Consider the following 72,089-nt stretch of genomic DNA (forward strand, 5'->3'; position numbering starts at 1 on the left):
ACGACAAAACCTTGGATTTGCCTCGGGTTTGGGCAGGGAGACAGACCAGATTTCCTGGCTCCATATCTCTGCAACCAGTAGGCAAAATCCTATTACCTCCACACAAGAATGGTAGCTTGTAGGGAGGAGAAGAGGTTTTGTGCACTGACCAAGGCGAGAGCAGGCTCGGATGAGCGACCACACACGCCAGAACTTGGGCAGAACGCACGGGCACACGTGTTCGACCCTGGTCGGCACGCCAGAGCTCGCCCAACCCGCACGCGCGCTCGCCCCGGCGTCCGGTCAAGTCCGCCGCGCGCCCCCGCCCTCGGTCGTGCCCGCCCGCGCCTATAAAGCCTCCCCGGGCGCACCTCACTTCGCCCCGCACTCACCCTCGCCGGCCAGCCACCTTTCCTTAGCTCCGGCTAGCTCAATTCCGCCCGCCATTGCCGCTAGAGCTTCGGCCACCGTGGCCAGCCCACTCCAGCCACCCTCAAGTCGAGCCAGTGCTTCGGCTAGCCCCGCCAATAGCCCGTGAAGCTTGCCAAGCCCTCGGACCCGGCCGAACTTCACCGGAGGCCCGAGATCGACCTCACCGGACTTCGGTCTTCCGCCGCCGCGCGTGGACCGAGCTATCCAGTGAGTCCCCGCCCAATTCCTTGCGCTCATGTCTTCTCAGGCATCCCGTGGACCTCCCTGACCTATTTGATTGAACTATCTCGCCGTGACCAGGCCGGTCTCCTCGCCGCCGACGAGCATCCCCGCCTGCGCGCGTGGACCGACCGACTCCGGGCATCTCCGACGGCGTTCCGCACACCGTTGTGATCCCCGAGACCTCCCCTTCATCCTCGACCACTTCACCGGAGCAATCTCGCCGCCGGTAAGCCCCTCCGCCCTTTCTTCCGCTGCGGTTACTGTTTGAGGTAGAAGAAGGACCTCGGGTTAGGATTTGTAGAACCCGAGGGGTTTTCTGTAACGTTAGTGACTCATGTGAATAGTAGCTTAAGGACTGATTCGCGAAGAAAACTTAGAAAACCCGCCAGGGACCCCAGTGCAAAGTGGATTTCCATTTAAACCAATTCTGTTATTCTTTTAAAATGACCAGAGAACTTAGAAAATCCATAACTTGATGAAATCTTAATAAAAAGTTGTCAAACCAATTTTGCTAGCTCCTGTATATTATAATCTATCATTTAAAAATAATAGACCCTATACTTTCTGTTCAAAATTTTAGAGTTTAAAATTAAAAACAGAAACCCACTAAACCTTGTTTAATTAAGGAAAATTAGTTTTTCTTCTGTGCTGAACTTAAGAAAATTTGTAGATGTTCAAACCTCATTTAGACACTGTTTAAAAATAGTAGGAACCCCAGCATTAGAAAATATGATATAGTTTCTCATTTAAAGCTGTTTTGTCCAAAACTTAGAGAAAATCAGAAAGACATTAGAAATTAATGAACAATGATTAAGATTATTTTTCCTAATTTACTTATGTAACAGAGAACCTAGGAAAAATACAGAGCCTATTAATTTGGACCAGTTTTAAATTAAAATGTTTTATTTAGCCTTATATAGACTGAAAATCAATTATTAGAGTAGCAAAACTATAACCAAAATGATTAATAAAAATCCAGTGGACTTACAACCACCAGAACCCCACTACAAAAATACAGAGCACCTCAGCCCAACTTTTTAAGTAAGGAAAATAAATACAAAGTGATAATAAGGCATTTCCCAACTAAATCATGAACAACCCCAAATAATGTGATAATGGGCAACCAAAAATTTGCTAAGTCCATGATGAGATAAACTACCAGAGAAAAATACAAACCCATGAAAAAGAAGCAAACTCACACCTATTGCTAATAATTTAAAAGAAAGGCTAGTTGATTCATATAGTGCATACCACCCCTTCCCTTAAGCAAATAGAGGCCAAACTTCAGAATGATTGCTCTTGCACAAAATAATAACCAAGAAAAATAAGAACTCTGTTATTTGATGTTTTTCAAATATAGTGGTAGTAGAAAGCACCCATTTGGCTAGAAACTTGAGAAAACCATAGGAAAAGAATTAAAAGGTATTAATGACTAGAAATTTGTATCAAGTCATGTTATAACACCTAAAAGCCAGCAAAAATGAGTTTTAGAGAATTACCCACTGATAAATAATAGTTGTAGTTCAAAGCACCCCTTCTGCCCTAAAATTTAATAATTTTATCCAGAGAAAACTATTCACTCTCTGATCCCCAAATTTTGAGACAGAGAAACACACACCAGTAACCAGCCACTGTAATTGTTCCAGAATTTTTGGAATTTTATAAAGGCAACTTGTAGTTCAAACCTACTCCAAACCTTAAGAGAATAAAAGAAAAGAGAAGAAGAAATAAACCTCACCCCAATAAGTCTAACTTGAGAACTTAATCAACTCTCACCAAGACTTAAAAGAATTCAGTGGAACCCCAAAAATTTAATCTACTTACCTTAGCTAAGTCTAACCCAATTTACCAAGTATACCACTAAGGGTCTTACATAAGTAAAGTTAACTTGTGTAAACTCAAAAGATCATACACCTTTAAAAAGTTGTAATTTCTAAAAGCACATATCATATCATGCATATATCTTACACATTGCATTCATTAGATTGTAATCTTGCCGACGGAGAGTACGTGATCATCCCCGAGCAAGGACCTGTCCAAGAGGAGGACCAGGAGCAGGCTTCAGTGGCTGCTATTGAGGATCTCCCCGCAGCCCCAGCAATTGAAGGCAAGCCCCGGTTTTATGCATAACCTGTTAATTATGCTATTTTACTACACTTAATGCTTGTAGGATTGCAATGTGCACTTAAGTGTAGGAGTTGCTTGAAACCTCTAGTTGCATGAACTTAGGATTCCTTTTTGAGATGAATACTAGTATGCTAGGTCGAGTAGCTGCTTGCTAATCAGGATCTCGGTAGAAGTCGAGTGATTTTTCTAACACTCGCGCGAGGTCAGGAATTGATTGTATTCATCTTGATAACGGGATTTATGTTGGTCTATGGATTTGGATCCAGGGAGGATGCCATGTCCATGAGATGGGAAAATGAATTAAGGATTAATGTGTGGATACCTGAGTCAAGCTTTTGAACGTACTAAGCACATGCCGGGAAAAATGGTAACCGGTAAACCTAGTACCTGAGTGAAGCCGGGCGCGGACTTTATCCCTCATGCGACCTAAGACTGGGTCTCCCATGCTAGCTATGGTGGGTACAAGTGCGGTCACTGCACGGCGGCAGCCGGGGTCAGTGGAGCATTGTATGCCAAGGCGGTGAGGCCTGGACGCGAACGGGGAATCGATGGGGACGGTTGTCATGTGCAGGGTCGGAGTACCCTGACATGCCGTGTGTTTAGGTTTACCTTGCAAGGTTAAAACCCGATTCGAATCGTCTGCTTCTCGCAGCTAATGAGACTGCTTGATTCCTTGTACTGCATCGAGTAAGAAGTGAAATGTGGTTATATGAGATAACTTGTTGATTGAACTAATTGATTGTTACCATGAATGCTTAGAAGGAGCAAATCTAGCTAAGTTAATGATGGTAGAATTTGAAAAGCTAAAAATTGATTTTAGAAACAGCTAGTGCTTTTGGCAAACCAAACCCCTCAGCCAAACAGCTGCATAGTCTAGAGGTAGAGGAGTAGACTCCTCACACCGGTTAAGTCTAGCTGAGTATTAGTATGCTCAGCCTTGCTTGTGGCACCATTTTTGCAGGTACCATTCAGGAAATGGTTGATGGTGTGACTTGGCCTACCACCCTGCCACCGGGTTGGACGGTCGAGTGGGATGTTGCTCCGGCAGGAGAGGAGCATGAGGAATAGGGGGCTAGGCCTTGCCCATTTCCTCATTACCGACGACATCGATTATCCGCAGCACTTTATTTTGTGAACTTTTTTTGCTACTCAAAAACTCCGATTTATGTAATAACTCAGTACCTAATTTGAGATTTCCTGTTTTATTGTATTTCTTCTGTGACTCACCTTCGAGTGAGATTGTGGAATTTGATCCTGGTTAAGTGGCTCTATCAGACTAGATCTGAGGGACTGACGGGTTATTCCGATTTAAGTGTGTTACGGCCCCTGGGGCGTGACTTAGGCACTTAAGCCGGAATAATTCGGGTGGTTCTGCCACAACGGGGGACACCGGAGCGGGGGAACGATCATACTTGAAGGAGACTTCCTTCGAGTACTCAAAGTCTCCAAAGTCCTCTAAGGGAGGCCTTGTGGGGTGCTTGCGCTTCCCATCGGCTGGGCGGCGCCCTTTCTTGCCTTTGTTCCCTTCGGCCATAGCGGACTCCTACCCGACCTCCCTCAATCTCCGCTCTCCACAACCTCTCTGCTTTGGCCTGGGGACTTCGACTAGTGAACGACAGGGGGAATAGGAGATATATGCGCCTAGAACAGCGCCCTTGGCGAGGGAAAATCGGTGCCCACCTCCCGAAAATCCTGGTGGGTGGTGTGCGCGCGAGCGAGTCGCGCGGGGGGAGAAGAAGACCCCGACCCACCGGACCCACATGGCGGTGAGACCACTTGCGACGGGTGCGAGCGCATGCGGAGCCAAGCCCAAGGCCGACCGATGGGGCCCGCGTGGCGGTGTTAGCGAGCTATGGAGTGGGCCATAGTAGAGAGAAGGAAAGAGGAGATGGGCCGCACGGGAGGGATGGTCAGATGGGCCGGCTAGGCCAAATCGGCCCAAGTGAGGAATTCCCGTTTCCCCTTTTCTTTTTATCTCCTATTTTCTTTTCTTTCCTATTTCAAACTTTATTTTAAATTCAAACTTTGTGGCACATTTGTACTTAGACTAAATGTTTTATTTGATCATACCCAAAATGTGATGAAGTTATTCATTTATAAATTTGTTTTATATTGTATGATATTTCTCTCTTTCCTTTTCTTTTCTATTTTCCAAATTTTCCTAAATTTCAATTTGGGTTTCATTCCAAATCCTATAATTGAATTTGAATTAAATCCCCTTTCTTATTTTCTATTTTTTTCATTTATACTTTGAGGTCCCAAGTTTAAATTATGACTCTTTATTAAAATCGTTCACCACATATTACCAAGTATATAATGCCTATAGTGCATCATTTAATGAAATGAATAGTCATTTAGTTGAATAGAAAATCTTTCTATTATTCTATTATTTATTTTCTAAATTAATTCTTGGTTTCGAGATTCGGTCCTCAAAATTCAAAGCTCAAGTATAATTTGAGATTTTTCACTTTACTATTTTATCTCTTTATTTATTTATTTTATTTTTTCCCTTTATACAAATTTTGGGCTTTACAAATCCTACCTCCCTTAACAGAAATCTCGTCCTCGAGATTTGTAAGAAAAGGATGTAACCATATTGTCTCAGAACATATGCACAAACAAAATCTTAGCTTGATGCATGACTCATTAGCAACACATGGGGTCAATTAGACATTATTATTCCTCCTAAAATAGTATCATACCAACTACTAACTAAAGTAACACTTAGATCTTACAAATAGTAGTAATATATATATATATATATATATATATATATATATATATGTATGTATATGTTTATGTAGCTTGGTGGAGCTAGTGGTGGTGGTGGAGGTAGTGGGCGTTGTTGTTGTTGTCTTTCCAACCGTCCTTGCCTTATTTCTTGACGTATCTCTAGCCGGTCCTGACGTATTTCCTGTCGTTCTTGCAATCTGATTTTGCATTTCGGTAACCATGTTTGCTATTTGTTGTATTACCGTCATTTGGGCAGCAACCACTTGATCGATTCCAACTGATGGAGGATCTGGAGGATTCATTTCTGTTTGCTGTTGCCTGATAATCTTCCCTTCCTGGTATTGACCATGAGAGTTAGAAGCATATGGTAGGATAGTTTTGCAATGAAAAGTATTTGGTAAGCAAAATGAATAGGCTAGTAACCGGTTATGATCTGAAAATTCTTTAGCAGGGCTTAATCAGTTTTATGTCCAGATTGGGGTAACTAGTCGTATAAGGTGAATATCCAAAGGTAGGATAGAATTTTGTCAAGATGAGATAGTCTGCATGATGTAGGTTAAAAGTTTGTTTGATGTTAGGTGGGATAGATAGATTATACCATTCATCATGACTCTATGGGTTGGGTTAGCTCATGGTTGAGTTGATCTAATGCGCTAAGTTAAGTTAACACCTGGCTAGAAGGGTCCAAGTACCACTAATCTGTTTGAGTATACCACATTAGATTAGATCACATTAGAATATCAATTAGTTAAGCATAACAAGCTGACTTTATCTTTATGAAATTCTTGTATATTTTTATACACCTGAAATTCTTTTTATGCCATTAGCAGGTGTGGTATAGAAACAAGGGTACATCATGTTTTAGCTATTTGGTGAGTGTGGACATAGAATGAATGTACTATGGCATAATCGAGCTTCCTTTGGGGGTCTGAATTAGGGATCATCGGTCGTGGTGTTAGATGCCCTTATCCAAGTTGAGATAACAATTGCGGGTACACAGGGTAGGTAGATTCAAACAAAGTCTTACTTTGCTTTTTGAGATAAATGGGTTGGGAAACTTATAACATAGACTAGGTCGTGATTTCATGGACGAGTTGATCTAAGACACCAATTTAGATTTAAAACCCATTTATGGGAATATGGTCTAATCTATGTTACTATAATTAAATAACTTGTTTAAGTAACTTCCTTTAGATTAGATCATATTAGAGTAGGTAGGGTCTAGATTAGACTGAATATAACTAGATTAGGCTAGTTAAGATCTACTAAATTTATTTTGGAGTAGACCATGTTTGTTACACTATTATGAGTTAAGCAAAGTGGTTGGGATAAGACGAATCTTTCAGGATAAGATGAATCTATTAAGATAATAGAGTATCTTTTAAGATAAGAGAGTATCTTTTAAGATAAGATGGATCTATTCAGATGAGATATATTTTAATTAGGATTAGTTAGGATCTTTTGAGATGAGATGGATCTATGAGTGTAGGATAGAATATTTTAAGATGAGATGGATACGAAATACTAGATACATTTTAATGGGGATATTCTAGATTGTCTAGTTATTTTATAAATATTATCTTTTATGCCTATATGTATATGCAGATGTAATTGTGGACATTACTCCACAACCCATAACACTCAATCAAAGTTCCAAATCAGACAAGTATCATAAGAACAAACACTCAAGCGTATAGATACCTATAAAAATAGTTTTGTTTTTGTTCCTAAGAGTAGGTCTCCTATTCGTAAAGGTCACTTTAGGCAGAGGATTTCAAAGTGTGAAATCCACATTTGTCTTTAGAAAGGAAAAGGTGCGAATAATGAGAGCAAAGTGGAAATAGATGAGAAAAGATTAAGATAAGTTTAGAAAAGAATCGGAGTAACAAAGGTAAGTAGATATGGGTTGTCCAGTTCTATCTAGGTTTCGTCCTATAGTCAACATTCCTCTGATACCACTTCTGTCACACCCGAATTTAAGAGACAAAGCCGGGTGCAGCTCATACATGCGCCAAAGAAGACAACATATATAATAACAGAGTGTATAGAGAAATATGTCACAGTAACATCAGAGTACTTATTACATAGCGGAAGTCTTACAAAATAAACGATAAATATAAAAGGATCTAAAATCCATCCTTGGCGCGAGAAAGTCAACTTGGAGACGCCACCTAGATCGAATCGAACTCCTCGTTGTGTGGCTCCTCTTGAACCACCTGTACTTCTCCTGTGGGGGGGTGAGACAGCAAGGGTGAGCTCACACATGTTCATCGCTCAACAAGTTGTGGGGAATAATGTGGCATGAACTCACCAAAGGTGGGAGTTAATGTGATGTGTAAAGCTGATCAGCAATAGGGGTTTAAAGCTGAGCATTGCTTTTAATAAGTTGGTCAAATTTTATTAGCAGTTACTAAATGTAAGTGAATACCAAACCATAATAAGAATAATAGAACAAAATTAATAAATAATCCCACGCAATGCAAATGACAAATTGAATTTAAGTTGCATGAATTAATCATGTGAGTGTCCGAGCCGCTCATGACCGTGAGCACGGCTAGTATACCAGTTTTACACTCTGCAGAAGTTGTACCATGTACCCACAAGTCATGTATCCCATGTTGCCAGGGTTTGCAAGGCCCTTAGACACTACCTAGGTGAATGGCTAGGGATCCACTACAAGGCCTTTACAAAGTTCCACTAGCTTCCGAAAAGCCGCTTCAGTTTATGGGAAGAGCACTTGCAAGAATCCCTGGTCTGACCGCCATCACAGCAAAATCAACCCGAGAACCTCCCTGCATGCAACTCCCCTACTGCCCTTGCCCCTTTCGGGTAAGGTAGTCTTCCACTAGCTTTCCTAATTAGTCAGCCAAGGGCGTCCCATACCACCCTTGTGGTGGCACTGTTTTCCCGTGTGGTTCTCCATGTTCCCATTAACATAATGATCTTATCATGAACAGTAAATAATAAACTGATAACAAAAGTGTGAACATGAGTAATGTATATCTCTATACCCAAAACCACATAAAGCAATAGCATATACTACCCAAAAATTTAGTGGTAAAACAAGGTATAAAGATAGCCAAATCTAGGGTAACCTATTGGATCCCATCAAATTAACCTATGCATATCATTATGATTAATAAGAACATGACTGGGTAAAAAGAAAGTGATCAAGGGCACAACTTGCCTGGCACTTGAGATTCCAGGTACCAGGGTGATTCTTCAGATCTTCGTGACCTCACTACTAGTCGTAGCAATACAAACAAACATAGTATAAAGGTGAAATTAACATCACACCAAACATGTAAACAAAATATATAATAAAAATCTACACATTAAAATAAGATCCTAGGAACAAGAATCATTAATTTTGGAGTTATAGATTTTAAGATATGAATTTCCAAAGTTTTTATGTGCTTGATATATGATTAATTGAGAAATCAGTTTTATTACTGTTTTCATGACAAAATAGAGACTCTAGGTGATAACCAACAATATTACAAAATTTTAGAAACTGGAATGGATCAATTTGGAGTTCATATGAATTTTCTATGAATTATACAAGTTCTAGGGTTTATTATTACATTAAAAATCCTTTTCTAATAAGTTTTCTCTGGTTTTATAATTCTCTGGACTGGGCATCAAAAACTGAAAAGCGCAGGGTCTCTGGCGCAAATCTATGACTCAGAATTTCCCTAACATGGACGGTGGGTTCTAATTCGACTAAATGGAGGGGCCCTTAAGCAAATTACACACGACCAGAGCGCTAGGGTTCCCCTGGACCGATGGATCTTGATCGGACAGCCCAAATTAAATCCCTGCCCTCAGCAAACCGTTAAGCATTCTCGACCGTTGGATTGACCAGCAGCGACCCAGATTTAAATACCCCAGACTCCATCCTATCCGCTAATGAATAGATCTACAGTTTAGGTTTCATGTATGTGTAAACTAATATGCCATGCATGAAGGGGTACACTCTTCTAATCACAGCCGTGAATCTTTAGATCAACGGTTTACCACCCCTCTTCAACCTATCGTACTGCCGCCGCGACGGGGTGAAGAAATCCGGCGATGCCCACACCGGTGACAAGCCAATCCACGCGCAAAAGCGCACCATGAGCCAAGCGCGATACTACATAAAGAGGAGACTATGGCGAACTCTGTGGTAGCGTCAATTTAGTGTACCACAGGTGGACCAGGCACGACCACGGCAGCACACGGATTCACAACGGAGGCACACGCCGACCGAAAATTCCGGGCACCCTATGACCCCGAACTACGGCCTGACACGGTAACCGCAATGGAGGGGACAAGACAAGTGGAACAGGGATCCATACCAGCACTGGAGTCCTGGAGACGTTCGTCCACAGCGCGGCGCGAGATGGCCGGACCCGCCCTACTCCGTCGAAAGATTCCACTAGCCCAGGCCAGTAATCCGACTGCGGAGCCCGTGCACCACTCGCCAAACCACACAATGTTGACTCCAAGGCCTTCACCGAGCTCTTCTTGGCGATGAGGATCCGCAACAGCTTCGGCGGACTCCTACCTAACCTCCCTCAATCTTTGCCCTCCACAACCTCTCTGCTTTGGCCTGGGGACTTCGACTCGCGAACGGCAGGGGGAATAGGAGATATATGCTCCTAAGACAGCGCCCGTAGCGAGGGAAAATCGGCGCCCACCTCCCAGAAATCCCAGAGGCCGGTGTGCGCGTGAGCTAGTCGCGCGGGGGAGAAGAAGACCCCGACCCACCGGACCCACATGGCGGTGAGACCAGCTGCGATGGGTGCGAGCGCACGTGGAGCCGAGCCCAGGGCCGACCGGTGGGGCCCTCGTGGCGGTGTCAGCGAGCTATGGAGTGGGCCATAGTGGAGAGAAGGAAAGAAGAGATGGGTCGCGCGGGAGGGATGGCCAGATGGGCCGGCTAGGCCAAATCAGCCCAAGTGAGGCATTCCCATTTCCCCTTTTCTTTTTATCTCCTATTTTCTTTTCTTTCCAATTTCAAACTTTATTTTAAAGTTCAAACTTTGTGGCACATTTGTACTTAGACTAAATGTTTTATTGGATCATACCCAAAATGTGATGAAGTTATTCATTTATAAATTTATATTATATTGTATGATATTTCTCTCTTTCCTTTTCTTTTCTATTTTGCAAATTTTCCTAAATTTCAATTTGGTTTTCATTCCAAATCCTATAATTGAATTTGAATTAAATCTCGTTTCTTATTTTCTATTTTATTTTCATTTATACTTTGAGGTCCCAAGTTTAAATTATGACTCTTTATTAAAATGTTTCACCATGTTGGGGGTCTGCTTCGTCGCCGAAGGTCCTATGAGAAGAAACACCTTCGGAAGATCAAAACAGAAGCGGTGTCGAAGCTACCAATCAGGGAGCTTCGTAGCGCACCTCCAGATGCACCGACTTAAAGATAAAAAGACCAATTGGCCCATGATAATTTGTGTTATGATTGTAACCGGTTGTAAAGGACACAAATGTAAATCCACACAGGCTGCGCCCTGTGCCTATAAATAGATGAACAGTACCCCCGTACTGTTCACGCTGACTTGTATTCACTCGCACGTCACCTGGATTTTCACGTTCTGTCAAGTCGAAGGTACAAATGTAATTCGATATTGTTCATGTTTGTTCATGATAATATAATAGAAATATCCTAATGATGTCATATGATTATCCATGTTATTTTCCATGTTTCATATGCTTCTACTTCCATTATTATAATACTGAGATGATGAAGGTACATCCTTCATAACCTTCGTCTGAAGATCATTATATCCTAAGGGAGATAATGCTTTGAAGGACGAAGGTCTTTAACAATTAATTCTTTGTATTGCCTTGTTCTTATCTCATAGCATTTGAGAACAAGACCCCAACGTTGGCGCCCACCTCCGGTGGACTCACTTCCACTGTTTGAGCTGATGGCTTCGTTCAACAACCAAGCTGAAGTATCTTCGGCTACGAAGCTGCTGGTGCTTCTGATAACAGGCGGTTCAAGTTCAGATCCAGCTAACAAGAAGCAGAAGAAGGAAGCACAAAGAAGGGTACAACATGTTGGGGTGCAGGGACCCTTCAGCAAATCAAAATGGTCCCACATCCCAATCACCTTCTCCCATGAGGACCTTCAGCTCAAAGATTATCCTCACAATGATGCTATGGTCATATCTTGTGTCATCAAGGGTTTTCTGGTCCATAATGTTCTAGTTGATACAGGCAGCGCAGTGGATATCATATTTGCTAAGGCCTTCAGACAAATGCAAGAGCCAGAAGACAAGATTCATGATGCTACACATCCTCTATGTGGCTTCGGAGGAAGACAGATTACAGCACTCGGCAAAATCATAATGCCAGTTACCTTCGGCTCCGTTCATAACACAAGAACCGAACAGGTCGTCTTTGACATTGTTGACATGGAATATCCTTACAATGCAATCATTGGTCGTGGAACACTGAATGCCTTTGAAGCAATACTTCATCCAGCATATCTATGTATGAAGATACCTTCGGAACAAGGGCCCATTGTTGTTCATGGGAGTCAAGAAGCTGCTAGAAAAGCTGAAGGAAATTGGATAGACTCAAAAGCAATTCACAATATAGATGGAGCCGAATTCTGTGAACAGTACAAATACAAAAGAGAGAAGGCTGCTTCGGTGGATCAGCCGAAGCCTATGCTTCTATGTGAAGACATAGTGGAGCAAAAAGTACTGCTGGGGTCTCAGCTATCTGAAGAGCAAGAGAAAACTTTGATAAGATTTTTATTTAACAACAAAGATGTCTTTGCTTGGTCAGCCAATGACCCTTGCGGTGTCAACAGAGATGTCATTGAACATTCACTCAATGTGGACCCATCCTTCAGGCCAAGAAAGCAAAGGCTTCGGAAAATGTCTGATGATAAAGCCGAAGGTGCTCGGAATGAAGTGAAAAGGCTTCTCAGTGCTGGTGTCATCATAGAGGTAAAATACCCAGAGTGGTTAGCCAATACTGTCATGGTGAAGAAGGCTAATGGCAAATGGAGAATGTGCATTGACTTCACAGATCTTAACAAGGCATGCCCAAAAGACGAATTCCCGCTACCAAGAATAGACTCTCTTGTAGATGCAGCAGCTTCTTCAGATCATGAGTCTATTGGATTGTTATTCAGGCTATCATCAAATCTGGATGAAGAAGGAAGATGAGCCGAAGGCTAGCTTCATAACTCCCAATGGCACCAATTGCTATCTTTGGATGCCAAAGGGGCTCAAGAATGCTGGAGGTAGCTTCAGCAGAATGACAGCCAAGGTCCTTCATTCCCAGATAGGCAGAAATGTGCTGACCTATGTTGATGATATCATAGTGAAAAGCACGAAGCAAGAAAATCACATTGCTGATTTGCAAGAAACATTTGCCAATTTTAGGTAAGCTGGCCTGAAATTAAACCCAGAAAAATGTGTTTTTGGAGTGAAGAAAGGCAAGTTCCTTGGTTATCTGGTGTCAACGAAAGGAATTGAAGCTAACCCAAGCACGATCGAAGCTATCCTTCGGATGGAGCCACCAAGCACGAAGAAAGGGGCTCAACGGCTGGTAGGAAGATTAGCATCATTAAATAGATTCATATCCAGATTAGCAGAAAGAAATCTGCCATTTTTTGAAATACTAAAGTCAGCCGAAGTCTTTCAATGGGGCCCGGCACAACAAAAAGCTTTTCAAGAGTTGAAACAGTATTTGATTGATTTAACAACCTTAACTCCACCAGTGCTAGGGGCTCCATTGCTCTTATATGTGGCAGCTTCGCATTCTGCAGTGAGTGCGGCACTAGTACAGGAGAAGCTAGATGGTCAGGCTAAAAAGCAAGCTCCAGTATACTTCATCTCTGAAGTTTTAAGTCCATCAAAGAAAAATTACACAGAATTGGAGAAGGTATTATATGTTGTGTTAATGGCCTCTAGAAAGCTTCGGCATTATTTTCAAGCATACCACATAATTGTTCCTTCGTCACAACCTCTAAGGGACATCATGAGGAACAGAGAGGCTACTGGAAGGATTGGAAAATGGGCTGCAGAGCTTAATGAATTCACCATTGATTATGTGCATAGATCGTCAATTCAGTCCCAGTTGTTAGCAGACTTCATCGCTGACTGGACGCCAGGAGCTCAAGAAGAAGAGATAAATAAAGATGCTGAAGCTTGGACAGTGTCCTGCGATGGTTCTTGGGGAGCCTTCGGCGCAGGAGCAGCTGCTGTTCTAGTAGCACCTTCGAAAGTCAGAATATGTTATGCAGCCAAGCTAGATTTTAGTTGTACAAATAATATTGCCGAATACGAAGCACTCCTGTTGGGGCTTCGGAAGTTAAGGGCAATGAGAATAAGAAGGGCTATTCTGAAAACTGATTCTCAAGTCATTTCTGGCCATGTAGATAAAAGTAGCAAGGCAAGATATCCGAAACTTGAAAAATATCTGGATACAGTCCGAAGGTTGGAAACTTCTTTCGAGGGTTTCTCTGTCAAGAACATTCCAAGAGGTGAAAATGAGCATGCAGATCAGTTAGCCAAATCAGCGGCACAGGGGCTCCCTGTACCTTCGGAAGTATTTTTTGAAACGATAAAGGCACCTTCGGTTGAACTCATGGAGAGAGCAATGCTCGCCATTTCTCCAGTACATAGTGAAGATTGGAGGAATGAAATCATATCTTTCCTCCAGGGTAACTGCCTCTCGGACGACGAAGTTTATAATAAAAGAATGGAAGCAAGAACAAGACCATATATCATAATAGAAGGGGAATTATACAAACACGGAGTTTGCTCCCCCCTTCTCAAGTGTTTATCCAGAACCGAAGGTATAGAACTAATGAAGGAGATACATGCAGGATTGTGTGGATCTCATATTGGGTCTAGGCCTTTGGTGGGAAAGGTTTTTAGACAAGGATTCTATTGGCCGAAGGCAGCTTCGGATGCGGCAGATCTGGTCCAAAAGTGCGAAAATTGTCAAAAATGTGCAAGAGACAAAAACAACCTTCGTCATTAACTCAGTTAATACAACCAACCTGGCCATTGCAAAGATGGGGCCTGCACTTGTTAGGCCCACTTCCACCAGCACAAGGTAATTTGAAATATGTCGTGGTGGCTGTAGAATATTTTTCTAAGTGGATTGAAGCAAAGCCCTTGGCCACAATAACTTCAGTTATAGTTCAGAAATTATTCTGGCAAAATATCGTTTGTCGCTTCGGCGTGTCGAAGGCTATAACTGTGGATAATGGAACACAGTTTGATGCCGAAGCTTTCAAAGATTTATGCAACCAGATTGGCACGAAGATTCATTTTGCATCAGTCAGGCACTCAGAGTCAAACGGGCTGGTCGAACGAGCAAATGATTTTATAATGACGGGAATAATGAAGTTAATCTTCAATCAACCCACACTATACCATGACATAAAATTAGCGGCAAACATTTATCGGTAAAATAGGCTTTTGGCGACAACCAGTCTGTCGCAACATAATACCATCACAGCATCCGTCGGTATTTAGTATTTTGGTGTCAAACAAACTGTCGGCAAAAATGTCGAGCTATTGTGATAGACTATCTGTCGGTATAAATGATTATTCATGACACAACATTTGTCGGAAACAAACAGCTAGGACTTAATTAAAAAAGACCAACATATGTCATCCTCCTGCGCTAGCCGGCCGGGTACCCGTAAGCAAAAAATACCATCGCGTGTGCTGTAGTCCGGCCTTCGCAGGAGCCGCCGCCGCGCCTTACACTAGACGCCGCCGCCGCCAACGTCCGGCCTGCGCTCCCTCACCCGCGCACGGTCGCGCCCGGCCTCCGTTGCCCTCCGTCGATCAGCAGCCGCCAGTCCACCACTGCCTCACGCCCTTCGTCGAGCACGACCAATCCACTTCGTCCCCTCCTGCTGCTGATCCCCTTCGTCGAGCACGGCCAAGGTTGGTTTCCCTTCTTGCCCCTGCCTCCATTTCCATGCTTGGACGTAGGTTTAGCCGTCAGTTCAACTTTCTAGGGTACTGTATCGAATATTGAAGATCAGTGAACCACAAATGTCCAAGTACGAAGAATTTCAGTAAGATGTTACTTCAGTGTTCATGGATTCTTCTAGTGAAATGATTACAAAAATGATATGGAGTTACTTGATAGTTGAAACTGATATTTGCTCTGAATGCATGGCATTTTGTGATGATTTTACTATGGTCAGGGTACAGTATTTTTTGAACTTTAGCTAGTCCTTGAAATTGATATAGTAATTGTTCTCATTAGTGCTGCAAAGGTCATAAACCCTTCGATCTGCCCATAGACAATGCAACTGTCGAAGGATTTAGCAAATTCAGATAAAAAAGAACTACTGAACCAAGATATCCGCACCTTAGTGTTATTATTATTGTGTGTTCTATTGTTTTAGCCATCCACTTGTGTCTTACTATCATTATTTTATTTAAAATTTTATATACATTTTATTTTTAAAACAAAATTAAATCGATATGCTTTTAATCACAGGAGAAGGGGACGGTGGCGAGTCGCAAGCGGCCGACTGCCACCATCGAGGAGTAGTGTGGGCAGGCTGCCGGCGAGGGCAAGTGTGCGCGACTACCGCGAGGACGAGTGCGAGCGGGCTGCTGGCGAGGAGTGTGTGTCGAGCTGGCGGCGACAGATTCTTGGATCACATCCATTGGTAAGTGGTAATCTCCAGCCTTAACTTTTCCATATTCTATTGATTAGAACTATCTTCACTAGGAAATCTACTTAATTCGGTTTTTATCTTTGATACTTGTAATGATCCCCCCTTTTCCACCATTTTTTCACCTATATTATGAAGCTGGGAAGGGTACAATCCATCTTATTATTTATTAAGGTACAACATGGATAAAAGGTGGATGAATGAACCTAGGTATATTTCTGACAATCCACTATAAACCATTATTTTTTGGTAATCACCTTGTACCAACATATCGTATTTGTACCTAATCTTCATAGGCACACGAAGGTCTACATAGATGCGGTGGCTGGATTTATTGAGTTTGCGTTTAGCAATTCTATAGGTGGAAACAAAATTCTATGTCCTTGTAGAAAATGTGTTAATTCTCTATGGAAAGATGAAAATGAAGTTCGTGCACACTTGATATGTGATGGCTTTCAAGAGGGATACAAAAGGTGGACTTATCATGGAGAAATAGACTATATGCCTATTAATAGTCATGACTACACTGATACAGAGGCTGTAAACAATTCAGATGAAGATGACATAGCCAATTTGGTTCAAGACTTAGCTGGTGGTCTAGATGATAAAGGGGATTTTGAAGTATCTGATGGTTTAGATGAAACTGATGTAGATTTAGAAGCCATCAATCAGTTAGCGATAGATAATACCCAAGAACTATACCCAAGGTGTAAGAAGTTCTCCAAGATGCATTTCTTAATAAGAATTCTTCACTTGAAATTGCTTGGAGGGTGGACAGATAAAAGTTTTGATATGCTACTAGATCTACTAATGGAGGCTTTCCCTGATGGCTTGGCATTGCCAAAAATTTTCAATGAAGCAAAGAAAGTAATTAAGTGTCTAGGACTCGGGTATATAAAAATTGATGCATGTGAAAATGATTGTATTTTGTTTAGGAAGGAGTATGCTAAGTATGATGCATGTCCCACATGTGAAAGGTCACGCTGGAAATCAAAAAGGATAAGTTTAAATGGAAAACATGTACACAAGGTTCCATGCAAAGTTCTTCGTTATTTTCCAATAAAAAGAAGGCTTCAGAGGTTATTTCTGTCATCTAAGATAGCAAGTGACATGAGGTGGCATGATGAGGAGCGTATACAAGATGGATTACTAAGGCATCCTGCAGATTCACCTCTCTGGAAGGATTTTGACCAAAAGCACCCAGTGTTTGCTTCTGATAGTCGCAACATTAGACTTGCTTTAGCTACAGATGGTTTTAATCCGTTTAGGTCCATGAATGTTAGCTATAGCATTTGGCCTGTTATTCTCATCCCATATAACTTTGCACCATGGTTGTGTATGAAGCAAACAAATTTCATTATCTCATTGCTGATTCCAGGCCGTAGATCTCCTGGTAGTGATATAGATATTTATTTTCAGCCACTAATTGATGATCTGCTAGATATGTTTGTTGAAGGGGGTAAGAACTTATGATTCTTCAACGCATGAGTATTTTCAATTGTGTGCTGCAATAATATGGACCATATCTGATTATCCAGGCCTAGGGTACATTGCAACATGTAGTACATCAGGTGAAGTAGCATGTATTGAATGCCACTCATATACATGTTCTCTACGATTGAAACAAGGTACAAAAAATTGTTATATGGGACACCATAGATTCTTGGGCCCAAACCATCCATATATATTTGATCTAGATTCGTTTGATGGTAAAGTTGAGGATAGGCCAGCGCCTAGACCACTTTCTGGAGAGGAAATTTTATTGCAAACAGAGAATATGCACACAGTGCATGGGAAAGGTTGCCAACATAAAAAGAAAGCAAAAAAGAAGGAAGGGGAGCCTACTATCATATGGAAAGGAGGTCTATTTTTTTAGGCTTCCATATTGGAAGGATTTAATGTTACGACATAATTTAGATGTCATGCATATCGAGAAGAATGTGTGTGATAACATTGTCAACACCCTCCTAGGCATTCAACGGAAGTCCAAGGACAACTTGAAATATCGTTTGGATCTTCAGTCCCTAGGCATTCGAACTGAGCTTCATCCTATTCCAGTGGGTGACAAGTTATATTTACCACCAGCATCATATAAAATGAGTGCGTCCGAGAAGACATTATTTTGTGAGGTATTGAAAGGAGTAAAAATTTCTAGATGGATATGCATCAGATATAAGAAACAATGTGGATGTGAAGGAGAAGAAGCTTGTTGGGCTAAAGAGCCATGATAACCATGTTCTGTTACAGTATTTACTCCCACTTGCTCTGAGAAGGATTTTACCAGAAATAGTTAGTGCTGCGTTGATTCGTGTGAGCAATTTTTTCAAGCAAATCTATTCGCCAGTTATTCGTATAAGCGATATGCATAAGCTAGAGTCAGAAATAGCTGAGACTCTAAGCATTCTTGAGACTATATTCTTGCCATCCTTTTTTGATATTATGGTACACTTAATGGTTCATCTCCCTACTCAAGTTAGAATTGCTGGCCCTGTTCAATTTCGTAATATGTACCCAGTGGAGAGGTAAAATTTAATATAATTTAGCAATAAATTAAACTTAGTTTTACTCAAAGGAAGGTTTAACATATATGCCATTTCTCCTTTATAGGTTTTTAATGAGATGTAAGGGCCATGTTCGCACTAGGAGTCACCCAGAGGGGTCAATTGCAGAAAGTTATCTATTTGATGAGAGCCTCACATTCTGTTCTCGCTATTTACATGGTGAACCTAGATTTAACCGGAAAAAAAGAAATGACGATGGCTTGGATGTTGATTTAATCAATACCACCCCTTTCTTCCATAACATAGGTCGAGGATTGGTTGGTAAGCATAGTGTCACATTAGACCACAAAACATGGCTTCAAGCACATAGATATGTCTTGTTCAACTATGACCATATAGAGCCTTACTTGAAGTAAGTTAACCATTATATGTTATAATCAGTATCATCCTTTTATTTCATGATTACTAAATTATAATGTTTGTTTAGTAAACATATAGAATACCTTTACTCTGGTGGTCATCAAAATCAAAGAGCAATCAGTCGTTTACACTATGAGACTTTTCACGAGTGGTTTAAGTCACACGTAAGTATCTAGGAAAATGTTTATATAGAATATAGTTCCACATTATTTCTTTAGTGCAATAACAATCTTCAATATCATTAGGTGGAAACAACGGGTGAAGAATTACCTGAGGAGATAACAATATTAGCTAAGGAGCCTAACATGGTTGCACATTCTTATGACAGTTATACTATAAATGGGATAAATTTCCATACACATTCTTATGATGTGGGTAGGTCAGTGCAGTGTAGTGGTGTAGCCCTAGTTGCACAAGCAGCAAGTTTTGATGGGACAAACAATAATAACCCAATATCAATGAGCAAAACTTATTATGGTGTTATAAAAGACATTCTTGAGCTGAACTACCATCACCAGGGAAAAATAGTATTGTTCAAATGTGATTGGATTGATAACCGAGTACGAGACAAATGGGTCAAAATAGACAAGTTTGGGGTGACAATGGTCAACTTCAAGCATTTATTCAATACCGGTGACAAGGAATTAGATGAGCCATTTATTTTTGCATCTCAGGCAACTCAAGTTTACTATGTGCAAGATCCTATTGATGCTGATTGGTTTGCTGTTTTAAAGTCAAAACAACGTGACATGTATGATATGGAAGAAAGGCTAGACAATAGTACAGAAATAGGTTCTTTCTTGCTAGATTTGGATGCAAACACACAAGTTAATGTATCTATTGGTGGTAGTTGTGTTAGGACTGATATAGATGGAATAATGATTGCCGAAAACCAACCTATCAAGTAAGATATGTTTATATCTGTTTACGCAAAAATGTTTCATTTTACGTTGTAATCTCTTTGTCTTGAATCTTGATTGTAATCTCTTTATGTCTTGATTCAGGAGGGAAGTTTGTAAGAGGAAGATGAATGGGTAAAGAAACAGAGGTCAATGAATATGAACTACAAAGGGCTGCCAACATAAAAGAAAATTTGAAGAGGATGAGATCTCTTAATCTCCATGTACCTAGTACTATGGTTAATGAAGAAGCAAATGGATCACATCGAGCCAATAAGAAACATAAGGTTAATGTATTTCCCTATTTAATAAGCATGTTTTTTACATTTAATTTAATAGTACCACAATCTATCTCAATACATGTGGAACTAGAATTTTCTTTCTTGTAGAAGGAACTAGAATTATAGAAGGAACTAGAATTTTCTGCCATAGGCATATAAATTCACATGTGCATTCTGCAGTCTCTACTTCTTGTACTGTTTTCAATATTTCAGTTTCAGACTTTCAGTTCTTGTACTGTCTATGTATCCCAGTAAAGATAGTTCTGTTCCTCCTCCTTTCTTGAGTTTAAGACCATAATCAATTGTACCAGCAATGTATCTTACCTGACATAGCTCTACTCATGTTTAATGTGTGCGTCATCTGCCCCTTTCAACTGTGTGCGTCATCTGTGTACCAGCAATGTACCAGCAATGTATCTTACCTGACATAGCTCCCAGTAAAGATAATTCTGTTCCTCCTCCTTTCTTCAGACTTTCAGTTCTTGTACTGTCTGTGTGCGTCATCTGTCCATAGGACTATCACAGGGATTACATCCTTTCATCTGACATAGCTCTACTATTTTTGCAGCATAAGCACTTTGATAGACAATTAGTTCCTTTCTTGCAGATAGCATTCCCAGCCACCAACAGTGAGTCATTAGTTCCTTTCTTGTAGAGTCATTACATCCTTTCATTTGACATCCACATAAACCCCTACCATCAACATTGAATCATTAGTTCCTTTCTTGTAGACAACATCCTCCACACTGCACTTATCAAAACCCAGAGTGACTAACACAGAATCTTTGTGCTTCAATACATTCCCTGATTCAATACATTCCCAGCTGCTTCAATACAATCCCAGCTGCTTCAATACATTCCCAACTGCTTCAATACAATCCCAGCTGCTTCAATACATTCCCAGCTGCTTCAACCACCACTTCAATCCTATAGCTCTATGCCCTTTAGGCAAATCTGGCCAAGACCAGGTGTTGTTGTTTTCTATGGCCTGCAGCTCTGAATTCATTGCATCTCTCCAATTCTGGTCTGCCAAGGCACTCTCTACACCTTGCCAGACAACTTGTCAATTTCAGTAGACACCTTGCCATCTCCACTACTGTTTGATTTCTTCTCTCGACAACTCCATTCTGTTGAGGAGAATAAGGCGTAGTAGTGTAATGCTTGATGCCACACTCAAGACATTACCGCCCCTAAAAATTCAGCTTGTCCTCAAGTTGACGTTTTGTAACTTTATATGTGCAACTCGTACCACCAGGATCCCATGGAACTTGCAATTCCTTGACACTCACTATTTTATGTCCAACACTTGTATAGCATGAGAGTGCTAGAGTAATCACTAGACTGGCTTGTAAATATAATGCAAGAGATTGCTTGCCCTCATATAATTGCAAAGAGGACTGTACCTTATGATCAAATAAGCTCAGGTGCTCCATCACTGAATTTTCAGAAAGCTCAATCTCTCGAATCTCTTGTGCAAACAAGGCAAGATAAAGCTTATGACAATTCCACCTTTTAATTATTGACACTTCACTGCCTGGACGAACCCACTGTCCTGTAGCAGTAATGTGCAATACAGGATGATTCTCACATACTCCATGATCAAGAGCACCATGTTTCCATGCTAAAGTGGCCTCCAGCATTGTTTCGGTGATTTGAATCCATGGATCGAATCCACCTTGTAGACAAGATGATACTGCACCTAGAAATAAACAACCAGCTTCTACTCTATACATCCCAGAGCTAATGTCACTTATCCATGGTGGGATCGAATTGAAGACCTGTGTAGTGGCAGTGAACACTTGCTTGACAACCCAAACGATACAACTCTTACCAACCATATTTCTTAGAAGCTGACAAAATTGTGCACGCAGATCATGTTGCTGACGCTCCATTTCTGTTAACTTGAAGTTCAGGTTGTCTCTTTTATGTCTAGCTAACTACGACTCCATTGGCTCAACAAACTCAGCAAGCAATTGAAAAAGAAACAGCTTGACAGGGCCTTTATTTATCATGTAATGATCTAGAAACAATGGCCTAGAATTATGAATGTGTGCAGTATTAGCCTTACTGGTCATCATCCTACGAACATCCGCATTTGAGACCACCACATGCCTTTCTTCAAATTCTTGGTCCGACCCCTCATTAAATATTTTATCAAAAAATACATGGTCTGCAGCAACCATATGGATCTCATGCCAGATGACAGTTGAATACGACGTTTCCCTAGATACTTTGAGACCACCACAAACAGACAACACTAATGCATTGTTATCCACCTGCTTGCACTGCATCTGGTCATCCATCTCTTCAACTAGCTGCTCTCGTAAGCCATGTGAATTACTGAAGCCATCACACTCACAGAAAACTAGCACATCATGCACATGGATGAGATTTAGAACATGGACAACGATCTGATTTGTATCTAGAATCAACTCATTGCTATCTAAGTACTCTTCACCCCCGGTGAGTGGCCGAGATTGCATGCATTTTCTCAGAGTAGTCACTTCCTCATCCCAGATCACCACGTCACATAGCTCAGCATTCATGTCTATCTCGCCAACCATACACTCTCCTTGAGCTACTAGTTTCAATAAACATTTATATAACTGAAGACCTTGCGGTAACTCATCATCCCACAGAACAGGGCTAGAAATTGCATCAAACACTCCATGGGCATCACTCATGGATGTCATGGGTACCTTAAGTTTTAACTGGCATGGACGACTGAGCATGTAATTTAATTTCTGCTCCTTCACTGCTTGAAATTTCTGCTGCTTCACTGGCAATTGGTTGACTGTTTTAATTTCTGAACCTTAAATTTTAACTGGCATGGACGATTAGTAATGTTTTCATTTCTTTGAGTGTAGACAAGGACATTAGCAGCTTCAACTAATGGACCTACTTTGCGATCAAGGACTGAAAGGGATATTGTTGATGAAGAATCTGAAAATAGTTACGAAGAATCTGACAATCCCATCAATGATGAAGGTAAAAATCAAACAAACTTTAAATTTATTGTAGCAATTTTGAAAATAGTTATCAACAAAGGTTTTCATCTGTTTTATCTCCTGTAATAAGCAGAGCAACCTATTGGGCATCAAAATATAAGGAAAGGAAGGGGTCCAACCTTGAAGAAGAACATATATTCAAGTAGTGGTGAGCCTAAAATCTGCATTACCCTTAATGAATATGGACAACTAGTTGGTAGGAACAGCAAAGAGTTTGGTAATTTCATAGGAACTTTGGTGAGGAAAAATATCCCTGTTTCTTGTGAGGATTGGAGACTAGTTGATTCTAAAAAGAAGTTTGAGTTATGGACAAAAGTGAAGGTAATCTGATTTAGTGAGATAATTTGTCTTAGCATATTGTCAGTAGATTTGGTAATCAACTACATTTTTGTTGAAACAGGAATACTATGAAATGGATGAATCTGGTATAGATTATGTTATAACATCTGCAGCAAAAAAGTGGAGAGAGTTTAAGGCTGACCAAAAGAACAAATATTTTGATGAAACATTGAGTTTTGAAGAGCTTATTGCTAAAAGGGATGAAAGGGTGAAAGAATCTGATTGGGAGTGGTTGATAACTTATTGGATGTCTCCAGCTGCCGAGGTACATGCTGGTTTGTTTTGAATTCTTTTTTGAGATATAAACCTTCATTAAACTATTGTATGAATGAATTTGTATTATTGTTTTGATAGATTCATATTTATGTTGTAGGTTCATTCAAACAGAGGTAAAGATAACCGTTCAAAGCTGACTATGTCGCATGCAGCTGGCAGCAAGAGTTATGCTCGTGTGGGTCATGAACTGGTAAAAAAATTATAATAACTAGTTTGTATAATCATTAGTTTAATTTATGAAAAATCTAGTCAATTACTGGACCAAATCATTTTTTCTTATAGGCCGAGCAACAAGGACGCCCTGCGAGAAGAGATGAAATATATGTTAGAACACACACGCGTAAGAACAAAGAAGGGGATATTGTGCCTCTACCTGGAGCAGAAATATTCATTGTGAGTACACATATTTTTGATTTATGTAATAATTAAAATATAAGTGAACAAAATATAATATATGTGTGGTCCTCTTAAGAATAAATTTGAAGAAGTTGTTGCTAAGAACCCAGAACTGAAGGACAGAAGTATTGAAGATGGTGATTTATATGCACATGTTTTTGGAGAGAAAGAACCAAGAGGTCGTATTCTTGGTTTAGGCTTAGGACCAACTCCACAAGATGTAGGCACCCCTGGAACTCAAATGAAAATATCAACAAAGCTTCAAATGGAATTGCAAGCTCGCAGTCAGTCTGAGCAAGAGGTTAGAGCCTTAAGACAGGATATGAATCAAATGAAAGAAAAAATGGATCAAATTTATCAAATGATGGTAGCAGCTCAAGGGGTGCAACATATAGAAAGCCCATCACAACATGGGTCTAATTCTTGACAGGTGATATAATATTGCATATGTTTAGTCAGTGTCTATCATGTTAATTAGGCTTGTTTCCTTTATCTCACTAACACTTTTTCCCTTTTTATTTTTTTAGAACTCAAGGGTGCATCGTTCAGATGAGGTAGCACATGATTACAATGGTAATAACCATTCACAAAATATGGTTGAAGATGACTTCCAACTTACTAGGCGAGTTGCAAGCACTATGGGTCGTCTAAGGAATCGTGAAGATGTTAATACTATTGAAGAGCAAAGTCACAGGCGAGACATTGCAACAATGGTACCTCAAAGAAATCATGGATCATCTCAAAATGCAGATGATAATCCTGTAATTTTCTTATCTATCACTTCATATTTATGTTTCATTATTTGAACTTTGTAATCTTACTTCGCATATTTTATTAGGTTGGTAAAGAAGTGATATTATATTCTATGATGAGATCAGAAGTTCCTGTTGCAATAGCAAATATTATCTCAACCGACCCAACCACTAAGGTGGGAGATGTTCCTCTTGGAAGGGAGTTCACACAGGTTTTTGTGACTCGTGTGCTAAAAAGGGAAAGTACTCTGCCACGACCATACTTAGGTGTAGAGAGTATGGGAGATGCTCTTTTTATGCTCGTTGCATGGCCAACAAACAAGGTAATACTACAACCTTGTATTTTATTTATGTAATTAATGGAACAAGCTTCTAATGTTCTATATTTTTAGATGGGTCGTAACAAAAAATCAACGTTGACCCAAGGTTCTACAGCAGCAGGTAAATATTTGCTTCTAATGGAACTAGCTATTATTTTTGAACTTTGTAATCTTACTTTGTATATTTTCTTCATCTATAGTTGTGTATTAATCATAACCACAGATTAAAGGCACATAACTTCTAAGGGAAACTAAGGAAAGGGATAAGCAAAAACCATATCAGACCTCTCTCTGCCTATCCATATATCTGTAAGACATTGGGCAAATGTGCAATTTGAGTAATGGGCTCACAGCATGATTCATTTGTCCATCATAATAGAATAGAATAGAATCACAGTTTTGGGCTTCCACTAGCATGCTCCACTGGATGGGATCTAAAGCCTGTTAACTTGACTAGTATTCCTGCTCAAGAAAATGCATTTGCACTTCAACAGCTGGGAATCTGTTTTGGGATTTCTCTGCTTGCATAATGTATAGATCAAATATATGTCTGGAGAAGTCCCATTGCTATACTTCTGTACAGATCAGATATATATACATACTGATTGTTTTGATTGTGCATTACTGATTGTTTTGAATATATATATGCGGCCACTGATTGTGCATTACTGATTGTTTTGAATATATAAATACTGATTGTTTTGAATATATGTACAGATCAGATATATATAATTACTAATTGTTTTGAATATATATTACAGATCAGATATAGGATGGAATTAAATATATATATATAAATATATATATATACTGATTGTTTTGATTGTGCATTCATTTTTGAAATCCTGGATTCGAAATTGAAAAGTAAGAAAAAAATAGAAGAAAAGGGAGAAGAAAACCGGAAATAGGAGGAATACAGGAACAAGCTGAACCTAGGCTGAAAATTCATGCGGCCACAACAGGAATATGTTCACATGAATTCAGATTTACAGTTTATAAAAGTTCAGATTTACCTACTGTGTCACTTTATATGTTATCTTATTTTTTTCTTAGCTCTGAAAACTTTGTTCACATCTGCTGCAGGAAAAGGTGCTGGAAGCACAAATGATCGGAGTTGATTCTTGAAGTGCGTGAGAAAATATTATTCGCATGCATGGTACGGTGGCCGTTGGTAACACCCAACTGTTGGAGAGATTTTACTTTATTAGATAAATCTAGAGACTTTTGTATGTAATAGAACTGAAAGGTCACTTTGGAATTTAGAAAACATGTATACTACTTATATTTATAAGTTCATCAGGCAAATTGTGTTCCAAACAAATGTATGCGGGGAATCTAAAGTCATGGATCTATCTCTTTTAGTAATCAAATTTCTTATATTCTGAGCTACATATTATTCAAGTTGCCTCGAAGTGTGTATTGTAACCAGTTTATTAATTGTTTCATTAGAATATATATATTTGTATGCATGTATTTTTTTACCGGACACAAAGAACAACGTCAAACAATCTGTCGCCATATAGACTGTTGGGGCGAAGGCGAAGACGCCACCCTTCGCTCGAGGCCTTCGTCGTACTCGCTGCACCAACGGTGACAAGAAAACGGGCAGACTTACCCTTCGTCTCATACGCCGCCGGACGAAGACCTGTGACGAGGTCGTCTCATCTTGCGACCTCGTCCAGAATGGAGGCCCGCGTGCGATCCGGTCCATTATAACAGGCCCTGAGTGGCCGTTGCGCGTTACGGGCCTAATTTGTAAAGGCCTCCCTGTAATTACGGTCTGTAACCCCGCTTTATGGGAATATTCCGGGGATAACCTAGGTGTCTGAGGGCACATGCGTCGTTAACACGGGACGCTGGGCACTCAGATACCTATAAATACCCCCGCACAGTGCCCTTGAGAGGCTAGATTAACAGAGCTATTGTCATCTCGTGCAAAAACCCTGTTTGCGTTGCTACACTCCCCCGTTGGACCAACTTGCACCAGTGAGCAAGTTCCAACATTTGGCGCCCACCGTTCGTGCTACGAAAAAAACCACCCGCGATGGCACCCAAGAAAGCCAGCTCGAAGGCTGACGAGGCTGCGAAGGCAGCACTGCTGGCCGCAAAAAAGGGCAAGGCCCTCGCCCACACCCACTCCAAGAGATCGCGCTAATGCAGCCCGAAGGCCACTTCGGCCTGCAACAAGGACCACCCCTGCAACAGCGCGCACAAGTCGAAGACCTGCACTTTCCCCACCGCGACCACGCCATCCCACACGCCGCGGCATTCCCTGGCGCCACACCTGCAAGTGACACCCTGGCCTGCCAACTTCCGGGCAGGGACCTATCCCAAGTACAACGGCAGCACTGACCCAGCACAGTACATCATGATTATCAGGTCGCCATTGCATCTTCCGGAGGGGACGACGCCACGATGGCTAAGTCTTTCATCATCGCCCTCGAGGGCCCAGCTCTCACCTGGTTCACCAGGTTGCCCCCGCTGTCCATTGACTCCTGGAGAAGCCTCCGGGACAAATTCCTGCTCAACTTCCAAGGGTACCGCCCAGACACCGACGCCTTGGCCGAACTCTCACTCTGCAAGCAGCTGGAAAAGGAGACTCTGCGGGAGTACTACCGCAAGTTTCTGACACTCAAGTCATAGCTACCCTCGGTCGATGACCAAATCGCTATCCACTACACCATCAGTGGCCTTCGGGCCAGCGTCCTCTACAGCCACTGCATCAGGGATCCGCCCAAAAACCTCCAGGAGTTGTACCAACTATTTGAAAAATATGCCAAATCCGAAGAACTGCACCAGCGCAAAATTGAGTCTCAGAGGAAACCCAAAGATGCTCCACAGTCCAGCCGCACGTGGACGAGGACTCCGCAGCCAGACTCCGGTCGGGACGGCCACAATCAGCAGCAGGTGCACAACATCGCCAACCAGCACCCCGCTGGTGAGGCCCCTCGCTGCCAGGAATATCCCCCCAGGGCCGCGGAAACGGAACTCGCGGACGGGGCCGGGGACGTGCGCAACCGCCGCGCCGATTTTACTGCCTGTTTCACGGCGAAGACTGCGCCCACCAAACCAAAGACTGCCCAGAGACGAAGGCCACCAGAAACAGGATGGCACGGGCGCAACCAGCCGACAACCCTAGAGTTGTCGCACACACATATCAGCAGCCCCCTCCACCATACATCCACGCCCCCGCTCCGCATCCACCGCACCACGCATACCAACACCACCAGGAAGTACAAATCGTACCTCCCCCACCCCCTCTTCCACATCAGCAACAACAAAACATCCACCACCCCCATGCCTCGAAACAAGAGGACTTCGCCAATCAGCCATATCGCGGAGTCATTCATATGATCACTGGGGGGTCCAGCACCGACTTCGACACGAAGCGGCAGAAGCGGGACCACTACCGCAGCATCAACCACGTCGCCATCATCGGTCCAGTCATGCAGACAAAGCGGTCCCATGTACCGCTGACCTTCGATGTCCGAGACGTTGATCTGCGCAGCGCCCCCCACATCGACGCCATGGTTATCAACTGCAGCGTGGCAGGCTGGGACCTGCACAAAGTCCTAGTCGACAATGGCAGTCAAGCAGACATCATCTTCCTCCATGCCTTCGATCGCATGGGCATAAGCCACAGCCTGCTAAAGCCTTCGGACAACCCGTTGTATGGTTTCGGCGGCAAGGGCACATTTCCCGTCGGGAAAATAGAATTGCCTCTCTCCTTCGGTGTAGCACCCAATGCCCGAAGTGAGCAAGTGACCTTCGATATCGTGGATATGGTATATCCATACAACACCATTATGGGCCGGGGCTCCATCAACAAGTTTGAGGCAGCCATTCACGGACTTTACCTGTACATGAAGATACCAGGTCCGTTAGGCGCCATCATGGTCTACGGCAACCAGCAGACTGCGCACAATATAGAGCGGGACTTCGTCCCCAGGCAAAGAAATGTGCACTGCCTCACGGCCCAGCACGAGGTCCCTGCGTCCGCTAGCCCAACCGACAAAGAACACGACAAGGCACAGCTGTAGAGCAACGACGGGACCAAGACTGTTCCCCTCGACCAGGCCACGCCCAAGCAGACAGTCACCATCAGCGAAGACCTCACTTCGCATGATGAGGAGAAACTCCTCTGCTTCTTGTCCAAGAACAAAGACGTCTTCGCCTGGTCCGCCCTCGACCTGGTCGGCGTCAGCCGATCCATAATTGAGCACAGCTTGGGAATCGACCCTTCGGTGAGACCGAAAAAACAGCGGCTCCGCAAAATGTCCGACGAGAAGACAGAAGCCGCCAAGGCCGAGGTACATCGCCTCCTGGAAGCCAAATTTATCGAGCCAGTGGCTTACCCCACGTGGCTCTCCAACATTGTGATGGTGCAGAAAAAGAGCGGCAAGTGGTGAATGTGCATCGACTTCACCAGTCTCAACAAGGCCTGCCCAAAGGACAATTTCCCGCTGCCTCGGATCGACAAAATAGTCGATAGCACGGCCGGGTGCGAAGTCATGTCACTCCTCGACTACTTCTCCGGTTACCATCAAATATATATGAAGGAGGAAGACAAGGCCAGCACCAGCTTCATAACACCCTTCGGCACATATTGCTTCATCAAAATGCCGGAGGGACTCAAGAACGCCGGGTCCACCTTCTCCCGGCTTACCAAAACAGTGCTCGAGGGGCAAGTCGGCAGAAATATATTCACATATGTGGACGACATCGTCATCGCCAGCAGGAGCAAGGAGGACCATCTTGCTGACCTCGCCGAGACATTCGCGAACATGCGAGACGCACGACTTCGCCTAAACCCCGAAAAGTGCGTCTTTGACGTTCGCCAGGGGAAAATATTGGGCTACCTGGTATCACACCGCGGCATCGAGGCCAACCCAACCAAAATTTAGTCCATCATCAACGTGACGCCCCCACAGTCAGCCAGAGACGTCCAGCGCCTGACGGGCAGATTGGCCGCCCTCAACAGATTCATCTCCAAATCCGCTGAGCGAAGTCTCCCCTTCCTCAAAACACTCCACGGCGCAAAAGACTTCGCTTGGGGACCAGAGCAGGCGGCGGCCTTCGCCTCATTGTAACAGTACCTGTCGGAATTGGCGGTTCTTACAAGCCCCGACTCTTCGCTACCCCTGTTGCTTTACGTTGCGGCCTCGCCGCACGCGATCAGTGCGGCACTGGTTCAGGAGCAGACAGTAGAGGGCGTGATCAGACAGTGCTTAGTTTATTACGTCTCCGAAGTGCTCACACCATCAAAATGTAACATGACGGAACTGGAAAAGATTGCCTATGCAGTTGTTATGTCTTCGCGCAAATTGCGCCACTATTTTGAAGCATTCAAGGTCCGCGTCACCTCAGATAGGGGACTCGGCGAATTATTCAGAAACCCGGAGGCATCGGTACGGATCGCCAAATGGGCGGCCGAACTCTCCGGCTACCACATCACTTTCGAGCCCAGGACAGCCATCAAGTCACAAGTTCTAGCAGACTTCGTCGTCGACTGGACCGGGCCAATAACACAGCCGGACCCGTCCGCAGAGAAGGTTTGGACAATCCACTGCGACGGCGCATGGTGCCATGCGGGGGCAGGCGCTGCCGCAGTTATCACCTCACCCGCCGGGGTCAAGCACAGATACGCGACACGCTTAAGCTTCGCTCTGGAGTCTGACAGATGCACAAACAACATAGCAGAATACGAAGTTGTCATCCTCGGCCTTCGCTAGCTAAGAGCCCTTGGTGTCACCACCTGCATTGTCAGAACAGACTCCAAGGTAGTCGCCGGCCAAGTCGAGAAAGACTATGCAGCAAAGGACCCCGCACTTATGCAATACCTCGCGGCCATCCGAAGTCTCGAGAGACAATTCAAGGGATTCACCTTGCAGCATGTGGACCGGGCCAAGAATGAAGAAGCCGACGCATTGGCCAAGGCTGCCGCCAGAGGCGAGTCCCTGCCCTCCGACGTGTTCTACCATGTTATCGGCACGCCAGCAGTCCGGAGCCCCGAAGGGCTCCAAATAACCAATGACAGCGAGGGCCATCCCATAGTCAACCTTATTATGACCGAAGACTGGCGGGCACCAATAACCCTCATCCTACAGGGGTACTACCACCCAACCGACATCAACGAGGCCAAGCGCCTCAAACATCGAAGCCGGGACTTCACACTGATTGAGGGCCAGCTCTACAAGAAGGGGGTCAGTCAACCAATGCTTAAATGTGTCACCGAGACCGAAGGCGTCCAAATCCTGCGCGAAGTCCACAGTGGTACTTGCGGCTCTCACGCAGGGCCAAGGGCCCTAGCCGCAAAGGTGATCCGCCAAGGTTTCTACTGTCCCACAATGATCTGCACCGCAAATCGGGTCACAAGGTCCTGCGAAGCCTGCCAGAAGTTTTCTCCTCGATCAGGCAACCCTTCGCAACTCACAAAATTGATCACCCACACATGGCCTCTCCAGCGCTGAGGCCTGGACATCGTCGGGCCCCTGCCCACGGCTCAGGGGAACCTCAAGTTCACCTTTGTCGCTGTCGAGTATTTTACCAAATGGATCGAGGCGAGGGTTGTTTCCACAATAACATCAAAGACTGCACAGAAATTCTTCTGGCAAAACATTATTTGCCACTTCGGAGTACTGTCCGAACTCATAGTTGACAACAACAAGCAGTTTGACAGCCAAGACTTCAAGGATTTCTGCTTCTCCATTGGCACCAAGCTTGCCTTCGCCTCAGTATATCACCCGCAGTCCAACGGAGTTGTGGAACGCGCCAATGGAAAAAATTTTACAGCTATCAAGAAGATGCTCCTCAACGAAAAAAAAGGCAGGTGGGCCAATTTGTTACCTGAAGCGGTCTGGGCGCTAAACACGACTGAGTGCAGGGCGACTGGGTTCACCCCTTTCCGCCTTCTATATGGATCGGAGGCCATGACCCCACAAGAAATAAAACATGGGTCCCCGCGAACAGTTTTGTCAGCTGTCCCCGACGTGGACGAACCCACTTCGAAGTATCTTATCGATGGAGATCGCGTCTTCGCTCTACAGGCTCTAAATAAATACCAAGCCCAGACAAAAGCATGGCACGACCACGCAGTCATCCCAAGGGAATTAAGCGAAGGGGACCTCGTACTCGTCCGAACAGCTCGGAAAGAGTCCAGGGGCAAGCTGGAGCCCAAGTGGGAGGGCCCTTTCATTGTCAAGACAAAGGCATCCCCCAGCGCATACAGGCTCGCAACGCCAAACGGCGAAGACTTGGAGCATTCCTGGAACATCGATAATCTCCGCAAATTTTTTATTTGACTCATCAGGGCCAGCTCGCCCTTGTAATTCGCAAAAACAATTTTATTCTGGCCCGCACTCTTTTCCTCCCGGGGGGTGAGGTTTTTAACGAGGCAGAGTCATGTAATATACAAGTGAAAAATCCCCCGCAAAAATCTGCGTCGAAAAAAGACCGCGCCGACGGTCTTCGACATTCGACCAATACAAAGTCACCGCGAGGCCCAGCGCTAGCTACCCTCGCGTGCGACACTCCGCGCAAAAGTCGCCTAAGGGTGCAGCCGGACTAGCACAACAAGTGCGAAAAATCGAAGTCTTCCTCAAAAAAGACACTCCGCACAAAAGTCGCCTAAGGGTGCAGCCGGACTAGCACAACAAGTGTGAAAAATCGAAGTATTCCTCAAAAAAGACACTTCGCGCAAAAGTCGCCTAAGGGTGCAGCCGGACTAGCACAACAAGTGCGAAAAATCGAAGTCTTCCTCAAAAAAGACTATCTGCGCAAAAGTCGCCTAAGGGTGCAGCCGGACTAGCACAACAAGTGCGAAAAATCGAAGTCTTCCTCAAAAAAGACTATCCGCGCAAAAGTCGCCTAAGGGTGCAGCCGGACTAGCACAACAAGTGCGAAAAATCGAAGTCTTCCTCAAAAAAGACTATCCGTGCAAAAGTCGCCTAAGGGTGCAGCCGGACTAGCACAACAAGTGCGAAAAATCGAAGTCTTCCTCAAAAAAGACTATCCGCGCAAAAGTCGCCTAAGGGTGCAGCCGGACTAGCACAACAAGTGCGAAAAATCGAAGTCTTCCTCAAAAAAGACTATCCGTGCAAAAGTCGCCTAAGGGTGCAGCCGGACTAGCACAACAAGTGCGAAAAATCGAAGTCTTCCGCGAAGAGTATCCATGCAAAAGTCGCCTAAGGGTGCAGCCGGACCAAGCACAACAAGTGCGAAAAAGACTACACCAAACTGTCCGCACAAAGACCGACTACATGCGCGCCAGACAGACATAACAAATACACCAGACCAAGTGCGCAACACCTTCGTGAGCATAGCCGAATGTGCGAAGGCACACAACCTCATCATACAAGCCATTACATATGTACAGCGAGGGCATCACACTTTACATCGGCTCAACCTTCGGAATAATTCCCATCTCCCTATAGTTAAATAGCATTATCCTCAGCTCCTCACCCGCAAAAGACCTCGTAGCTCCCCCTCACCTACACTCGCAGCGGCCGGCAAGGACAACAGTTCCTGCCTGCCAGCCCTGCCCACACGAAGCCGACCGCCGTCCGCCTCACTCACTCTACGCTTCGCAACTGCCCTTCGCCGCCTACGCCCCACACTTGGACCAGGCACAACTTCAGCATCCACAGCACGCGGCGAAGCCTCCGCCGCTGCCACATCCAAGGCCGCAAAGTAATCCAAGTCCTCATCCGACGACTCTTCAGTCCACTCAACCGAACTCCTAGAGTCACCAAAATCAGAAAACTTAGACGCAGATTCATCCGATTCATTCCCATCATCCACGGTCGAAGCCGCCAAAAAATTAGCAGTAGCGGTTGCGTGCGCAGGCCCAAAATCTTGAACCTGCGCAGCAACCAAGGTTCAGCAACATATGCAAAATTCCCTAACTACCCACACCCACTAAGCCACCTGCGAAGACCCAGCCGTCGCGGGATCCTCCGCTGCCGGCTCCGCCGCCATCTTCACAGGATCCTCAGTTCTCGGCGCAGCAGTTGGCGACGAGCCACCGCCGGCCGCAGTGGCTGCGGGGGCATCAAGGGCGCCTTCGACGATTTCTGGGGGCGACGCCGAGCCGACCTCGGACACAGCCGCCACCGGGTTCGACTCTGAATCAGGCTGCGCGCTGTTCAAAGCCCCGAAGTCCTCCACTTTCTCGTTACAAGCCGCCTGAGACACAACACACAGATTCAGCAAGCCCACATATAACCCACATTCAGCAACACTAAACAAGAGTCAAACATTACCTAACCCCTCGCCGTGTCGGACCGCTCCCTAACCACCTCCCAACCGTGGGGACCCCACATCCGGTCGAAGAGGGCTCCCGCGGATTCCTTCACCACAGGGTCCTCAACCTTGTAAATCTCACGCTCGAAATCCTCATCAGATTGGTCGAAGACCTCATAGTGTCGGCACCCTTCATGGGACAGCGCGTTCATCGCCCCTTCGCAGGTGACCAGTGAGGCATAGGACATAAACCCCTCCATAATGGCGGGTAGCGCCAACAACTCCTCCTGCAGCCACTCGAGGAAGCGAAGTCCGGGCTCTTGGTCTGGCACTTCGAAGTCAGCGGTCTGTGCGCCCAGCTCGTGGTAAGAGTCCATAAGCTATTTGCGCGTCCGCTCAGCCTCCGAGCGTGTCGAAGCCTCGGCCCTCTCCACACGGGTCTGCAGAGCGTTGAACCGCTCCTCCCATTCCTCGGCGCGCTGTCTGGCAAGGCTACCCTCCACCCGCGCCAATTTGGCCTCCGCCTGCGCAGACTGCGCCTTAGCGAGGGCCTCATGAGCCTCCCTTCTCTCCTCCGCCAGTTGGCACCGGAGGTCAGCCCTCTCGCACTCCAGCGCGGCCACCTTATCCGCCAGCTTGCGGCACTTGCTGTTGGCGGCCGACTTTTCCCGGACGGCGTAAGCATGTTGCGCCCGAAGTCTCTCGACTTCGACAGACACAACCGCCGTAAGGGCCCCCGACGCCACGCGGTCAGCGAAATCAGCCGCCTACAAGACACACATAAGACCACAATCCCAACGAAACTGGTAAAAACCGAAGTCTAGCTCAACTTACCTGACTCAATGCCTCCTTCAGCCAGCGGGACACAGCGCCCGCCTCGTCCTTGATGGCAGTGAGCGCCGGAATCTCACCACCGGCGCTGAGAGCGCTACCCCTTGCCCTGGGCACCACGGCAGCCGCCGCGGTCGCCACCGCAGGCGGAACAACAACAAGTTGCCCTTCGCCCGACCCTGCAACACATCAACCGTTAAAAAAACTCGGGCTAACGACTTACCAACGAGATAATCGTCCACACTAATCTCGGTGGCGAAGTCGGCAACGCGCTTGCCCGACGGAGGCAATTCTCGGGCCTTCGCAGCTCCGGTCGGGGCAGGCTTGGTTCCATCGGCGCTGGCCGCCTTCACGGCCTCTGGCACCCTGCTGGACCCAGGGGCGGTAGACTTCGCCGCCAGCGTCGGATGGCTGCCGCCGAGGGCAGCAGCCTTTGCAGTCCCCCGCGACCTCTTCGGCCTAGCCTCAGGCAGCCTGACGACCGCCTGGCGCTTCTGCGCAGCTCCCTGACGATCCTTGTCCATCACTGCCGACACAACAGCAGCAATATTCCGTCCATAAGGAAATACTCTCCAGTCACGAACCATGCGAGATGTAAAAAAGTCTTCGCCGGCCGCGTGGGGGATAGGAACATTCTTAGGCCACCAACCCCCGGTAACCTTCAGCATCCGCGCCGAAGACTTCCGGAGCTCGGGCGAAGACATCCTCCCCCGGGGGCCGCGCATGTCCTCATCAATTCCCTAGCAAAACCATCGGAAACCCCCAGTCCTCCCGTAGCAGTACCTAGCTTCCTCTTCTTAGAGGGGGGCGGCCGCCGGCGCGGGGTCGTCTCCAGTCTCTGCCGCCGGCTTCTTCCCGCGACGATCCACATCGTCTTGCCCGGGATAACCGCCATACGGCAGACGGTTCAACTCGAAGACCCTGTTCAAGCGGTCGTTGGACCCACGTATATCCCAGCTACGCTGGCCCTCCGTCTTCGGCACATACCGACCAACAATCCGCACCGCCCCATCCTCCGCCTCACGCACAAATGCGGCAGGATCGCGGCTATGCAGATCCAGTGCGAAGGCGGGACTTCGCACCAGCATCCCACCACGGGAAGGCATCTGGCGAGGGCATACTTTGCCCAGCGCCCAGCCATGTGCCAAAGGCCACACCCCATACGCCACAAACTCCTCAACCAAATCGCGCCCACTACTCAGGCCGACCGCGCACTGCAGGGCCTCTTCGTCTGCATCCTCCTCCGCAACTTCAAACTGCGGGTATGCTGAGTAATAATGCAAGCACATCTCGGCCATGGGGAGCCCCGAATGGTCCTCGACTGTGCCCTCCGCAACGTAAAACCAAAACTCATGCCAGTTGCCCCATTTATTGCGGGCGCAAGGAACCAACTCAACGACCTCCATCGAAGTCTTGCCGGTCTTCGGCGTAAATGTACAGGACCCAAACTGAGCAATCTTATTTCCGATCATCCTTTTCTGCCAGTGCAGACAATAGTACTTTGCGAAGACTTCGACCGATCGCTGTCCGCCGTACGAAGTCGTCGCGCAGACATATTTCGATAGGGCCACCACGGCATTCGGCGTCAGCTGGTGGATCTGGACGTTGAATCTGCGCAGGACTTCTCCCACGAATCGATGCGCAGGCAGGCGAAGACCAGCGGCAAAGAACGCCTCGAAGACAACCAACTCGCCTTCTGGCTCGGGGACCTCCTCCGCCCCCGGGGCACGAGTGACTCCGCCGCCAAAGTAACCAAGCTGCTGCATATCTTGCACGCGAACCGAGGACATCCGCGATACACCGAAATCCACCGTGTCGCCGGCGCGCAACTCCTCCGCCGCCACAGTGCTCAGTGTCTCCTCAGACGACGCGGCGGCCAGCGGCGTAGCAGCAGCAGAAGAAGAAGAGGTCGGCATCGCTACGTACCGTCGGCGGCGGCGGGCGGTCTGCTTCACACGGGCCAGATCTCCGGCGAACAAGAGCAAGAAGGGCAGACGAGCAGCGAGAGGTTTGAGAAGGCGGTTAGGGTTTTCGCGGAGCGTGAAAAGATAATGTTCAAAACGCGCCGCCCCCCGTCCCCTTTTATACACAGGGCGCGGTGCTTCGAGAAACCCGCAATCCAACAGTACGGCGTCAATCAACGGTCATGTCAAAAAACCCCGCGGAACCACTTCGAGCGAGGGCAGCGTCTCCGCCATCTAGCGACGTCTTCGGCACCAGATGACTTAGTCGAACTGGTCCCTCGGAGGGCAAATGTTGGGGCGAAGGCGAAGACGCCACCCTTCGCTCGAGGCCTTCGCCGTACTCGCTGCACCAACGGTGACAAGACAACGGGCAGACTTACCCTTCGTCTCATACGCCGCCGCACGAAGACCTGTGACGAGGACGTCTCATCTTGCGACCTCGTCCAGAATGGAGGCCCGCGTGCGATCCGGCCCAATGTAACAGGCCCTGCGTGGCCATTGCGCGTTACGGGCCTAATTTGTAAAGGCCTCCCTGTAATTACGGTCTGTAACCTCGCTTTATGGGAATATTCCAGGGATAACCTAGGTGTCTGAGGGCACATGCGTCCTTAACACGGGACGTTGGGCACTCAGATACCTATAAATACCCCCGCACAATGTCCTTGAGAGGCTAGATTAACAGAGCTATTGCAATCTCGTGCAAAAACCCTGTTTGCGTTGCTACACTCCCCCGTTGGACCAACTTGCACCAGTGAGCAAGTTCCAACATAGACTTTTAGCGACAGACTTGTTGTCGATACAGTAATTACGTCGCCCAGAATATGTGCGACGGCAAAGACCTGTCTGTCGGCAATAACAAACACATTACCCACAGATAGGTAGTCGGTATTCCTATGTCTGTCGGTAAACATTATTGCCGACACGACTTTTAGTGACACACATTATCTGTCGGGAAAACTCATTGCCAACAGACTGTGTGACGCTATTTAGGTGTATTACCATCAGATAGTCTGCCGGCAATAATGTGTCACGGTGTAGTGCAGAGGAAAGTGGCCAGATGAGTTGATTAAAGTGGTGTGGAGCCACAATACAACTATATCAAGGTCAACAGGTTTTACACCGTTCAAGTTATTGTTTGGTGACGAATCTATAACCCCAGAAGAAGCTAAGGCAAGGTCAATTAGAACAGTAGCTTCGGCAGAGGACGAAGCTGATTATTCTGTGGCAAAAGATGCTATAGAAGGGACCAGACTTCAGGCTGTGGAGAATATCAATAAATATCAAGCCGAAACAATAAAATGGCGTGACAGAAAAGTTCGGCTGAAAAACATTAAGCCAGGGCATTTGGTACTTCGGAGAGTGGCCAATCCAGACACAGTAGGCAAGCTACAGCTGAAGTGGGAAGGACCCTTTCTGGTGGTATCTTCATCAAGACCTGGTTCTTACAGATTGAAGGATATGGACGGCAACGACAATCCTAGATCTTGGAATGCGGATGAGCTTCGACGATATTATGTATAACTTGATGTAATCTTTTTCATTTTTCCTATGACACCCTTTTCCTTTCCAAAGGGGGAGAAAGGTTTTTAATATGGCCATAGTTTGTAATTTTTCCTTTCTTATCCAGCTCTACGAGAGCAAAATCCCCCAAAAATATGCAAAATGTAAAATCTGAGCATGCACCATCGAGTGCAGAAAAAGAAAAAAAACAGGGAGAAGCTCGAAAGTCGTCCCTAAGGGGATGCAGAGCACGATGAAGCTACAAAAAGTCGTTCCTAAGGGAGCGCAGCGTAAGTTTTCTGCTCAAAAGTCGTTCCTAAGGGAATGCAGAGCCAAAACCGCCGAAATATAAGGCGAAGAAGTTCAAAAGACGTTCCTAAGGGAATGCAGAACTTACACCGAAAAGTCAACAGGATACCACCGAAATAGAAGGCTAAGAAGTTCAAAAGATGTTCCTAAGGGGATGCAGAACTTACACCGAAAAATAAGCGGTGCAGCTGAAAAATAAACGGCAAAGAGATTTCAGCTATTCCTAAGGGAATGAAGAGTTTTGATGTGGCTTCGTAAGCATGTGTCTGGACATTCATTTGCACAATACATCACATCATTCATTGCATTCATATACATTCATTTAAACATACATAGGATCATCATCATCATATCATACAAATACAGACAGTTGCTTCATCTCTAATGATAAGGCTTCGGCGAAAGGAAAAGAAGCAGATTTATGCTTCGTTGTGTACGAAAAGAAGGGAAGGTGTTTTTCGCCTTCGGCTCAAAAAATACAATTTTCGTCCACATCAAAGCAGTTCATACATGGACGGAAAGGTAAAAATATATTACAAGGTATGGACAAATTTACAGAGTAGTATCTGATTCTTAAATTACAATATTCTTTACAAGGATAATTCAAAAGTTTCTCTAGAGTTTTTTCATAGCAATGTCTTCGGCTTCATCACCATCCGCTAAGCTTCGAATCATCCACCAAGCTTTGGATCATTGCTCTTCGCCTTCGTCATCCTATACATAACAAAGCGTTATAAGGTAAATTCAAGTTTCAAGGCAAAGGTAAGCACAAGGTATGAGTTTATTACCGGTTTGAGGTGACTTCGAGCTTCGTCACCAGCCAAGCTTCGTCCACCCTTCGCCCAAATTTGAGTTACGAATCTGTTCCCAATGCTTCAGGCCAGGCCGGGGATGTCATTCAAGTCCGCTGGTGATAAGCTAAAGTTCGGCTTATTTACAATATTCCTCTGCGTGCAACCAGCCTTCATAAAAGCAACAGTTGTGCCACGAGAAGCTAGCAGAGCGCAGAAGTCACCATGCCCAGCTATGACTTCATCAAGAGCATCAACTTCGCCTTCAATATGATCAAAGATGCATGGCATGTCTTCAGCTGAAGGTTTAAACTATTCAGAACTAGCTCCAATTGAGTTGAAGACCTGCTTCAGTCGTTGCACGCAATGGTTGCCGAAGTTCAGACATTTATCTTGAAGTTCTTTCAATGACTTTTGCAAGTTCAAACTCTTTGCAACTTCAGCTTCAAGCTTTGCATCAAAATCCTTCTTCTCTTGTTTGAAGCTTTTTGATTTCATGGAGAGTTCACTGTTTAATCTAGCAAGCTTGGGCTTCTGCCAGCGAACCATCTATTGTTTGAAGTGCGAAATCCTTCTTCTCCAGAGCAGCTTCGTGATCTTTAATTTTGCCCTCTAAGCCTTCAATTATAATCTCGTTTTTCTTGTCCTCAAGGTCTTGGTGCATCCTCAAGGTTTTACTTAGTAGTAGACTCTGAAAAAATAACCTTCATCAGAAGTAACCTTCATATCGAAAATAATAAAAAGTTAATGTAAGAACTTTACCTTAAAATTAGAATAAAACAAGCTACCGGCGATATGTTGCCACCGGTATCTGCTAAGTTCGGCCTCAAGCTTCGGAAAGCCAACACTCTTCGATAGAGTGCTGACAACCTTCGCTCCAGTCCGGTCCCGGAGACATCCTAAGCTCTCTTCGTCAACGCCACCGAAGAGCAATGCTCCTGGTTGATAGCCACATAATATTGCATAATCCCTCAGCTCTTCCTTCTCAGCCTTAGACAACTTTTGACCAAGTATGTTTTGAAAATTAAAATCCTTTTCCTCCGAAGTATCTTCGGCAATCTCCTTCTCTTTCCCCTTCTCTTTCCCGGGCGCTGGGGCCAGAGTCTCTTCGGCAGCTGTAGCAGCTTCTTCCGCGGCCATGTTCAAAAGCATCTTATCAATATCAGAAACAGTGCCCTCCAGATTTGTATCTTTGGCCGTCTCAGCTTCGGCAATTGCAGCTTCGGCGGGGGCAGCCTCGGTAGTTGCTGTGTTTTCAGCAACCGGTGTTTTTGACGCTGAAGCCGATGGTGGCGTTTCTTCAATAGCATCAATAACAGTAATAATCCTTCGCCTTTTTTCAGCAGGCTTCTTGATTGCCACAGGCTCCTCCTTCTTCTGTAAAAGCTTCATCAGTTGTGGCCCTAGTGGACTTAGTTTGAGAGGTAAAGATTCGGTCATTACGTTTAAAATTTCCTCCACGTCAGCAGCAGGGGGCGTTGAAGGAATTTCTTCCTCTATATCAATTGTTGTTGGCTTCACAGTCGAGGCTTTTCTTTTCTTCGGAACAGCCATCTTTGGGTCAGGGCTGGATTTTTTCTTTTTCAAAGCTTTATCATCCTCTTCTATCATTCTAGTAGCTTGCCTCGTCATAACACTGACAACTCTTTTTCGCTTTGGCCCTTCGACACCCTTGCTTAACTGTTCATAGTCAGGGTATTCAAATTTCAGGGCATCCATTACTCGGTTCAGCCTTCGTTTCGGTCGGGTGCCGAAGGCCATGGTCATCAATTGATCTTCTTTCTTAGTATAGTTGCCCTAAATTTCATTGCACATAGCTTCAATCATTTCCAACCATTATTGGCAAGGCTCTTTGAAATGTTTCTTGAACTTGAAGTGATAGGGCAGTCGAACAAGTTCATTCTTTTTCTTTTCTCCTTTAAGCTTCGGCATGTTCCATTCCTTTAACGTCAGAAATACTCTGTTGGCTAAGTATTCCTGCACCAAATCTCTAGTACCAATATGCTCAGACACAACTCGGAATTCACCCACAGCTTCACGGCATGGTGACCCTTGCAGCATGTCGCATAGGGGCCTAGTTAACCCAAAGGTTAGGTCCAGTGGGCTCTGAACTATCTTCTCCTTCTTCTCATCAACCTTAACATAAAACCACTCATTCTTCCAGCCGGTTGGCCATTTGGTGTGATAGCTGATCACCAGAGTCTTCATATCTTTGCGGTAAGCAAAGTTGTAACAGCCGAAATTCTCGTGTAGCCCATCTTCTCTAGCCTTCGTCTGATAACGAAGCTCGTGCACCCGGCAGAAAGCTTCAGCAAGCGGGTCCACTCCTTGGCTTTAGAGAGCCCAGATAAAGACATCGAGCCTAACGATAGCGTTAGGAGTCAGCTGATGAAGATAAATTTCGAAATCTTCCAAAACATCCCCAATCATTTCATGCAAAGGAAACCTCAATCCTGCTTTGAAGAAACTTCTAAAAACTACCACCTCATCATTTTCTGGCTTCGGAGTGGTTTCTTCCCCGCCAAAACGAATTAGCTTCTTCTCGGCTTCCCCAAAGTAGCCTAGCTTTATCATCATGGGAATATCAGCCTCAGAGACAGTAGACTTTCCAAAGTCCAAGTGGCTGAGTTCGGATGGCATGACGGTGTTATAATCTATCTCTTCTTCATCAGTGTTGGGGGCCTTCGGTTTTCCGAAGGTCCTCAAAAACATAATTTGATAATGTTTTCCAAGTATGCGAGTAGGTATCTTCGGAATCAGGTTGCGGGTATACAAGACCATGGTCAAGACGAAGCTTGACTGAAATGGAAGACGATCTTGACGAAGGATGAAACAATCACGAAGCTATGTGCAGAAAAGCTTCGGCATGACAGCAGAAAAGGGGAACCAACTTAAAGATGAAAAGCCAAATTAGACCTCGAAGAATTACTATAGAGTTATTGATAAAAGCAAAGAGCATTAATGTAATTTTACATGGGCTGCGTCCTGTGCCTATAAATAGGTGAACAGTACCCCCGTACTGATCACGCTGACTTGGCATTAGCATCACGCTTGTACCCTTACTTTCCTTCTAGCTGAAGGTACATTTGTAATTTGTTGTTGTTTATATAAGTAAAATAAATAGAAATACATTAATAATAATGTTCCAAGTAATTATGTTATTTTTCGTGTTTTATGTATAAATCTCTTTTACTTTTTATTATGATTATGAAGGTGTGACCTTCATAACCTTCGTCCGAAATCCATTATATCCAAAAGGAAATAATGTTTCGAAGGACGAAGGGCTTTGATATTTAACATTTTATGTTGCCTTGTTCTTAATTCATAGCATTTGAGAGCAAGTCCCCAACATTGGCGCCCACCTCCGGTGAACTCACTTCCATTTCTTGAGCTTTGAACACCTTCGGCAAGCATCACCTTCGTCATGCCGCCGAAAAAAGCTTCAGCGACAGGGGCTGCCACTCTGCAGCCGCTGGACCCCAATCAGGACGTCCTTTCTCTTAGGGAGGCCCGAAGCCAGAAGAGGAAGGCCGCCAGCCCAACACCTCCGGAGGACGATTTGGACCAGGAAATCCAAAACATGGAGATGCTTCATCAACAGGTGCAACGAAAGAAGGAGAAGATGGCTCGTCTAGCTGACCTTCAGAGGCAAATAGATGAAGCTTCAGAAGAGGTTCGTCATCTTGCTCAAGATGATCAGAACCGAAGGCCTCCGCGCAGAGAGCATCATCAGGAAGGCTTCTACAATGAGGACGACTGGTATGAAGATTTCCATCATGGAAATTTTGCTTTTGATGATGCTTCTCCTCTATCAACAGAATTGCAGGCCACACCATGGCCCTAGTCTTACAAGCCACCCCAGCTCCCCATGTACGACGGTCATACAGACCCGAAGCAATTCTTGATGAGCTATGAAGCAACCATATCTTCGTATGGTGGCAATACTGTAGTCATGGCAAAGTCTTTTGTCATGGCTGTCAAGAGTGTCGCTCAAACCTGGTACTCCTCTCTTCGGCCAGGGACAATCACCTCATGGTAGAAGCTGAAGGATATGTTGACAACCAGCTTCAAAGGGTTTCAGACGAAGCCAGTTACTGCTCAAGCTTTATTCCAGTGCACCCAGGACCATGAAAAATATCTTCAGGCGTATGTCCGAAGGTTTCTGCGTCTGAGGGCACAGGCGCCAACAGTGCCCAATGAAATTGTCATTGAGGCCATGATTAAGGGACTTCGGCCGGGACCTTCAGCGCAATACTTTGCCAGGAAGCCACCACAAACTTTGGAGAAGCTACTCCAGAAGATGGACGAGTATATTCGAGCTGACAATGACTTCCGCCAAAGAAGGGAGAAGGCATTCAGGTTCTCTGAAATGACCAGGGGCTTCGGAGGAAGATTTCATCCGAGGCATGTCAGGTCAATTCATAACTCCACTCAAAGTGATGATAGAGGGAGCCAACAGCAAAGGCCACAATACTCTTTGCAAGCTTCGGGGCAACAACAAAGCTCTGTTCGGCCGCCAGCACCAAGGGGCAGAGGCGCCAGGGGCTTCGGGGGAAGATTTGGGGATCAGCCAAGAAGAATTTACTGCCTATTCTGTGGTGAAGACAAGGGCCATACCACCAGGATGTGCCACGTCACCATCCAGAAACAAAAGGAGATAGCAGAAGCTGCAGCACAACAGAGTCAGCCGAAGCAGGTCATGCACACTGCCTCGTACCATTTGCCTTACATCCCAGAATATGTAGGCAATCACTCTGCAGCTTCTGTTGCTTCGGCAAGTCAACCCCAAGCATCTTGGCAACAGCCTCCACCGCCACCACCAACGCAGCGAGGTCAACAGCCAGAAGGGAGTCAGCACACTCACCTTCAGAGGGATTTCAGAGAGGAGTCCGAAGCTCGCACAGTCAATAGCACTGTGCCAGAGTCAAAGCATATTTACTGACAGATATCCTACCTCGACAGCAGTTTTTTTTCGCATTTTCACATTCAGTATTACTTTTTTGTTAATAAGGAACAATTATGGGAAGTCTAAGTGTCTTTTATCGTTTTTCAAATTCTTTTAACAGTTTCGCCTTTTGCCATAATGAAAATATATCTTCTCCATAGGCTTGAGTCGCCGAAGCACAAGAATTTATGGTGGCACGAAGGACCTTTGAATTATCAAAAATTTGTTCTAAGGAACATAGTGCAATTTATTCGAAACAGTAAAAAGTCGTTCCTAAGGGAACGCAGTGTAAGTTTTCTAAGCCTACAACGAAAAATAAGCGTTGATTCCGCTGAAAGTAAAAGGCGAAGAAGCTCCTAAGGGAGGCTTACAGCGAAAAATAAACGTTGATTCCGCTGAAAGTAAAAGGCGAAGAAGCTCCTAAGGGAGGCTTACAGCGAAAAATAAACGCTGATTCCGCTGAAGTAAAAGGCGAAGAAGCTCCTAAGGGAGGCTTACAGCGAAAAGTCAGCGCTGATATAAAAAGATTGTGTGCTCTATTGTAGGGATGTGTGTATCTTCGGCACAAATATCATTTTGCATAACATAACATCATTACATCATTTTGCATAACATAAGCATCATACAGCATATTGCATGTGGAACAAGAAGGGGATACAGTATTGATCTTCGGAGAATGTTTTGAAAAAGAGAAAATCGTGCTAAGACACAAGATAAATTGAGAAGAAGTGTAGCTTCATTAGAGAGACAACATAAAACTTTTTTATGGCTTCGGAGAATGTTTTTACGAAGCTTGGATACTCTTCATCAGAGAAGTATGAAAATTCTTGTGATATATAAAAGATTTTCTTCATGAAGCATCAAAAGAAGGGAAGGTGTTTTTTCGCCGAAGGCTCAAAAAATGGTATGTATGCAAAATTTCATGCATCGTAAAGAATTGAACCATAAATAGATTATATATTACATTCAAAGTTACAAGGTATTACACATGTTACATTCCATATGTTTTTACAATAGCATTTAATCTTCCCTAAGAACTACTTCTGCAGCTTCGTTCAGTAGTTGATCGACAACCTTGTCCATGATGGCTTCGGCCATTTTTCTAATTTCGTCGTCCCCTTCGGGTGGGGGCCCGGAGATGCCTCAGCAGATTCTGAGGGAGGAGAAGATACGGCTATATTACTATTACAAACCGCGAACAAAGTCTGAAATCAAAAATTACAACAGAATAAAAACCACTAGTTAATACCTATTTGCCCTTCGGGCTCTCCGCTTTTCTCAGCAGCATCTGCTACTTTCCTAGCATCATGGATGCCTTTTTCGCTTTTTTGAATGATTTCTTGAGCCATTTCTCGGCCGCCATTGTCCCAGATGTCGGCGAAAATTTTTCCACCAACCTGGCTTGCTTCAGCCGAAGGGTCCTTTATATCTTCGGAAGGCAAGGCAGTTCCAGATTGGGCTAAAGATCTCACATGATCACAGCCTCTTCTTTCCAAAACAGTAGCAATCCCCATGGTGCCTGAAAAAGCACATATGTCTCCGCGGCTATTCAAGATTTCCTCGAAGGCCTCAGCTTCGTGACTGATCCATTCAATCGGGCCTTCTGGATTCCCTCTTGTGAATTTTTCTTCGCTAGAGAATGCGCCAACGCTGGCGAAGCTGGATTTTATTTTCTTAGCACATTCTACGGATTTGTCATAGCACCTTTTCTTGGATGCACGAAGCTCTTTAACACTTATTTCTAAATTATTTGCCCATTGATCACTAAGTTCTCGTTTTGTCTCTTCAAGTATGCGTTCTTCTTTAGCTCTGGCTAGCTGTTTCTGAAGATCTTCAATCTCGCGCTTTTGGGCTTCAGCTTGAGCCTTAGAGGTAGCTTCGTCTTCTTTTATTTTATCCACCAATGTAAGCAGAATTTTATCTTTTTCCAAAGCTTCGTTCCTCAGCTTAATAACCTCTGTTCGTAGGTTGTTGAAAGCAATATTGTAGCTCTCGTCTTCGGCATTCTTTTGCGCTCTCAAAGCATTGCTCAGTATTAAACCCTATATGAAAAAAGAATTAGTATAAGAGTAAAAGAATGGTTCAAAAATTATAAATTTCCAAATATACAATTCTCACACCTTCAGACTATTATAGGCAAGGCTATCCGCAAGATTGTCCTTCGTCATAGCGTAGAGTCTAGCTTCAAGCTTCGGAAACCCCATACTTCTAGCCATCTCCCGGCAGACAGATAATTCTTTGTTGTCTGGGAGACAGTATAGGAAGTCATCTTCGTCTGTCCCATTGAACATTAAGGCCCCCTTCGGATACTTTAGTTCTCGGGCATAGTGATTAGCTTCAAAAATCTCTTCTTCAGACAATTTCTTCCCCGAAGCATGTCATACAATATAATCACGTATTTTGGAAGATGCTTCGGGGGTGGCAGTGTCAATTTCTTCAACCAAAATTCGCTCTGTCATTTTTGTTTCTTCGGCTTCCAAAGGTTTTACCTTGGTGCGCTCTGAAGGCCCAGCTTCAGTTTCAAATTGTTGTTTCGAAGCTCCAGCAACAAAGGCTTCAGTAGACACTTCAGAAGTTTCAACAGTTTTCTTCGGAGTTATGCTTGAAGATTTAATTGTCTCCAAAACATCTAACACATTAACCATCCTTTTTCTTTTCGGGGTCACTGTTGGACCCTTCTGGCTTTTTCCTGTCTCGATTTTTGCTGAAGGACTTAAAACTTCTAATGTTTTTGCTTCTTCAGTCCTCGATTCTTCTATCTTTTCTGTTGCTGGCACTTCAGCCAGCTCTTCGATTCTTGGCAGCAGAGTTAATTCTTTAGCTTCGGGGGCCGAAGAGGTCTCACCGGCGAACTCAGGCACTGTGGCCAGTTCAATATAACGTGGCCGGTGTGTGAGAACCTTTACCCTTTTCCTCTTCGGCGCGGGCTCACTAGGAGCGGCTGAGGTAGTTTCCTTCGCAGAGGAAGTATTCTTTCTTTTTTGACCCCGCACTGGATAACGGTAGTCGGGGTAGACAAACCCAATTGCGTCAAATACTCGGTTGAGTCTCTTCTTCTTTCGGCCTCCGAAGGCCGCTGATAATGCAGTATCTTCGACCTTTGAGTATACGCCAAGCAATTCATCACTTACAGTCTCAATGCTTTTTAGCCAGTCATCATCTGGCTCAACGAATTTATCTCCGTACTTGAATGTGTATTTTAGCCTGACTAGTCCACCTTCGTCAGGTTCTTTAACGGTTTCCTTCGGCATTTCCCAGTTATCCGCAAGTGGCCATACTCTGAAGGCAATATGTTCTTGCATTAAATCTCTTGTCCCAATAAAAGAGCACATTGCGCCGAAGGCTCTTTGGCATTCTTCGGCCGTTTCATCCATCTCCACCTTCGGCCTCCGAAGGCCGAAGCGTTGCCAAACAGGGCGCATAATGATACCTTTAATATCTTCCCGGATTTTTAAATCATTCTTCACATAAAACCATTCTGTCATCCAGTTGTCGGGCCATCTTTTCCGAAAGGTTGGCACGGGGCAACATGACCCAGATCGGGCGTCGAAGCTGTAGCAGCCAAAATTGTTGTGATACTGCTCTTTACCCCAAGGTTTCGTCTCGTACAATAACTCATGTATGTTGCAAAAACTTTTAGCATTCGGTTCTAAACCTTGGCTCTTCACGGCCCAGACGAAGATGCCCATCCTTATGATTGATTCGGGAGTGAGTTGGTGAAGGTAGATTCAAATACCTTCAGTACTTCCACAACAAAACTGCTTAAGGGAAATCGTAGTTCAGCTTTCAAGAAGCTTCGGAATACCACGACTTCATTTTCTTCGGGAGTAGGCACAGTTTTCTCCCCAATATCCGCCCTCACAATAGACATGTCTCGAAAATACCTTCCTTTCATGGTATCAAGATGACTCTGTTTAATGCTCGATTTGCCTAAGACTGTGTGACTTGGTCGCCACGGTCGATCTTCGGAGTCTTCGCCCCCACTTTCTACATCATAACTGTCACTGTCATCAGTATCTTTAGATAAACCCTCCAAAATTTCTTTAGTAATTTTCTCTGTATTAGTCTTCGACATTGATTGAAGAAAGCCCAGATGCATCTCCTCAGAAAGACTCAGCTTCGAATCACCAACAGCTTTTTGATCTTCAGACATCCTTGCAAACGCTGAGAAAGTGCTCTCGGAACCGAAGGTTAAAAAATCCAAAAGGCCAAGCAAGTGTTGTTGCGCGCAGGCTAAGAGTTGGGTGAGTAAAAGCAGTTGGCAAGAGAGCGTGCCAAATAAACCCGTGATGAGCTCTTATTTATACGCCCAGTGCGTTGAAACTGGAGGGTCCCGCTTGTCAAAGACTGTTGCTATTCTATCAAAGAGAAGGTGTTTTTTCGGACCTTCGGCTTAAGGCCTTCATCCATATCGCAATATGAATTTATCATTACAGCAAATTAATATTGCGAGGGGCTACTGTTGGGTGCCTTCGGTTTTCCGAAGGTCCTCAAAAACATAATTTGACAATGTTTTCCAAGTATGCGAGCAGGTATCTTCGGAATCAGGTTGCGGGTATACAAGACCATGGTCAAGACGAAGCTTGATTGAAATGGAAGACGATCATGACGAAGGATGAAACGATCACGAAGCTATGTGCAGAAAAGCTTCGGCATGACAGCAGAAAAGGGGAACCGACTTAAAGATGAAAAGCCAAATTAGACCTCGAAGAATTACTATAGAGTTATTGATAAAAGCAAAGGGCATTAATGTAATTTTATATGGGTTGCGTCCTGTGCCTATAAATAGGTGAACAGTACCCCCGTACTGATCACGCTGACTTGGCATTAGCATCACGCTTGTACCCTTACTTTCCTTCTAGCTGAAGGTACATTTATAATTTGTTGTTGTTTATATAAGTAAAATAAATAGAAATACATTAATAATAATGTTCCAAGTAATTATGTTATTTTTTGTGTTTTATGTATAAATCTCTTTTACTTTTTATTATGATTATGAAGGTGTGACCTTCATAACCTTCGTCCGAAATCCATTATATCCAAAAGGAAATAATGTTTCGAAGGACGAAGGGCTTTGATATTTAACATTTTATGTTGCCTTGTTCTTAATTCATAGCATTTGAGAGCAAGTCCCCAACAATCAGCGTTACTCTCTTCAATGTCAGTCGGTTCAGCTTCGGCAGCAGGTGCACCTTCGTCAGAAGCACCCTCTGTCACTACCAGTCCCGATTGCCTCATTACTTCAGAGATTGGGGGCAGTCTCAGCAGCTTCGACCTCCTCTCCGTCGCGTGTAACTCTAGCTGTTGAACGCACTCTGGCCATTTGATACTGAATTTTTTATGGTTTTGACGAAGTTGATGACTTTTTGCAATTTTGCCGAAGCTCCCTCTTATGACGAAGCTAAACCAAGACGATGCTCTAATTGAGAATACGATGAATAAGCTTTGGCTATGGTCAAATTTTTCAGCAGCACAACAGTGCATTAGTAATAAATATTGTGGTAACTTCACACCTACCCGTCTGTTTATATAGTGCTGCAGGTGAGAAGGCGAATCGTCAAGCCGCTTGCACACGCTGAACAGTCGCCCGCAACCACTGAACGACGGACCATAGTGCGAGAGAAGGTGAATCACCAGATCGCGCGTACCCGTCGTATGGTGGGACCGCCTCGCACTCGGAATATTTAATCGTTTCTCGACAATGAGGTCAGGGAAGGTGTTTTTTGGACCTTCGGTATTCTGAAGCCTAAGAGAATTTTTCACGGGTCGAGCTCGTAATAAAAAACGATCTGGCACCGTGAAGGGGCTACTGTTGGGGTCTGCTTCATCGTCGAAGGTCCTGTGAGAAGAAACACCTTCGGAAGATCAAAACAGAAGCGGTGCCGAAGCTACCAATCAGGGAGCTTCGTAGCGCACCTCTAGATGCACCGACTTAAAGATAAAAAGACCAAATGGCCCATGATAATTTGTGTTATGATTGTAACCGGTTGTAAAGGACACAAATGTAAATCCACACAGGCTGCGCCCTGTGCCTATGAATAGATAAAAAGTACCCCCGTACTATTCACGCTGACGTGTATTCACTCGCACGTCACCTGGATTTTCACCTTCTGTCAAGCCGAAGGTACAAATGTAATTTGATATTGTTCATGTTTGTTCATGATAATATAATAGAAATATCCTAATGATGTCATATGATTATCCATGTTATTTTCCATGTTTCATATGCTTCTACTTCCATTATTATAATACTGAGATGATGAATGTACGTCCTTCATAACCTTCGTCTGAAGATCATTATATCCTAAGGGAGATAATGCTTCGAAGGACGAAGGTCTTTAACCATTAATTCTTTGTGTTGCCTTGTTCTTATCTCATAGCATTTGAGAACAAGTCCCCAACACAACACATATTCATAAGTATATAATGCCTATAGTGCATCATTTAATGAAATGAATAGTCATTTAGTTGGATAGATAATCTTTCTATTATTCTATTATTTCTTTTCTAGATTAATTCTTGGTTTCGAGATTCAGTCCTCAAAATTCAAAGCTCAAGTATAATTTGAGATTTTTCACTTTACTATCTTATCTCTTTATTTATTTATTTATTTATTTATTCCCTTTATACGAATTTTGAGCTTTACAGTTCAGCAGCTTCTTCAGCTCGTTTAGCCTCCTCTCGGGCGTTGTGAGATTCTTTCTCACTCTTTTTAATGACTTCATCAGCCATTTCACGACCGCCCTTCATCCAAACATTAGAGTAAAATCTTCCGCCTAGTGAAGAAGCTTTGGCCGAGGGGTCCTTGGTATCGCTAGCTGAGAAAATATATTCTGGCTGGGCTACGGCCTTAACATGTTCACAATCGGCCTTTTCTAAAATTGTCGTGACCCCTCGTGCACCGGCGAATGCGCAGAAATCCCCGAGATCACCGAGTATTTCATCGAAAGCTTCGGCTTCTTCGCCAATCCACTGGATAACTCCTTCAGGATCACCATGAATAAACTTTTGTTCCAAAGAGTGTGCTCCCACCTTTGCAAAGCTATCTTTTAGTTTCTTCGCGCATTCTATGGATGTTTCGTAACATCTCTCCTTGGAATCCCGAAACTCTTCAACATTCTTTTGCACCCTGGATCTTTCCATTTCACTTATTTCTTGCTTAGCCTTTGCAACTTCGAAATTTTCATTCATTTTTGCAAGTTTTTTTTCAAATTTTCACTTCAGCTTTATGGGCTTCGTCTTGAGCAATAAGCTTGGCTTCGCAAGTCTTCAGCCTGTCCAATAAGGAAAACAATATTTTGTCTTTTTCAAGAGCTTCGTTCCTTAATGTGATGACCTCTGATCGAAGATTTCCAAGAGCTATCTGGCAGCTCTCGTCATCTGCTTCCTTTTGAGGCCTTAAAGCTTTACTTAGAATTAATCCCTAAACACAAAGAAATATATGTGAGAACATAGCGATAACAAGAAAACCTACAAACAAAGTTTATTTTACAACAAAAGTATATATACCTTCAAGCTATTATAAGCAAGACTATCTGCAAGATCATCCTTTGACATTGCAGATAGACCGAGTTCAAGCTTCGGGAATCCCATGTTCCTCATCATCTCCCGGCAAACAGATATCTCCTTATTGTCCAAAAGACAATACAGAAAGTCATCTTCATCAGTGTCATTGTTACCATGGATCCTTGTGGATACTTCAGATCCCTGGCATCCTGTCTAGCTTCGGCAATATGTTCTTCTGACAATTGCTTCCCTGAAGCATGTCGCACGATAAATTCCAGCTCTTCGGTAGACGCTTTGGGAGCAGGAGACTTAAGTTTTTCAGGTACACTTTCTTTTTCCACGAACACAGGAGTAACCCCCAAAGGGCGTGCTTCGGCGGGAGCTGAGGGACCAGCCTCAGAAGTAGCTTGCTCCATACAATCTTCGCTAGATTTCTTTAAAGCTTCACCCCTGTATCAGGTGCTGAAGCAGAAGTTTGTACCTTCACAGATTCCATGACAGCGTCTAGTACGCTAGCTATTCTCCTCCTCTTTGGAGTTGCTGCAAGAATCTTTGATGCCCTCGGCAGCTTAGTCTCTTGCAACGGACTCACATCCTTCGATTGCTCCGCTTCTTTCTTCAATTCTGGCTCCCCGGTCGATTTCATCCTAACTTCGGCACGAGTAGAGTGACTTGGCTCAGATAGAGAAGACCCCTCAATAGGCTTCGGCTCTTCGGCCGTTTCAACGCGCTTGGGGCGGTGTGTTAAAACCATGACTTTTTTCGGCTTTGGCGTGCTGGAAATTGCCGAAGCAGCAGTTTTTTCTTTTCTTTCCTTGCTACCACAAAGGATAGCAGTAATCTGGGTATACAAACCCGATGCCATCAAACACTCTATTCAGTCTCTTTTTGCCTCGACCCCCGAAGGCCATGGTCATAACATCATCTTCAGCCCTCGAGTAGGCACCAAGTAATTTATCACTGGTTGCCTCAATGGCATCTAGCTAGTCATCGTTTAGTTCATCAAATTGACTCCTATACTTGAATGTGTATTTCAGATAGACCAAACCACCTTCGCTAGACCCAGCAACAGCCTCCTTCGGCATCTCCCATCCACTTGCGAGCGGCCACACTCTATAAGCAATATGCTCCTGGACTAAGTCCCTGGTGCCTACGTAAGTGCATACTATATTAAAAGCAGCCTGTCATGCTTGTATGTCATTCCCAAGGGCAATGGACGGTCTCCTGATGCCAAAGCGAGACCATATAGGACGTTGAATAATCCCCTTAATATCCTCTCTTTCAATCAGGTCGTTTTTACATAGAACCACTCTTGCATCTAGTCTCCCGGCCATCTCTTCTGAAATGTCGGAATTGGGTATCTCATCCCAGAGCGAGGAACAAAGCTGTAACAACCGAAGTTGTTGTGATATTGCTCCTTTCTGATGGCCTTCATCTCATAGGACAGCTCGTGCATGTTGCAGAAGCATTTTGCATTTGGTTCTAGCCCTTGTCTCCTCATGGCCCAAATAAAGATCCCCATCTTGATAATAGCTTCGGGGGTAAGCTGATGAAGGTAAATTTCAAAAGTATTTAAAACTTCGATCAGCAATTTATCCAAAGGGAACCGAATCCCTGCCTTCATGAAGCTTCTATAAACTACCACCTCGTCAACTTCGGGCAGAGGGACATTACTTTCCCTTCCAGCCCTCACAATAGAGATATCACGGAAATACCTTCCCCTCATAGCATCAATTTTCCCTTGCTTGATGGTTGACTTCCCGAAGACAACATGGCTCGACCTCCAGGGCCAATCTTCGGCGTCTTCATTCTCGCTTTCTACATCGAAATCTTCACTATCACTAGAACCCTCAGATATCCTAGCTAACGTCTCATGAGCAATCTTCTTTGCGTTGGTTCTCTCCATAGCCTCAGAAAACTCGGAAAGCGCCGGGTTGACAATCTTCTTCCCGTGAGCCATTAAACCGAAGGACGTTGAAATGTCGAAGCTTAAAGTCCAATTAAACCCGACAAAGCAAGAAGGTTTAAAATGACGAGCACAGTGTAAGCAACTGGAATGGCACAAAAAATGTTTTCAATGCAGACTCCTATTTATATGCCTAGTGCCCCACGGTTTGGGGGTCCGGCATGTTAGTGTCATTTGCTATTCTAGCGAAGGGAAGGTGTTTTTTCGGACCTTCGGCTAAAGGCCTTCGTTCACGTTCAGTCTAAATTTGTTACAAGGAAACAAATTAATGCTGCGAGGGGCTACTGTTGGGGGCCTTCTCCTTTCGAAGGTCCTCAAAAACATAATTAACCATTTGTTTTTAGCATAAGCTATTACAGGAAGCTTTGTCTCCAGGAAATAAGCCTCTTTCTTATGACGAAGGACACACAAAATGAAGATAGATCCAAAGAAGATAAGAGTAAATGCCGAAACTATCACCAAATGAAAAAGCTTCGGCTCGCAACGAAGCAGAGGAATGTTGATAATAGCTGAACGAGGAAAAGACTACTTAGTCCTTTATAATTTGAATTACGGTCATGTGTAAACATTAAGGACATATATGTACTTTTGCTCGGAATGCATCCAGTGCCTATAAATAGATGAACAGTAACACCGTACTGTTCATGTTGGATTGTATTTTACTCTCTCGCATCCTCGCTTTCGAGCAAGCCGAAGGTACCAATGTAATATTATGATATTCTTATATGTTTCATGGAATACAATAATACATGAATTATTAAGATATTGTTATCATATTTATTCCTTTGTATTTCATGTTTATTTATTGAATGATGAAGGTATGTCCTTCTGGACCTTCGTCTGATGAGTATTATACCCATGGGGTTATAATGCTTCAGAGGACGAATGTCTCTTACAAATAACAATTGTGTTGCCTTGTTCTTCACTTATAGTATTTGAGAACAAGTGACCAACAATTGCCTCCGCCCAAAATCGATCCAAAGTCTTGTACTCATCAAGCATGGTCCTTGCCATATCCAAAAGAGTTCTATTCTTCCTCTCCACTACACCATTTTGTTGAGGTGTGTAGGGAGAAGAGAACTCATACTTGATGCCCTCCTCCTCAAGAAATCCTTCAATTTGAGAGTTCTTGAACTCCGTTCCATTGTTGCTTCTAATCTTTTTGATTCTCAATCCGAACTCATTTTGAGCTCTTCTCGAGAATCTCTTTAAGGTCTCTTGGGTTTGAGATTTTTCCTGCAAAAAAATACCCAAGTGAAGCAAAAATAATCATCCACAATCACAAGACAATACTTACTCTCGTCGATGCTTATGTAAGCAATCGGGCCAAATAGATACATGTGGAGTGGCTCAAGCGGTCTGTCGGTTGTCATGATGTTCTTGTGTGGATGATGAGCTCCAACTTGCTTCCCTGCTTGACATGCGCTACAAATCATGTCTTTCTCAAAATGAACATTTGTTAGTCCTAAAATGTGTTCCCCCTTTAGAAGCTTGTGAAGATTCTTCATCCCAACATGAGCAAGTCGGCGATGCCAGAGCCAGCCCATATTAATCTTAGCAATTAATCAAGTGTCTAGTTCAGCATTGTTATCATTAAAATCAACCAAATATAGTTGACCATCTAACACTCCCTTAAATGCTACTGAATCATCACTTATTCTAAAGACAGTAACACCAACATCAGTAAAAAGACAGTTGTAACCCATTTTACATAATCAAGAAACTGAAAGCAAGTTGTAATCTAAAGAATCTACAAGAAAAACATTGGAAATGGAATGGTCAGGAGATATAGCAATTTTACCCAAGCCTTTGACCAAACCTTGATTTCCATCCCCGAATGGGATTGCCCTTTTGGGATCTTCATTTTTCTCATATGAGGAGAACATCCTTTTCTCCCTTGTCATGTGGTTTGTGCACCCGCTATCGATTATCCAACTTGAACCGCCAGATGCATAAACGTACAAAACAAATTTAGGCCTTGTTCTTAGGTACCCAAACGGTCTTGGGCCCTTTGACATTAGAAACAAGCACCTTGGGTACCCAAACACAAGTATTGGGACTCTTGTGTTTGCCCCCAACATATTTGGCAACTACTTTGCTTGATTTGTTAGTTAGCACAAAAGCTGCATCAAAAGTCTTAAATGAAATTGTTATGTTCATTTGATGCATTGACAATTTTCTTTTTAGGCATTTTGATATGAGTTGAATGCTTAGATCTAGATGCCTCATTACTATACATATAAGAATGATGAGAAATAGTATGAGATTTTCTAGCATGAATTTTCCTAATTTTGTGCTCAGGATAGTTCTTAGGGTGTAAAATGTAACACTATCTATCCTGAACCATGGGAGCCTTACCCTTAACAAAATTAGATAGTATGTTCTTGGGGGCATTAAGTTTGATGTTGCTTTGGCTCCCTTGTTGGAAGCCAACGCCATCCTTAATGTCAGGGCATCTCCCATTATAGAGAATGCTACGACAAATTTAAAATTTTCATTTTCTAATCATGCTCGACAATTTTAGCACTTAATTATCTATGTGATCATTTTGTTCTTTAATCATGGCAAGGTGATCATCCATAGCATCAATATTAGCATCTCTACATCTAGTGCAAATAGTGACATGCTCAACAGTAGATGTAGAAACATTTCAAGCATTCAATTCTTCTATCTTAGCATTTAAACTATCATTCTCAGTTCTAAGACAAGAAATTGAATCATTGCAAATGTTAAGATTTTTAGATAAATTCTCAGATTTTTCTACTTCCAGAGCATAAGCATTTTTCAACTTAACAAATTTTTTATTTTCTTTAATGAGCAAATCCTCTTGGCTTTCCAAGAGATCATCCTTCTCGTTAATGGTTTCCATCAATTCATTTATCTTTTTCTTTTGATCCTTGGTAAGGTTTGCAAAAAGAGAAGTTAAATCATCTTCATTATCACTAGTGCTACCCTCATCATTGGAAGTAGTATATTTGGGGGTATCTCTAGAATGTACCTTCTTCTTTTTTCTGTCCTTAGCCATGAGGAATTTATGGCCGACGTTGGGGAAGAGAAGGCCCTTGTTGATGGCGATATTGGCAGCATCCTTGTCGGAGGAGGAGTTGGTGGAGCTCTCGTCGGAGTCCCATTCCCGCCCCATGTGTGCCTCGCCACCTTCTTCTTGTAATATCTTTTCTTCTCCATCTTCTTCTTCCCTTTCTTGTCGTCGTCCCTGTCACTGTCACTATCACTTGTATAAGGACATTTAGCTATAAAGTGACCGGACTTACCACACCTGTAGCAAACCCTCTTGGAACTGGGTTTGTAGTCCTTCCCCTTCCTTTTCTTGAGGATTTGCCGAAAGCTCTTGATGATAAGAGCCATCTCCTCATTGTCGAGCTTGGAGGTGTCAATTGGAAGTCTACTTAGTGTAGACTCTTCCTTCTTCTCTTCCATTGCTTTGAATGCAACGGGTTGCACCTCGGGTGTGGAGGTGGCGCCTTGCTCCTAGTTGACAATGTGTTTGGAGTCTTTGATCATAAGTTCAAAGCTCATAAACTTGCCAATAACCTCCTCGGGGGATATCTGTTTATATCTAGGATCTCCACGAATTAATTGAACTTGAGTAGGATTACGAAAAACAAGAGATCTTAGAATAACCTTGACCATTTCATGGTCATCCCATTTGGTGCTCCTGAGGTTACGCACTTGGTTGACCATTGTTTTGAGTCGGTTGTACATCGCTTGTGGCTCTTCTTCTTTGTTGAGGATGAATCGACCGAGCTCTCCCTCGATCGTCTCGTGCTTGGTGATTTTGGTCACCTCGTCCCCTTCATGTGTCGTTTTGAAGACATCCAGAATTTCTTTGGCATTTTTCAACCCTTGAACCTTATTATACTCCTCTCGACACGAGGAGGCGAGGAGTATAGAAGTTGCTTGAGAGTTAAAATGCCTTATTTGGGTGGCCTAATCGGAGTCGTAGTCCTCGTCGCCCACCTATGGTGCCTGCGCTCCAAACTCAACAATATCCCATATGCTTTTGTGGAGTAAGATTAGATGGTGCCTCATTTTATCACTCCACATACAATAATATTCACCATCAAAGTATGGTGGTTTGCCTAGGGGTACGGAAAGTAGAGGAGCGCGTTTTGGAATTCGGGGATAGCGAAGAGGCATCTTACTATATTTCTTACGCTCTTGGTGTTTCGAAGTGGTAGACTCGGCGCCATATGTGGAAGGTGATGAAGAGTCGGTCTCGTAGTAGACCACCTTCTTCATTTTCTTTTTCTTCTTGTCACCCTTCCTATGTGACTTGATGGAGGAAGTAGACTCCTTGTGCTTGTTGCCGGCCTCCTTTGATGGAGTATGTTCATCATTCTTCCTTCCCGAGGCTTCGAGCTTATTGCCGATGACCATCTCCCTCTTAGCGTGTTCTCCCGAAATCACTTTGAGTTGTTAGACTCTAATGAAGCACCTGGCTCCGATACCAATTGAAAGTTGCCTAGAGGGGGGTGAATAGGCGAAACCTGAAATTTACAAACTTTAAACACGCACTACACTTGAGGTTAGGGTTAGAAATAAAGTGTGGAAGATAGTTCTCCTTGCTATGAGTTGCTCAATCAATGTGGATAAGCTTGGGAGCAAACTCAAATCAATATGAGCAAGGGAACTTTAGAGAGAGAGAGAGAGGAAAGGGGAAACAAATCGAGTGGAGATCAACACAAATGAACACGACGATTAGTTTACCGAGGTTCGGTTCCAAAGAACCTAATCCCCGTTGAGGAGGCCACAAAGGCCGAGTGTATTCCAACGCTTTCCCTCTCTCAATCGGTCACATAGACCGGTCGAGTGCTTCTCCTTAATCACTTGGGTCACTAAGACCCCGCAAGGATCACCACACACTTAGGTGTCTCTTGCTAGCTTTACAAAGCACTTAAAAGAATTAGAATGAGAAGGAGAAATCAATCCAAGCAACAAGAGCAACAAAAGAAACATTAAACACCCTCTCACAAGTCACTAAGCAATTGAGTTTATTTTGAGGCTTGGAGAGGATTTGATCTTTTGATTGTGTCTTGGAGTGTATGCTTTGCTCTTGTATTGAATGTGGAGTTTAGAAAACTTGGATAGCTTGAATGGTGGTGGTTGAGGGTATTCATAGCCCCTGCCACTATTCTAGCCGTTGCTGTCGAAGGGCACACCGGACAATCTGGTGGTGCATCGGACATGGCACTGTTCATTGTCCGGTGCATGCCACGTCAGCTGACCGTTGGGTTTGGAGCGGTTGACTGTTGAAGTCCTTTGTCCTCTTGCGGCATTAAATAGTCCGGTGGCACACCGGACAGTCCGGTGTGTTCTGACTTTGCAGTTCTGACTTCTGACTTTTGCACTAACCAATGTTCACCGCAATCGACCGTTGGGCGTAGTTGACCGTTGCTCTGTTGGCTCACCGAACATGTCCGGTGCACACTAGACAGTCCGGTCAATTATAGCGGAGCGACTCTAGGAAAACCCCGAGAGCGGCTAGTTTGTGGGTGCCTTGGCCTGGGCACCGGACAGTGTCTTAGAGTTCCCAACTTATTTTCTTTGTTGGTTTATGTTTAACTTTATGCACCTGAGATAAATGACAACTAGACAAACTAGTTAGTCCACATGGTTTGTGATGGACACCAAACACCAAAATCGATTATAGGAAATGTTTTAAGCCCATTTCCATTTTAGTTTTGTGCTACCTTCGTGCTCTCCCTTGTCAAGCCAAAGGTATAATTGTAATCATTCATAATGAAACAGAGTGAAGTCAGGTTGAGCGTTATGAATGGATTACCATGTCGAATTCATGTGTCAAAACATATTTTCAGCTATTGTTTATCTTTCTGACCTTCTTCTTTTAATCAACTCTTCAAAGGATATTTATTAAAGGGAGAATAAAAAATTATTCATTTGTGTTGCCTTGTTTTTTGTTTCTCTCAGGAATCAAAAGCAAGTGACAACATTGGCACCCACCTCTGGTGATCCCACGACAAAAAGGAAAACTTTTGTCATGCCTCCGAAGAAGGGTGGCCCTCCTGGTTCTATTCTTGTCCTAATAGACTAGAACTAGGTTGTGGAAGGAGAAAATTACCCCCCCCCCCCGAAAGAGAACAAGCTAAGGTCAAGAGGAAAGTTCTAGATCCTCCGCCTCAAGATGACCTCGATCAGGAAATCCAAGATCTCAAATCCATCTAGTAGCAAGTTGAGCAATGCAAAGAAAAGATGCTTCGGGTTTCTCAACTACAAAACCAAATTGATGAAGCATCAGAGCAATTGCGTAACATAACGCAACAAGTTGAGACCCTAGAAGAACCACATCATCAGCAAAACCTTCATCATTAGGAACTCGACTACAATGATTATCCCTATGATGGAACTTCCCCTCTGACGATCGAATTTGCAAGCTACGCCATGGCCACAACTGTACATACCACCTTAGCTACCAATGTACGGTGGATTGTCGGACCCGAGGCAGTTCCTCATGAGTTACGAAGCTAACTTAACAGTGATGGCAAAGTCATTTATCATGGTCATTAGAAATGTGGCTTAGACATGGTATTCTTCGCTTCGGCTGGCAACTATATCCTCTTGGCAGAAGCTCAAAGACATGCGCCTCACCAGCTTCTAGGGTTTTTAGACTAATCCCTTAATAGCCCATGCCCTGTTTTAGTACACTCAAGAGCAAGATGAGAACCTACAAGCTTATGTCTAAAGATTCCTCTAGCTTATGGCTCAAGCACCAACTATGCAAGATGACATTGTCATAGAAGCAATGGTCAAAGGGCTTCGTCTACGGTCAGCACCTCAATAATTTGCCAGGAAACCACCTCACTGCTTGGAGAAGCTGTTACAGAAGATGGATGAGTACATCAGAGTGAACAACAATTTTTGCTAAAGAAGGGAGGAGGCACAAAGATACGCAGAGATGACCAGTGGCTTCAGAGGAAGATTTCACCCAAGACACATCTGAAGCATTCATAATCCAAGCTAGAATGAAGATAAACTTGGTAAGCCTCAGGGACAACAAGGTCAGCGCCTATCGAGACTGCTTCCATTTGCACTTCTAGATGAACTTGGGCAGTGTCTTAGATGATTGAAACCGTTGTCTTTAGCTTCTGATTGCTTTTCTGCATAGGCTGCACCCGATTGAAAAGTTAGACAATGACAACGCTTACAATCTCTTGCACTCACATGCTTCTCAATGAACTTTGTGACCCGCTACAAAATCCGATAAACTTCAAAATCTTCATTTGATACCAATTTCAAATATGATTCTAGCATAATGAGTGACCGATGTTTTGGTAGTTCACCTTGCTTACCTTTACTATTTTTAGCATAACTTGAAAACTTGGTTGATTTCTTGCTTACATATAACCAATACTATTTTTAGTTGTGAACTTCTCTTTTGACTCCTTAAAACCGAATCAAATGCTTACACTTCACATATCTTATGCAAATGATCAGTTTGAGCGTCTGCTAGCACGTGCATTTATTGCTACACACATCATAGCACCACTTATAGCATTTTTACACTCTAGCTAGTATACACCTGAAGCTCCTGCATTCTCTTCATTTCCTACTCTCTCTTTTGCATCTCTGCATTTTCTTTGGGGAGATCTCTTATCAAGGGGGAGTTTTTGTTTCTAACATAATTTGTGGCTTGATGAGTCCATTTGTGAACAAGGGGGAGAAATTATGAATTGATGGGGATCTAGATTGTTGGGGAGAAATTCTAGACATTTGGAGCTCCTATCGACGGGGAGTCTCTTTTAGAGTTTGGGGAGGATATTGAAAGGGGGATTTTTAGCTTTTGCTAGTTATGTTGAGTCATTTGCCTCTTTCTAGAGGAACTAGTTTTGATTTCAGCACACTTGCTGATTTTGTGCTTCAATCTAGTTTTGTCATCTGGCTAGTGGTGTTGAGCGCTTCTTTTGCCTCTTCTTGAGGACTAGCTTATATTTCTTGGTCGTGTTGAGCCATTGCCCATTTCTTTGGGGACCAAGCTTTGCTCGCTCCATATGATCTATGTTGGCTTTTGTCTGGTTTTTGGTCATTCGAGCGAGTTCTCCTTCTTTCTCTTTCTGCTAATCTTTGAGTCCTTATGGTGGTGGTGTTGATAATGCATTTATCAAGGGGGAGATTACAAACACAAGGATGACTTGTCCCTTATGGTTCAAGTTGCTGATGAGTGATTATCAACATGGGTAGTACTTTGGTGTAGTCGATGGACTAACCAGAGTATGAGATTACGTGTTGTGCAACAATATCTCTCGTCTTGTGGTGTGCAGGTGTGGAGCACATGCACGATGGTCGACAATGAAGGTGAATCTCATGCTGATGGACCAGGAGTGGTGAAGGACAAGCACTGGGACTTGACCGAGGGACTGGAGAAGCCGTGTGAGTAGCCATGGTGGCTAACACCTAGGACACACACCAACATGAGGACATGTTAGAGCGGATCGTGTTGCCGGCATAGTCGCGGACTAGCAGGACACATGTCTAGGACGTGGGGGACGCATATAGAGTATGCTACTCATGGCAGTTTGGTGCTTGAGCCTCAAAACCACACAGCGCTATGGATGGCGGGTTTCGCCGAGTTTGGGCTTCAAATCTCGATGGTGTGGTTCTGGTGGGAATCAGAGGCGACATGTGGCATCATCGTGAAGGGTGTTGTCGAGGTAGTAATTAGGGATACCTTGATTACCCCCCTAATGAACGCACTCAGAGAAAAAAGGACCAAACTCCTGAAGGGTGATAGCCGAGTCACCTACAAAAAACCGAGACGTCCCTCGAGGGTCTCCCATCTTGAGCAGGGCTCCACCTCACCCGAGGTCGACACCACTCGCTCCGCCTCGCCCGAAGCCGCCTTAGCCCAGTCTGTCTCACCCGAGCCAGACTCAAGCGAATAGGACAAGGGCACTCAAAAATAGGCGGGGGATAGGCACATTTATGTGTGTGCCAACCTACGTTGTGGCAGCGGAGCACAGTGGCGGACAAGACAGCAATCACGTCCGACACAGTGGTATGATTACGCCTACAACACATTGCGCGTGCGCCGCCTGATGCCCTCCGATGGGACGCCTAGAGCGACAAGCCGAGCGGACGAGCCTTCGGGCGCAACCGCTCCACCTTGCCCGACCCTGGGCTCAGCCTTCGGTCAAGTTCTCCGCCTCGCCCAAGCTCGGCCTCAGCCACCTACCACGCCGCAAATCCCGCAGACAGCCACTCTGCCCGACTGTAGCGCACGTCGAGAGACGGCTCGGCTAGAGCCTCGGAAAGACTTCTACATCAACCAAAGTAGGGACTCTAATCTTGATGAGCGCTGCAGGGAATCTCAATGTCATCACACGCCAGGACGATGACACGCCTCGTAGGCAGCCTTTGGCCCATACCCCGACGCTGTTTACAACCACTACAGTATGGGCGGCCTCTCCCTCGGGGACTCGGGTGTACGGACAAACCCTCGGCCTCGGCTCTCTGCAGAAAGTCAGCAGGCATGAATCTACTGCATGGTTCGTCATCACGTCAGACGCCAGGGCATCTCTCCTTCAAATACAAGACTTAGCTTTATTGCGGACACTCCCCTTGGTGTATAAATAGGGCAGTGGTCCCTCCACGGGACGGAGAGAGGCACATCGATGAACTCTCGCACTCTCACTCTGTCTGAGATATTGACACTTGCCTCAATCATCTCTAGGGACTTGGGGACTTCCCCTCTCCCACTGTGCTTGTAAACTCCTACTACAAGCACCACAGTGCGAGTAATACAAGCCTCATCCTCTCTGCTGGAAGTAGGGCCTTGAGTAGCCCGAACCAGGATAATCACTTGTGTCATCTTGCACACCATCTAGAGCCACCCATGTGGCACATTTACTGGTTGGTTAGGGACCCATGGTCCAAACACCGACAGTTGTGTCATGGTGAAGCAACTTCGTGTGGAGCATGTGGCCGTCAGATGCATATCCTAGGAGTTGGTCCATTTTGCCCCTGGTTAAGTGGATGAGCTCTATGTATCTAGGGGTAGTTTAGACTAGTGAAATAACCCCCCTATAAATAGGTGGGAGGGTTGTTGTGTATAGCTATCTCTTCGATAATCTCTTTGACTAGCTCATTAGGCACTTGTTTAGAAAACCCTAGTTTCCTTCTCTAGGTTGCAGTATTTTAGCTTGAGACCCGCAGATGTTTTGAACTCCACATCTGTGTTCTTGTATTCATCATTTTGAGGAAGTGTGGCCGTATCCATCCACAACGTTTGTCGAATCATGTGCTCAGTTTGTGCTCCTGCAGATTTTTATTCGATTTTGTCTTCGCTCTCTTCCATTCTCTCTTCTCTTGTTGAATTTTGAGAGAATCTTCGATGACTAGAGTTGGGGATTGCCTTGGGATGAAGCTCACTCTTTAGACTATTGTAAACACCATGTTTGAGCAGTTTTTGGTCATGATCCGAGAACACCCCTTTTGGAGTTCGATTGAGGAAACCCTAACAAAATCTCAATCAAAGCAGGTTTTTTAATCTGTTCGTGAGATGTTGATTTGTTCTAGTTGAAACTTCATAGAACATATTATTTCCCTCTATGCTTACTGTTTGTCAAATTTTAGTTGTTTTTTGTAGCTTGCAAGGTGTGGCACTGCCGCCCACCTACGTGGCACAGTCGCGGTCTGGCCCCGTCGACTAGCAGAGCGGCACTGCCGCTTGTGTTGTTCTGCACTTTTGCTTCTAGTTTTTATAGACAGTTGAGTTGGTTCTTCTCTAGCATTTTTGTGCAGTCAATCAACACTGGATTGATTTGCACATCGCTTCCTTGCTTTTGGAGTCCCTTAGGGTTTAGTGTGGAGGTTTGGGATCAAGTCACAATGCTCTCGAGTAGAGAAAATTTTGTGGCTCCAATTCACCCCCTCTGATCGTCTCACTAGTCTTTCTCTTGATGAATCGATTAATGATTCTATCCAAAGGTTCCGAGATACTAGAAACCGATGTTTTCAAATCCATGTCACACATAAGCAGGTAGCGGATCTAGCTTTTAATGGGTTATTGTTGGTCACTTCCTTTTGATCCTTGAAAGATATAAAAAACAAGGCAACACAAACGAATTAACCTTCTTCACCCTTTAATTAACTCTTCTTAAAGAGATCAATTAAAGGGAGAGGGTTAGAGAGGTAATTAATGAATGAATGGAAGGATTAGAGCATAAAAGTGTAGAAGTATAACAACTAACTCATCTTGGACGTATGAATATGATTCTTCTTCATCTCTTTATTGACTAAAGTAATTACAACTATACCTTCGACTTTAAAGAAAGCAATATGAAGGTAAATGAACAAAGCAGCTTTGTAGGCAGATCGATTCAATTTGTATCTGCCCGAAAAGGTGTGTCATATGCATGCCACTGTTATTTTATTTATAGTCGTGGAGTAGAGCTTCATGAAATTTACAATCATGTCCTCAGTCTTATACATATGAACTACAAAATTGATTAAGTGTATTGTTGTCTTTTCCACTTGTAGTCTTGTAGATTAAGTCTTGAGGATTTCTCCTTGCAGTTGCTAGCTCCTTCGCCATGCACTTGTGCAGCTGAACCGAAGCTTGTAGCTTCAATTTTGCAATGTGACGATTACACACCATCTTCAAACGAATGTGTCCTTTGGTTATTACCCTGTTATACCTTACGAATAGCTGATAAATTAATGTTTTAAGAACCTTTGGCTAAAGAGGGTCCCAATAGTAGCCCCTTGTGGTATTAGTTTATTTTTCATAATGAGCTCAGACCGTGAAATAGACAAAGGTCTTGTGTCGAAGGTCCGAAAAACACCTTCCCTGAGCTCATTAGTGAAAACAAGTTCTTAAAATATGCTTTGATAAGCGTTGGCCATAAAGGGTCCATTTGTAGTGATAGGTTGCTTTTGGTTTTGATTCCCGCATTTTTTGTGTATGAAATGGCTGAAACTTGGGTAACTAATCACAACATTCATTTCTCTTGACAACTTGCTACTGCCATTTTTTGTCTCTGAAGCTTTCTTTGACTCACCTTTTTCCACAAAGCTTCGAGCTCTGCCACCTTCGTAACATCCCAAATGGCTAGAGAAGGGAAAGGTGAAGAGCTCCCTCTTGTGGCCCTGATGATGCTATATTAGCAAGGGCCGAAGTACATAAAGGAATTTGTGGTACTCATCAATCAGCTCCAAAAATGAAGTGGCTTTTGAGAAGGGTCAGGTTTTATTGGCCTGATATGATTGTCGATTGTTTTTAAGTACTACAAAGGGTGTCAAGTATGTAAAAATTGGTGATATACAGATGGTTCCTGCCGCCAAATTACATCCCATCATCAAGCCTTGACCCTTTAGTGGCTGGGGTTTAGCGTTTGTGGGTGAGATTCATCCATCATCATGTATGGGGCATTGGTTTGTATTAGTCGCAATAGACTATGTCACCAAATGGATCGAAGTCGTTGCCTTGAAGAATATGACACGCAAGGAGGTAATTGAGTTTGTGAATGAGCATATTAGATATAGATTCGATATTTCCAAGACATTGTCCAAAGATTAGGGGACTTCATTTATGTCCAAGGATGTTCGTGAACTTGTTGAATCTGAAAGGGAAATGTGCCCTTGGGCCATTTCTATGGATGTTTTGGTGATTAGTTGCCCAACACAAAATACGTTGGTTCACAAGTGCTAAGATGCAAATCAAAGAACAAGGTATGTATCCAGCCTTACTAAATTGTTTTTGGGTACTAATATATTTATCTAAGTACCAGGAATCTTACCAAGTAAAAAGAAATTGAATTGGAGGAAAATTGGCTGAGTTCAGCCAAACCAGCACCAGCCTGTGGTGCACCGGACTGTCCGGTGGCGCACAGGACAGTGTCCGGTGCCCAGGATGGCCCGGCGACGAACTCGTCGCTCTCGGGAAAAAGTGACGGTGTCGTGGCTAAAAATCATCGAACTGTCTCGTGTGCACCGGACTGTCCGGTGAGTCAACGACGCCTGCTGTCAACGGTCGGCAGCGGAATCAGCGGGCGACGAGTGGCCCATGCCAATGGTCGGTTGGTCACACCGGACTGTCTGGTGTGCACCGGACAGTGTCTGGTGCGCCAACAGGACCGGAGGTCCAACGGTCGGTTGCGCCTGATAAGGAAGGAGATCGGGCACCGGACTGCTACTGTTCATGTCCGGTGCGCCACCCGACAGAAGGCAAGAATTGCCTTCCAATTGGATCTCCAACGGCTCCTAGCTGCCTTGGGCTATAAAAGGGACCCCTAGGCGCATGGAGCAAGACACCAAGAATTCACTAAACATCCTAAGACGCCTAGACTCCGCAATCACGCAATCGGTTCATCGTGTTAGAGATTTGAGCACTGTTTGAGTTGTAAACTCCCTGTGCCATGTTTTGTGCTCACGTCTTGGCTTGTGTGCGTGTGTTTGCTGCGAACTGAGTCTTGCGTGTGTTGCTTTCCCTCCCTTACTCTTGTGCTTCTTTGTGGTCAACATTGTAAGGGCGAGAGGCTCCAACTTGTGGATATTCCTCGCAAACGGGAAAAGAACTCTAAAGAAAAAGACCGTGTTATTCAAGTTGATCATTGGATCACTTGAAAGGGGTTGAGTGCAACCCTCGTCCATTGGGATGCCACAACGTGGAAGTAGGCAAGTGTTACTTGGCCGAACCACGGGATAAAACATCGTGTCTCTTGTGTTGCTTTTCTCTGTGATTGATTTCTTCTCAAGAGCTCGCTCCATAGCAACTTGGTTTAATCTAACTAACATTTTATAAACCAAGTTTGTGCTATTAGTGTTGAATATTGCAGGATCACCTATTCACCCCCTCCCCTCTAGGTGCTCTCAATTGGTATCAAAGTCGTACTCTTCATCTAAGGGACTAACCACCCGAAGAGATGGATCCTAAGGGAAAGGGGATGGTGATCAACGACAAGGAGAAGGAGTCCCTACTCAACGAGCCTAGAGAGGACAAGCCCACTGACTCAGGCTCGAGTCACAAGAAGACGGACTAGAAGAAGAGGCACATCAAGAAGATTATCTACTACGACAGCGATGCCTCCTCTTCTTCACCAAGGGATGACGACGACGACGACTCCTCGTCCAAAAACAAAACGGTTAATCAAAACTACTCCTTTGATTATTCCTGTATTCCGTACAATTCAAATGCTCATTTACCTTCTAATCCACTTGGAAAACCCCCACAGTTCGATGGAGAGGATTACTCATTTTGGAGCCATAAAATGCGTAGTCACCTATTTTCCCTCCATCCTAGCATTTGGGAAATTGTAGAAAGTGGAATGCATTTTGATAGTATTGATAACCCTGTGTTTATCAATGAACAAATTCATAAGAATTCCCAAACTACTACTATTTTGCTAGCATCTCTATGCAGGGATGAATATAACAAGGTCAGTGGCTTGGACAACGCTAAACAAATCTGGGACACCCTCAAGATTTCTCACGAGGGGAATGATGCCACCATGATCACCAAAATGGAACTAGTGGAAGGCGAGCTGGGGAGATTCGTGATGATAAGGGGAGAAGAGCCAACACAGACATACAACAGGCTAAAGACCCTTATCAACAAAATCCAAAGCTACGAGAGTATAAGATGGACGGATCATGACGTCGTCCGACTCATGCTCAGGTCATTTACGGTTATTGACCCCCATCTTGTAAATATTATTCGTGAAAACCCCAGGTACACCAAGATGACACCCGAGGAAATCTTCGGAAAATTCGTAAGCGGGCGCATGATGGTAAAGGAGGCAAGATATGTGGATGACGCCTTGAACGGTCCACTTCCCGTCTACGAGCCATAGCCCGTTGCTCTCAAAGCAACCAGCAGCAGGGAGGCGCTACCTAGCAAGGTAGCACAAGTGGAGGCTGCCGGGCTCAATGAGGATGAGATGCCGCTCATCATCAAGCGCTTCAAGACCGCACTAAAAGGACACAAGGAGTACCCCAACAAGAACAAGTCAAGGGGGAAACGCTCCTGCTTCAAATGTGGTAAGACTGGTCATTTTATAGCTCAATGCCCCGATAATGATAGTGACCAGGCACAAGAAAAGCATGGGAAGAGGGAAAAGAAAAGGAACTATAGGAAGGCCAAGGGCGAGGCGCATATCGGGAAGGAATGGGACTCAGATTGTTCGTCATCCGACTCCGAAGATGAAGGACTAGCTACCTTGGCCTTCAACAAGTCTTCACTCTTCCCCAACGAACGACACATGTGCCTTATGGTGAAGGAGAAGAAGGTACGTATTCGAGATACTCCTAAGTATTCTTCTTCTAGCGATGAGGAATCTTCCGATGATGAGATAGATTATAGTGATTTATTTAAAGGACTAGATAGATCTAAGGTAGATAAGATAAATGAACTAATTGATGCTCTTAATGAAAAAGATAGACTTTTAGAAAAGCAAGAAGATATACTCTATGAGGAACATGATAAGTTTGTTAGTGTTCAAAAATCTCTTGCTATAGAAATTAAGAAGAATGAACTGCTGTCTTCCGAATTGTCTACCTGTCATGAATCTATTTCTAGCTTAAAGAATTTAAATGATTATTTTAATGCTAAGCTAGGGAAAGTAAATGAAACTAGTTCATGTGTAGATCATGTTGTTATTTGCAATAGATGTAAAGACCTTGATATTAATGCTTGTAATGAACATGCCTCTATTATTGCTAAGTTAAACAATGATGTTGCAAGTCTTAATGCTCAACTTAAGACTTGCATGGATAATTATGAGAAACTTAAATTTGCTAGGGATGCCTACACTATTGGTAGACACCCCTCAATTAAGGATGGACTTGGTTTTCGAAAGGAAACTAAGAACTTAACAAGCCAAAGGACTTTCGGTCTCAACAAGGAGAAAGGGAAGGCTCCTATGGCCAGTAGTTCTTCACATGATCAAAAGAACCATGCTTATCTTTATGCTCATGTCAAGCAAGTTTCTCATCATGATAAATGTTATAATCATGCTGCTTTACCTACTTATCATGATTCACATGCTATGTTTGCTTCTAGTTCCACATATGTTCATGATAGGAGTAGGCCTAGGCGCAATCATACTATTTCTCGTGCGCCTAGGAAAGCTTACACTGGTCCAACTACTATGTATCAAACATGTAATGCTTCTTTTGTATTGTTATGCAAAAATGCCAAAGTAGTTGCTAGAAAATTGGGATCTAAATGCAAGGGAGACAAAACTTGCATTTTGGTTCCAAAAGTTGCTGTAACTAACCTTGTAGGACCCAACAAGAGTTGGGTACCTAAAACCCAAGCTTAATTCCCTTGCGGGTTTACGCATCCGGGGGCTCAAGCTGGATTATCGACAGTGGATGCACAAACCACATGACGGGGGAGAAGAAAATGTTCACCTCCTACGTCAAGAACAGGGATTTCTAAGACACCATTATTTTTGGAGATGGGAATCAAGGCAAGGTTAAAGGATTGGGCAAGATAGCCATCACGACCGAGCACTCAATATCAAATGTGTTTTTAGTAGAGTCGCTTGGGTATAATTTATTGTTTGTAAGTCAATTGCATCACATGGGCTACAATTGTTTATTTACAAATATTGATGTATCTGTCTTTAGAAGGAGTGATGGTTCATTAGCTTTTAAGGGTGTATTAGACGACAAGCTCTATTTAGTTGATTTCTCAAAGGACGATGCCGATCTAGATGCATGCTTAATCGCTAAGACTAATATGGGCTGGCTTTGGCATCACCGTTTAGCACATGTTGGGATGAAGAACCTTCATAAGCTTCTAAAGGGAGATCATGTGTTAGGACTAACCGATGTCTGTTTTGAGAAAGACAGACCTTGTGCAGCATACCAGGCAGGAAATCAGGTGGGAAGCACTCATCACAGCAAGAATGTGATGATGACATCAAGACCACTGGAGCTCCTACACATGGATCTCTTCAGCCCTGTTGTCTATCTCAGCATCGGGGGAAGTAAGTATGGTCTTGTTATAGTTGATGATTTTTCCCGCTTCACTTGGGTATTCTTTTTGCAGGACAAATCCGAAACCCAAGGATCCCTAAAGCGCTTCTTAAGGAGAGCTCAAAATGAGTTTGAACTAAAGGTGAAGAAGAAGATAAGAAGCGACAATGGGTCCGAATTCAAGAATCTACAAGTTGAAGAATATCTTGAGGAGGAAGGCATCAAGCACGAGTTCTTAGCTCCCTACACACCACAGCAAAATGGTGTGGTAGAAAGCAAGAACAGGACGCTAATCGACATGGTAAGAACGATGCTTGGAGAGTACAAGACGCCTGAGCGGTTTTGGTCAGAAGTTGTGAACACAGCTTGCCATGCCATAAACCGGCTCTATCTACACTGTCTCCTCAAGAAGACCTCCTACGAACTCCTAACTGGTAATAAACCCAATGTTTCTTATTTCCGTGTATTTGGGAGCAAATGTTACATTCTGGTGAAGAAAGGTAGACATTCAAAATTTGCTCCCAAAGCAGTAGAAGGGGTTTTACTAGGATATGACTCAAATACAAAGGTGTATAGGGTCTTCAACAAATCATCAGGATTAATTGAAGTCTCTAGCGACGTTGTATTTGATGAGACTAATGGCTCTCCAAGAGAGTAAGTTGATCTTGATGATATAGATGAAGATGAGGTTCCGACGACCACAATGCGAACTATG

At 44.2% G+C, this 72,089-nt stretch overlaps 1 protein-coding gene across 1 annotated transcript; it reads left to right on the forward strand.

Moving 5' to 3' along the window:
• The first annotated feature begins 23,983 nt into the window (after nt 1–23,983).
• On the forward strand, nt 23,984–24,721 carry LOC103638630 (uncharacterized). Its single transcript, XM_035962601.1, has 3 exons — nt 23,984–24,088; nt 24,181–24,291; nt 24,371–24,721. Exons 1-3 carry the CDS (start codon nt 24,038–24,040, stop codon nt 24,719–24,721), a joined length of 513 nt encoding a protein of 170 aa, XP_035818494.1. The 5' UTR covers nt 23,984–24,037.
• The last annotated feature ends 47,368 nt before the right edge of the window (nt 24,722–72,089 follow it).

This window comes from Zea mays, chromosome 9, assembly GCF_902167145.1.
Source record: "Zea mays cultivar B73 chromosome 9, Zm-B73-REFERENCE-NAM-5.0, whole genome shotgun sequence".
Lineage (NCBI taxonomy): Eukaryota > Viridiplantae > Streptophyta > Magnoliopsida > Poales > Poaceae > Zea > Zea mays.

Bases quoted from the DNA above. Each gene is read 5' to 3' on its own strand.
- LOC103638630 (XM_035962601.1), top strand. From the start codon at position 24,038: ATGTCGCATGCAGCTGGCAGCAAGAGTTATGCTCGTGTGGGTCATGAA. The intron at 24,089-24,180 runs GTAAAAAAATTA...TTTTTCTTATAG, and splicing joins CTCGTGTGGGTCATGAACTG to GCCGAGCAACAAGGACGCCC. The intron at 24,292-24,370 runs GTGAGTACACAT...GGTCCTCTTAAG, and splicing joins CTGGAGCAGAAATATTCATT to AATAAATTTGAAGAAGTTGT.